Raw genomic sequence first — 72,089 nt, forward strand, 5'->3', positions numbered from 1 at the left:
TACAATAAATATTTTATATTCTGAATTATTAATTAATAATTTATAATTCCAAAATTGTTTTATACGACCATTGTTTAACGTAATAATATGATTAATTATTACGTAATTATTAAACATAAAGAATCAAATTTGAAACAAAATATTGTTGGCAAAATAATATGAAACTGTATATTTCCTGCATATGTAGCTAATATACAATTACAGCACCAGATAATGCAATGTGGTTGCCTACCTAAATAATTACATGTTTAATAACAAAATAAAATTTTATGTACTAAAAATGTCATGAAATGAAAATTGTAATATGCATTTGATAAATATGTTTATTCAGTCCTTTTTCATATAAAAAATCTTAATATTTCAACTGTTTTGTGGATATAGATATTATTGTTTATAAGACAGCCACAATTATATAATAAGTACAAGCAATTATTATTTAATTATTATATTATTCTTTTTAAGTATACATTAAATAAATACTTATTTTTTACTTAATGCTTCTCATTCTTATCTATAATGTTCAAAATACAATAAATATTCTATATTCTGAATTATTAATTAATAATTTATAATTTCAAAATTTAGATGCCCTTTGTGTAACATTAATTATTATATTATTGTTATTAAATCGTAAAAAATCAAATTGAAACAAAATATTGTTGGCAAAATAATATGGAACTATGAATTTCCTGTATATGTGGCTATTACCAGAGAGATGGTAGAACCAATGCATCCTTAAATTATACAATTCGAGCATTCGAAAATGCAAAGTACAAAATAAAATTAAATGTCTCTTCAGACCTTTTTCATATAAAAAACCTTAACTTTCCAATTGTTCTGTGGATATAGATATTATTGTTAATAAGACATTCACAAAGATATAATAATTACAAGAAATTATTATTTACTTGTTATATTATTAATTATTTTTCGTTTTTCTTGTAATATATAAGATAATATATTACTTTAAATATTTACTTATTTATTTATTTCGAACAAGGATACAATTTTACTCATTTAATGCTTCTATTTCTTATCTAGTTTTCAAAATACAATGAATATTCTACATTCTGAATTATTAATTAATAATTTATAATTTCAAAATTGTTTTAGATGGCCATTGTGTAACATAACAATATTATTATATTACTATTGTTGTTAAATCAATAAAAAATCAAATTTGAAACAAAATATTGTTGGCAAAATAATACGTGTGTATTTTCCTGCATATATGGCTATTATCAGAGAGATGGCAGTACTAAAGCATCTTTAAAATATACAATTACAGCATCCTTATAATGTAATGGTGGTTGTCTACATAAATAATCACTTGTTTAATAACAAAATAAAATTTAATGAAAAAAAAAAATGTTTTATGATGAAATGAAAAATGCATTTGCTAAATATTTCTATTCTGACCTTTTTAAAAGAAAAAAAAACTTAATTTCTCAATTATTCTAGGGATATAGATGTTATTGTTCATAAAACGTCCACGAAGATAATTACAAGTAATTATTATTATCAGTTTTGGTTTTTATGTATTACATAATATATTATTTCAAAACAGATATAAAATATAATTATATTCTAAATCGTAGTATTATAATTTAAAATATACATGGAATTATATTTAATGGTTATTAATATGCTGGTTGTTCAATTAAATTAATGAATTTAGCATGATAAAACTTGTTAATAGACACACAACATAAAATGATTGAAGTAAACTTCCTCTTTTAACAACTCCACTACTAAAACCCTTATTTACCTCCAAACGTAGACAAACAGAAAACTCGGTTCTCAGTTATTTTGTACTTTGTAAATTAAAACGAAAACACTAAGCAAAATAACCAGACTAGTTCCAACAACAATTATCATAATAAATGGAAGCCGCTGGATGTAAATAATATATAATTCTAAGGATAATGGGGCCGGAAAGAACCGCACTTTTAACTAAGATAAATGCAAGTTAAGTAGGGAATTGCGTGCTCCGCAACTACACCCCAAAAGTGTTTTGTCAGATAGCATGCACTTGTCAATCATTCACTCGCGTACCCTCTGTTTGAGGATAAAACCCCATCAAGTGGAATTACCCTAATCAAAAATTTATTTCAATTCATTATTTTGCCATTGTGAGATATTGTATAAATTAATTTAATGTTTCGCAGACGTTTCCCTTCTTAAAATATTTATTTTAATTTGTATTTAGTTTATTAAACATACAATTATCTGCAGTTTAATTAAAAAGAATTAAAAAATAATGGTCGAGACCATCTAAAAATAAATAAATAAATAAATAAATAGTAAAGGTCAGACGATTATTGTTTTAAAGTGGTTCACTTCAACTTGGTCTTGTTAGAAAATAAATTTCGCTAAGCAAGAAATTTCCACCCCATTACAACCAGGACCAGATTAACAAAGGTCAAACTGTTTAAAACTCCCCCGCATTTCAATCGACCGAGATAAAAGAAATACTTGAATCAGAATCATATTTCGAGAATATTTTAATCTTTTTTCAATTCAGTATTTATGAATGCGAGGGCCGAATGAATGAGCTTGTTTCAAATTAAAGCTTTTAGCGCCCCTCTGATCAAAAGGAGCAAAAGAAATATTAAATAGGGGGGGGGCGAAAGTTCAAATTTCGAGGGAGTGATCGTTTAATGAAACCCTGTGGATATAAATGTATTATATATTATTAAATTTGTATTATTTGTAGGAGATCTTTAAATTTAGAATTTCATATATTAATGTTTGTCTTTATTTGGTGTTTATATCAAGATCAAAAAGTGGTGTAAAGTTCAATGCCATTATCAGTGATACAACCGGTTTGGTTCCACTTCCTCCAACGTGGTACTCAATGAAACGTACCTTCAGATAGTAAATTAAGTTCGAACCCGTGGATCGAAAACCCACTTTCAACATCGTCGTAAACAACGGACGAGATAACATGTTATCTGTTACGTACAAATGTGTATAAATAAATTACACACTGACCGCGGTGATGTTGGAGAAGATATCTGCAAATTACGTTTACAGTTTCATCATAAGAAGCTACTGTTCGATAAGAGTTTCAAAACTGTTTCGAAAACCTTGAATCGTGTTTAGTTGTGTTGCCGATGCCACAGTTTTGACAACGTGGTTTGTTTTTGGATTTTTCTTTTTGGAAAATGTCTGTGAAAGTGCCCAAATTTTTGATCGACAATTGGAACGGTTTGACTAAATTAAAGGTAAGTAATATTGTTCTGTTTAACATGATGTTGTTTATTGTCTGGAATTAATTTCAAGGTTGTTAAATCTAGTTAAGTTACAAATTATTTTCATGGGAAAGTAACATTAGTACAGTACATTAAAATAAAATTAGATCGAAATTGAATTGTTTTTAATAAAACGATAAGACCAGATAACAAGATTATTGGTGGATTAAACTATTTACCAGTCAATTTCTGTTAAATATTATACATAACAGCTGTTTTTATTTATTTAGTTTTTACAATATACAGTGATGGCCATATTATAGCAATTTTTAAAAATGTTATATATTTTGGCAATAACTCTTTTATTTAACATAAAAATAAAATAATATTAATGTACCATTGCTCTTTCGTACAGTATTTTAAAAACTACTATAATATTATTCTGCTGGTATAAAAAGTTATTATTTTTCTGAATTGAGCTGGACATAAATATAGCAACTTTAATTTTAAAAGGGAATTATTATGATTAAATCTGTGTTAAGTAATTTAACACTTGTGTCTCTATTTCGTCTTATAATTTTGTCCCATCAATCATTTTTTAAATATACGACAAGACTATATTTCTTCAAGTTTCTTGAATTGCTGTGATGAATTCATTTAAATTTGTAAAATTTTTATGTCGAATTTTGTTATAAACGTGATCCCCCATATTTTCAATAAGTGTGATGTCTGGAGATTAGAACGGGGAAGACAAAACATCGATGCTTTGGTCTTTTAATCAGTCCATCACAATTTGGACTTGTATTTGGGATAGTTTTCGTGTTGAAAAACATTTATTATGAGCATCATTCCTTCAATACACGGAAACAAATTGTTGTTTACTATATTCCTGTATGCAAATGAGTTTAAGGGACCTATGTCAGAAGAATTAAAGCATCCCTTTAGAATAATTGAACCGCCACCCTGTTTCACTGTGGGTATAACAAACTTTTCGTGTAGTTTTGTCCCTGCAGGATGTTTAACATAAGCAGTACCATTATTTTTTATAAATTGAATTTAGACCTGTCACTAAAAACTACTTGTCCCATGTTCTGTAGTACAGTGAATGTGGTCCTAAGCAAGTCAAAATTGGATTTTACTTTATTTTTGCTCTTTGGCTGTTGGATGAAGGTACAATTGTTTCGTTTTCTTATTTATAGTCTTAAAATACAATTGTCTTAAATGGTCATTGTATAATTAAAACTATGATCAATTATTAAAATAATAATAATATTAGATCATAAAACAAAAAAATATTGTTGCCAAATATAAACAGAAAAAACAATAAATATTACAGATACAGGTTTACAATTCAAATAGTACAGCTCCTATTTTTAATATAAACTATTTTAAGAAATTAACTAATTAATAATGATTGATTATTATTAATATTAATGGATTACTATTTAATATTAATTGATTATTATTAATATTAATTTATTATTAATTATATTAATATTTAAAAATAGGTTTTTATTTATAATTGTTACAAAAAATCTTAAAAAATATTGTTTTTCTAAAAATATTTGGCCTGAACTGGAAGCTGGCCACTACTGTGTTAATTAAACTATTTTAATTAATATTAAGTTTCAAAGTTAAGTTTATAAATAATATATTTTACAGTAATTTTTATGTTCTTAGTTTTTTATATTTATATGTTAATTTTAAAAATAATTTCCTATAGAATCATTACTAAGAGAAAAAATCATGACATACAATAATTAATATTAATATTAGTTTATAATAATATTATTATTAATTATAATTTTAATATAATTTTCAAGAAAATAATATTAAATTACAATAAAAAATATAATTGAAGATAATAAGTTTATAAGCATCTACAGAAGAACATGAAGAAATAAGTTAAGTTAATTAATTTAAAATACTTCTTTAAGTTGAACAAGATTTTATGTCTGTTTCATGTATTTTATTTTTTCCAATTAACATATCTTAATTGGAAAAAATATATTAAATTATATATTTCATATTTACAGTTTTAATTTTTAAAAATAATTTGCTATGGAATCCTTGAGAAGAAACAAATATGTTTTGCTATATACAGTAATTAATATTAATGTTAATTAATATTATTATTATTATTATTAATTATATCAATATATTTTTCAATAAAATATCAAATTGCAATAAAAATGTAATTGAAAATAATATAATTTATAAGCATCTGCAGAAGAACTGGAAGAAGTAAGTTGATTAATTTAAAATACTTCTTTAAAGTTGAACAAGATTTTGTTTTATATAATTTGTAAACAATATATTAAATTGTACATTTCATAATAATATTTAATTTTATAAATAATTTGCTTCAGAATCATTGCGTAGAAAAAAATCTTGTTTTCTTATATACAATAATTAATATTAATGTTAATTAATAATAATATAATTTGCTATAGAATCATTATTTAATAATATTAATAATAATAATAATAATAATAATTTTAATATAATTTTCAATAAAATAATATTAAATGGCAATAAAAAGTATAATTGAAAATAATATATTTATATATTTAATAAACAGCATCTAAAGAAGAACTGGAAGAAGTAAGTTAAGTTGATTAATTTAAAATACTTCTTTAAAGGTGAACAAGATTTTGTTTTATATAATTGGAAAAAATATATTAAATTATATATTTCATATTTACATTTTTAATATTAAGTTTCTATGTTTATTAAAGTTTATAAATAATATATTTTACAGTAATTTTTGAGTTCTTAGTTTTTTTTTTAAATTAAATTTGTCATAAAAATGTGTATTTTTTATGGAAAACATAAAAACTTGTTTTGGAACAAATATTTATTTTAATAATTATATATTTGGTGAGATGAGGAGCCACACTATTTAAATAGAAATATATTTTTGTTTACCACGAGTATTTTATATAGGTTAATATTTTATATTCATAAATATTTACATTCACAGTAAATATGTATATTGTTTTAATTTAAAGAATTTGTAATAAAAATGCATACAAATATAACACAAATATTTTATAATATAAAATTGAGTTTTATTTATTTTTATCGCATCACTAAAAATTAAAATCATGTTTGTTATATTGAACGACGATAATATTTACAATTTATTTTTTACATTAAATATAAAATATACAAAGTGCAATATTTAAAGGGAATGATTATTTGTTTTTATAATAAATTGTATACAGTACATTTTCTTTTAATTAAATTTACAAAAGCATTATCTGTCCGGTAAATTTACAATTTAAAACACAATAAACTTCAATATTTAAACGTATTTGTTATCTATAAACTAAAACGAACGCTCAATAATTTTTTACGGCATATCAAACACGAACGAATTGATTTTTAAAACAATATTGTGTTATTATTTACAGATATACAATGGCCAAACAAAACTGCAACGCCGGGGAATATACACGTTGGACCCCATCGACCCCAAGGAGCCGACTTTCGGCAAAATCCTGATAGCGAACCGCGGCGAAATCGCGTGCAGAGTAATAAACACGGCGAAACGAATGGGCATTAAAAGCGTCGCCGTTTATTCCGTGGCGGACGCACAATCCGTAAGAAACCGCAAATTAATCAAAGACCAATGCTTAACGACATTAAATTTAATAACAGAGACATGTAAAGTTGGCGGACGAAAGGGTGTTCATCGGTCCGGCGCCGGCGTCCGACTCCTACCTGGTGATGTCGAAGATCATGGACGCGGTGCGACGGACGGGCGCCGAGGCCGTCCACCCGGGCTACGGGTTCCTGTCGGAGAACGCCAACTTCGTCGGCATGCTGGTACGTCCGCACTCGCAAAGTGACCGCATAAAAATCTTAACGTAGGTTTCGAACAGGAGGAGGAGAAGGTGGCGTTCGTGGGACCGTCGGCGAAGGCGATCACCGGCATGGGGGACAAGTTGGAGTCGAAGCGGTTGGCGATGGCGGCCGGCGTCAACACGATTCCGGGCTTTGATGGGGTGGTCCGGGACGCGGATCACTGCGTCGAGATTTCGAGGGAGATCGGCTATCCCGTTATGATCAAGGCTTCGGCCGGAGGTGGTGGCAAAGGGATGAGGATTGCCAGAAATGACGAAGACGCGAGGTACAGTTTTATTGTTTATAGATTTGACAGACATGAAGGAAACAACGATGCAATGCACACGCTTAATAGATTTCGAATATTAATGAGATAACTATTTATGCCATGTAATGATGATGAAATTTGGTATCAAAAGAAGTTATTAATATTAACATTGTTTAACGATGATGTGGATTCTTTGGTTCAAAGTTCTTTTTGAATCTTATTACATTTTATCTGGGCAAATAATAATTATACTCATTTTTTATTATTAATTAATAGTTAATATACATGTTTATGTTATTTATATTGCTTGAGACTCTTTTATCTTTAAGATGTCTAAACTTTGATAATCGTTCAGTCAAATAAGATAAAAAATTACGACTAAGCTGAATACACGTGGAGACTCCCATTGTTATGCTAAATACAAGGTGTTTCTAAAATACATGGTCAAAATAATGTAGAAAATCTAAATAAAGTTTCTCCTGAAAAAAAATGCGACCCCTGAATTTTATATTTAAAAAATACCTTTTTTAATATATTTATGTATTTTTGGCTCAATAGTATGTATTATTCTAAAATACATATAGTAGATATCACTATTAGGGACATTTTTAAAATGTTAAATATTTTGGCCATTAGTCCTTGTTGTTAACTGTTAAACTAATATTAAGTTACTATTGTAATTTTATACAGTATCATAAAAACTACTATATTCTTATTCTTCTAAAAAATGTTACATATGTTTATCTGAATTGACATAAATATTTAATTTTGAAAGAGACTTTTAATGATTAAATCTGTGTCATTTAATTTATCATTAACACTTTGTATAAAATCTTTTTTGTTGTATAATTTTGACCCATCTCTGAATATGATGAATGAAGGCCCCTAAAGTAAAAAGTTTGTATAATTTTGCCTACAGAAAAAAAAAATAGATTGACTAGTTGCATAGAAGACACAACAATAACAAATTTACTTACAATTCAATTTAATAATTTTTTAGTATATATACGAATATTCAACGTCAATGAATATTTTTAAAACTATTAAGAATTTCATGTTTTTAGGATATTTCAGTTTTAATAATTGAATAAAGTAAATGTGACAGAAAAGTAATTTCTATAGGAGAAATAAAAAAAATATTTAGATTATCTTCATTAATAGACGTATCCTGTGTTCCCAAATTTTGATCACCTATTTTAGAAACACCTTATATATTATGGGTCCTTAATTTGAACAGAATATTAATTAAAATATCCATCTGATTTTGAAGAATACAAAGATTATATTGAAAAATTTTAATATAATTTTCAAGAAAATAATATTAAATTACAATATAAAATATAATTGAAAATAATATAGCTTATAAGCATCTACAGAAGAAGTGGAAGAAGTAAGTGAAGATGATTAATTTAAAATACTTCTTTAAAGTTGAACAAGATTTCGTTTCATATAGTTTGAAACAATATATTAAATTATATATTTCATATTTATATTTTAGTTTTTAAAAATAATTTACTGTAGAATCATTGTGAAGAAAAAAATATGTTTTGCTATATACAATATTTAATATTAATGTTAATTAATCATAATATTATTATTTATTATAATTTTAATAAAATTTTCAATAAAATAATATCAAATTGCATTAAAAAATATAATTGAAAATAATATAGTTTATAAGCAAGAAAAACTGAAAGTTAGTTGATTATTTTAAAATACTTCTATAAAGTTAAACAAGATTTTACTTCATATAAATGGAAACAATATATTAAATTATATATTTCATATTTATATTTTTGGTTTTTAAAAATAAATTGCTATAGAATCATTCCGAAGTAAAAAATATATTTTTCTGTATATAGTAATTAATATTAATATTATTTAATAATAATATTATTATTAATTTTAATTTTAATATAATTTTCAAGATATTAAAATTTCAATAAAAAATATAATTGAAAATAATATACAATAGTTTATAAGCATCTACAGAAGAACTGAAAGAAGTAAGTTAAGTTGATTATTTTAAAATACTTCTATAAAGTTAAACAAGATTTTTTTTCATATAAATGGAAACAATATATTAAATTATATATTTCATATTTATATTTTTAGTTTTTAAAAATAATTTGCTATAGAATTATTGCGAAGTAAAAAATATTATTTAATAATAATATTATTATTAATTATAATTTTAATATAATTTTCAAGATATTAAAATTAGATTTCAATAAAAAATGTAATTGAAAATAATATACAATAGTTTATAAACATCTACAGAAGAACTGGAAGAAGTAAGTTAATTTAAGTAATTTAAAATACTTCTTTAAAGTTGATCAAGATTTTGTTTTATATAATTTGAAATAATATATTAAATTATATATTTCATATTTATATTTAATTTTAAAAATAATTTACTAAAGAATCTTTGAGAAGAAAAAAATATATTTTTCTATATACAGTAATTAATATTAATATTATTTGATAATAATAATATTATTAATTATAATTTTAATATAATTTTCAATATAAAATATAATTGAAAATAATATACAATAGTTTATAAACATCTACAGAAGAACTGGAAGAAGCAAGTTAATTTAATTAATTTAAAATACTTCTTTAAAGTTGATCAAGATTTTGTTTTATGTAATTTGAAACAATATAGTAAATTATATACTTCATATTTATATTTTTAGTTTTTAAAAATAATTTGCTATATAATCATAGCGAAGAGAAAAACATATTTTTCTATATACAGTAATTAATATTAATATTAATTAATATTAAAATTATTATTAATTATAATTTTAGTATAATTTTCAAGATATTCAAATTAAATTGCAATAAAAAATATAATTGAAAATAATATACAATAGTTTATAAGCATCTACAGAAGAACTGGAAGAAGTAAGTTAAGTTAATTAATTTAAAATACTTTTTATATAATTTGAAATAATATATTAAATTATATATTTCATATTTATATTTAATTTTAAAAAATCTTTGAGAAGAAAAAAATATATTTTTCTATATACAGTAATTAATATTAATATTAATTATTAATTATAATTTTAATATAATTTTCAAGAAATTAAATCATATAAAAATATAATTGACAATAATATTATGTATAAGCATCTATAGCAGAATTGGAAGAAATAAGTTAAGTTGATTAATAAATTTAAAATACTTCTTTAAAGTTGAACAAGATTTTATTTCATATAATTGGAGACTATATATTAAATTATATATTTCATATTTAGATGTTAATATTAAAAATATTCTGTTATAGAATCATTGCATTGTATTCAAAAATTAATATTAGTTAATAATAATATAATTATTTTTAATTATAATTTTAATATAATTATCAAGAAAATATTATTAAATTACAATAAAAAATATAATTGACTGTAATATAGCATCTACAAAAGAACTGGAAGGAATAAATAAAGTTAATTAATTTAAAATACTTCTTTAAAGCTGAACACGATTTTATTTTATATAATTGGAAACAATATATTAAATTATATATTTCATATTTATATGTTTATTTTAATTTTTAAAAATAATTTACTATAGAATCCTTCAAACGAAAAAAACTTGTTTTGTCATATACAATATTGCAAATAGAATAAATAGAAACCGAACACCAGACAACACAATTAATATGTATTGTGTGAAATGCCATTATCAATATTAATAGTCCTGTGTACATTGAATATTAGTATATAATGCCTGAGCTTATCTATTAATTTCCATATCAGCTTCTCTATCTGCTTTACTGGGTCAACCTATGTGTGCTCAATGCCCGAATTCGCATCGCAGAATTATATTGGAAACGACCGAAAATGCCATCGTAAAACAGATTTAATTGCAAATTTATATTATTTCAGTCCGTACAACGTCGAAATCAATTTTTGATACTGTATCATAATTTGATACGCCGTTTTGCGTTGGAACAACAAACTGGACTAATGCATTATTAATGTAAAACATAAATCGTGCGATAAAATTAATATTTGAATTATTAAAAAGGTACCCCGAACGCAAATGGACCTGAACAAATTTAATTTGGCCGGGTTCGATTCGTTCGACGGCTCCATTGTCGATGCCGGCGAAGGTTTCGCAAACATTTGCCGTAATCTGCTGGGCATTTTGTTTTTCAGGGAAGGGTTCAAGCTGTCCACGCAGGAAGCCCTGTCCAGTTTCGGGGACAGTAGGATGCTGGTCGAGAAATTCATCGACAACCCTCGTCACATTGAAATACAAGTATTGGGTGATAAACATGGGAACGTGATTTATCTGAACGAAAGAGAGTGCAGTATTCAGAGAAGAAACCAAAAAGTCATAGAAGAAGCTCCAAGGTAAATACTGAAATTGGTTCAAATTGTAGGACAATAAAATTACTGAATAAAAATTCACAGAAACGTTTACCTTTAAAGTTATGTCATGTTAAAGGAGAATTTATGTTTCCAACTCTTGATAATACTAAAATATAGATAATTTTATTTACAGACTAATATCGTGTGTGTTTATTCAAACCGTCGCAATTACACATTGAAAGCATTAATTTTCTATAGTAAAAATATGTTTTTAGTATGGCGTGCGTGGAGGTCGAATGAGATTATTTCAAATTAAAAATATGTGTACATTTCCATAATAGATGTGCACATAGCTCAAACCCCGGGTAATAAATACCAAGGACCGTGATTTCTGCCATCTATAATTTAAAAATGCTTTATGAAAAACCAGCCTCATATGTATATCGCAATATTTATTGCCTTTATGAGTGCCTGTTTAATTACGGGATTATTAAAGTTATTATTTATTTGTCATAAAAATATATTAAAGCAGAAATGTGTAATTTTAACAAAGGGGTGTGGAATTTATTTGGTTTTTATGGGGTCATGGAAATGACAAAATTATTTCATAATTAATATATTTCCAGTTATAAATTTCAAATTTTAATTACCCTTGTTCCAAATATACAAATATTATTAATTAAAAATTAATTAATTGAACAGAAACAGTACATAATTATCAACTGCTTTTTCCAGTGTTTTCTTGGACGAAGAAACGAGGAGGGCCATGGGTCAACAGGCAGTGAACCTGTGCAAACAACTGGGCTACTCTTCAGCCGGAACCGTAGAGTTCCTCGTGGACGAAAACCGCAACTTCTACTTCCTCGAAATGAACACCAGACTTCAAGTCGAACATCCCATCACCGAGTGCATAACTGGTGTAGATCTGGTCCAGCAGATGATACGGGTGGCCAAAGGCCACAAGTTGAATATCAAACAGGAAGACGTGAAGATCAACGGTTGGGCCATCGAAAGCAGAGTGTACGCAGAAGATCCTTACAAGAGTTTCGGTTTGCCCAGCATAGGAAGGCTGCACAAGTACATTGAGCCTTCTAAGCTTCCAGGAGTTAGATGCGACAGTGGCATCGAAGAAGGAAGTGAAATTAGTATGTATTATGATCCTATGATTTGCAAACTTGTGTGTTATGGCAAAAACAGGCAAGAAGCAATCGACAGAAGTATTACTGCTTTGGATTCGTACATTATCAGAGGTGTTACTCACAACATTCCTTTACTCAGGGACATTTTAACTGAAGAAAACTTCAAGCAGGGGAAGATTAGCACGAATTACCTGCCACAAATATATCCTGACGGTTTTAAAGGACTGCAACTCAATGAGACTGACAAGAACAAACTGTTAACAATCGCCTGTGCTTTGTATGCCACGAACTCTCTTCGCAACAGGAATTATTTGAACGGGCCTCAAATTAAAATCCATAAAGGGACGCTTCAAAAATGGCAACTCAGTGCAAGGTTAAACGAAGAGGTATTAAACGTCAACGTCACTCAAAGCAACGGCAAGTTCCAAGTGACAATCAATGATGTAATCCATGAGGTGGAGAAGAAAGATCTGAATTTGGCCAGTAGTATTCTCGAAACTAAAGTCAATGATGAACCTGTAGTGATGCAACTGTTTTCTAAGAATGCAGCTGGTGAATTTCAAATAGTTTACAAAGGGACTAACTTCAAGATAAATATTTTATCGAAGAAGTCATCGGATTTGTTGCATCTGATGCCAGAGAAACCAAAAGTGGATGTTTCTAAGTTGGTGAAGTCACCAATGCCTGGACTTGTGAAGAGTGTTGCTTGCGTTGTTGGTGATATGGTTGCGGAAGGACAAGAACTTTGTATTATTGGTGAGTGCCGGATTTTAATTTAGAATTGTTTGAGTTTGTAACACTTCATTCATTTTTACAGAGGCAATGAAAATGCAAAACTCGATGGTGGCAGCAACAACAGGAAAGATAAAGACGGTGAACGTGAAAGCCGGAGATACAGTTGGAGAAGATGATGTTTTAGTGGAACTGGAATAAAAGTTTTAATATATTTTATATTTTTTATATTGTTACAATAAAATATTTTAGTTGTTTTTATTACTCCGTCTTTGTTCCTCTCACAATCTATGTCTTAAATATAAAACACAAAATGATAATTTGATTAGTAATTATATAATATTTCATCTGCAAACTTTTATGTCGGTGCTAGAAGTTGAAATTTATATCCTTTTAGGAGTTTACAATCTATTTTTAATTGTCAAAGTTAAGCTAGTTACGTGTCTTTTACCACTAACACTACAGTGGAGATCCTTGTCGACAAGAACCACAACTTCTCTTCCATCGACGAGTGCAGAACCGGTGTGGATCTGATCCAGCAGATGATCAGTGTGGTCAAAGGGCACAGGTGAACATCAAACAAAAGGACGTGAAGATCAACGGTTGGGCCATCGAAAGCAGAGTGTACGCAGAAGATCCTTACAAGAGTTTCGGTTTGCCTAGCATAGGAAGGCTGCACAAGTACATTGAGCTTTCTAAGCTTCCAGGAGTTAGATGCGACAGTGGCATCGAAGAAGGAAGTGAAATTAGCATGTATTATGATCCCATGATATGCAAACTTGTGTGTTATGGCAAAAACAGGCAAGAAGCAATCGACAGAAGTATTACTGCTTTGGATTCGTACATTATCAGAGGTGTTACTCACAACATTCCTTTACTCAGAGACATTTTAACTGAAGAAAACTTCAAACAGGGGAAGATCAGCACGAATTACCTGCCACAAATTTATCCTGACGGTTTTAAAGGACTGCAACTCAATGAGACTGACAAGAACAAACTGTTAACAATCGCCTGTGCTTTGTATGCCACAAACTCTCTTCGCAACAGGAATTATTTGAACGGGCCTCAAATTAAAATCCATAAAGGGACGCTTCAAAAATGGCAACTCAGTGCTAGGTTAAACAAAGAGGTATTAAACGTCAACGTCACTCAAAGCAACGGCAAGTTCCAAGTGACAATCAATGATGTAGTCCATGAGGTGGTGAAGAAAGATCTGAATTTGGCCAGTAGTATTCTCGAAACTAAAGTCAATGATGAACCTGTAGTGATGCAACTGTTTTCTAAGAATGCAGCTGGTGAATTTCAAATAGTTTACAAAGGGACTAACTTCAAGATAAATATTTTATCGAAGAAGTCATCGGATTTGTTGCATCTGATGCCAGAGAAACCAAAAGTGGATGTTTCTAAGTTGGTGAAGTCACCAATGCCTGGACTTGTGAAGAGTGTTGCTTGCGTTGTTGGTGATATGGTTGCGGAAGGACAAGAACTTTGTATTATTGGTGAGTGCCGGATTTTAATTTAGAATTGTTTGAGTTTGTAACACTTCATTCATTTTTACAGAGGCAATGAAAATGCAAAACTCGATGGTGGCAGCAACAACAGGAAAGATAAAGACGGTGAATGTGAAAGCCGGAGATACAGTTGGAGAAGATGATGTTTTAGTGGAACTGGAATAAAAGTTTTAATATATTTTATATTTTTTATATTGTTACAATAAAATATTTTAGTTGTTTTTATTACTCCGTCTTTGTTCCTCTCACAATCTGTCTTAAATATAAAACACAAAATGATAATTTGATTAGTAATTATATAATATTTCATCTGCAAACTTTTATGTCGGTGCTAGAAGTTGAAATTTATATCCTTTTGGGAGTTTACAATCTATTTTTAATTGTCAAAGTTAAACTAGTTACGTGTCTTTTACCACTAACACTACAGTGGAGATCCTTGTCGACAAGAACCACAACTTCTCTTCCATCGACGAGTGCAGAACCGGTGTGGATCTGATCCAGCAGATGATCAGTGTGGTCAAAGGGCACAGGTGAACATCAAACAAAAGGACGTGAAGATCAACGGTTGGGCCATCGAAAGCAGAGTGTACGCAGAAGATCCTTACAAGAGTTTCGGTTTGCCCAGCATAGGAAGGCTGCACAAGTACATTGAGCCTTCTAAGCTTCCAGGAGTTAGATGCGACAGTGGCATCGAAGAAGGAAGTGAAATTAGTATGTATTATGATCCTATGATTTGCAAACTTGTGTGTTATGGCAAAAACAGGCAAGAAGCAATCGACAGAAGTATTACTGCTTTGGATTCGTACATTATCAGAGGTGTTACTCACAACATTCCTTTACTCAGGGACATTTTAACTGAAGAAAACTTCAAGCAGGGGAAGATTAGCACGAATTACCTGCCACAAATATATCCTGACGGTTTTAAAGGACTGCAACTCAATGAGACTGACAAGAACAAACTGTTAACAATCGCCTGTGCTTTGTATGCCACGAACTCTCTTCGCAACAGGAATTATTTGAACGGGCCTCAAATTAAAATCCATAAAGGGACGCTTCAAAAATGGCAACTCAGTGCAAGGTTAAACGAAGAGGTATTAAACGTCAACGTCACTCAAAGCAACGGCAAGTTCCAAGTGACAATCAATGATGTAATCCATGAGGTGGAGAAGAAAGATCTGAATTTGGCCAGTAGTATTCTCGAAACTAAAGTCAATGATGAACCTGTAGTGATGCAACTGTTTTCTAAGAATGCAGCTGGTGAATTTCAAATAGTTTACAAAGGGACTAACTTCAAGATAAATATTTTATCGAAGAAGTCATCGGATTTGTTGCATCTGATGCCAGAGAAACCAAAAGTGGATGTTTCTAAGTTGGTGAAGTCACCAATGCCTGGACTTGTGAAGAGTGTTGCTTGCGTTGTTGGTGATATGGTTGCGGAAGGACAAGAACTTTGTATTATTGGTGAGTGCCGGATTTTAATTTAGAATTGTTTGAGTTTGTAACACTTCATTCATTTTTACAGAGGCAATGAAAATGCAAAACTCGATGGTGGCAGCAACAACAGGAAAGATAAAGACGGTGAACGTGAAAGCCGGAGATACAGTTGGAGAAGATGATGTTTTAGTGGAACTGGAATAAAAGTTTTAATATATTTTATATTTTTTATATTGTTACAATAAAATATTTTAGTTGTTTTTATTACTCCGTCTTTGTTCCTCTCACAATCTATGTCTTAAATATAAAACACAAAATGATAATTTGATTAGTAATTATATAATATTTCATCTGCAAACTTTTATGTCGGTGCTAGAAGTTGAAATTTATATCCTTTTAGGAGTTTACAATCTATTTTTAATTGTCAAAGTTAAACTAGTTACGTGTCTTTTACCACTAACACTACAGTGGAGATCCTTGTCGACAAGAACCACAACTTCTCTTCCATCGACGAGTGCAGAACCGGTGTGGATCTGATCCAGCAGATGATCAGTGTGGTCAAAGGCCACAGGTGAACATCAAACAAAAGGACGTGAAGATCAACGGTTGGGCCATCGAAAGCAGAGTGTACGCAGAAGATCCTTACAAGAGTTTCGGTTTGCCCAGCATAGGAAGGCTGCACAAGTACATTGAGCCTTCTAAGCTTCCAGGAGTTAGATGCGACAGTGGCATCGAAGAAGGAAGTGAAATTAGTATGTATTATGATCCTATGATTTGCAAACTTGTGTGTTATGGCAAAAACAGGCAAGAAGCAATCGACAGAAGTATTACTGCTTTGGATTCGTACATTATCAGAGGTGTTACTCACAACATTCCTTTACTCAGGGACATTTTAACTGAAGAAAACTTCAAGCAGGGGAAGATTAGCACGAATTACCTGCCACAAATATATCCTGACGGTTTTAAAGGACTGCAACTCAATGAGACTGACAAGAACAAACTGTTAACAATCGCCTGTGCTTTGTATGCCACGAACTCTCTTCGCAACAGGAATTATTTGAACGGGCCTCAAATTAAAATCCATAAAGGGACGCTTCAAAAATGGCAACTCAGTGCAAGGTTAAACGAAGAGGTATTAAACGTCAACGTCACTCAAAGCAACGGCAAGTTCCAAGTGACAATCAATGATGTAATCCATGAGGTGGAGAAGAAAGATCTGAATTTGGCCAGTAGTATTCTCGAAACTAAAGTCAATGATGAACCTGTAGTGATGCAACTGTTTTCTAAGAATGCAGCTGGTGAATTTCAAATAGTTTACAAAGGGACTAACTTCAAGATAAATATTTTATCGAAGAAGTCATCGGATTTGTTGCATCTGATGCCAGAGAAACCAAAAGTGGATGTTTCTAAGTTGGTGAAGTCACCAATGCCTGGACTTGTGAAGAGTGTTGCTTGCGTTGTTGGTGATATGGTTGCGGAAGGACAAGAACTTTGTATTATTGGTGAGTGCCGGATTTTAATTTAGAATTGTTTGAGTTTGTAACACTTCATTCATTTTTACAGAGGCAATGAAAATGCAAAACTCGATGGTGGCAGCAACAACAGGAAAGATAAAGACGGTGAACGTGAAAGCCGGAGATACAGTTGGAGAAGATGATGTTTTAGTGGAACTGGAATAAAAGTTTTAATATATTTTATATTTTTTATATTGTTACAATAAAATATTTTAGTTGTTTTTATTACTCCGTCTTTGTTCCTCTCACAATCTATGTCTTAAATATAAAACACAAAATGATAATTTGATTAGTAATTATATAATATTTCATCTGCAAACTTTTATGTCGGTGCTAGAAGTTGAAATTTATATCCTTTTAGGAGTTTACAATCTATTTTTAATTGTCAAAGTTAAACTAGTTACGTGTCTTTTACCACTAACACTACAGTGGAGATCCTTGTCGACAAGAACCACAACTTCTCTTCCATCGACGAGTGCAGAACCGGTGTGGATCTGATCCAGCAGATGATCAGTGTGGTCAAAGGCCACAGGTGAACATCAAACAAAAGGACGTGAAGATCAACGGTTGGGCCATCGAAAGCAGAGTGTACGCAGAAGATCCTTACAAGAGTTTCGGTTTGCCTAGCATAGGAAGGCTGCACAAGTACATTGAGCTTTCTAAGCTTCCAGGAGTTAGATGCGACAGTGGCATCGAAGAAGGAAGTGAAATTAGCATGTATTATGATCCCATGATATGCAAACTTGTGTGCTATGGCAAAAACAGGCAAGAAGCAATCGACAGAAGTATTACTGCTTTGGATTCGTACATTATCAGAGGTGTTACTCACAACATTCCTTTACTCAGAGACATTTTAACTGAAGAAAACTTCAAACAGGGGAAGATCAGCACGAATTACCTGCCACAAATTTATACTGACGGTTTTAAAGGACTGCAACTCAATGAGACTGACAAGAACAAACTGTTAACAATCGCCTGTGCTTTGTATGCCACGAACTCTCTTCGCAACAGAAATTATTTGAACGGGCCTCAAATTAAAATTCATAAAGGGACGAGTCAAAAATGGCAACTCAGTGCTAGGTCAAACGAAGAGGTATTAAACGTCAACGTCACTCAAAGCAACGGCAAGTTCCAAGTGACAATCAATGATGTAATCCATGAGGTGGAGAAGAAAGATCTGAATTTGGCCAGTAGTATTCTCGAAACTAAAGTCAATGATGAACCTGTAGTGATGCAACTGTTTTCTAAGAATGCATCTGGTGAATTTCAAATAGTTTACAAAGGGATTAACTTCAAAATAAATATTTTATCGAAGAAGTCGTCGGATTTGTTGCATCTGATGCCAGAGGAACCAAAAGTGGACGTTTCTAAGTTGGTGAAGTCACCAATGCCTGGACTTGTGAAGAGTGTCGCTTGCGTTGTTGGTGATATGGTTGCTGAAGGACAAGAACTTTGTATTATTGGTAAGTGTAGGATTTTAATTTTGAATTATTTGAGTTTTTAAGACTTCATTAATTTTTACAGAGGCAATGAAAATGCAGAACTCGATGGTGGCGGCAACAACAGGCAAGATAAAAACAGTGAACGTGAAAGCCGGAGATACAGTTGGAGAAGATGATGTTTTAGTTGAACTGGAATAAAAGTTTTAATATATTTTATATTTTTTATATTGTTACAATAAAATGTTTTAGATCCTTTTATTATTCCATCTTCGCCCCCTCACAATTTACGTCCTAAATGTAAAATACAACAAGATAATTTGATTAGGAATTATATTTCATCTGTAAAATTTCATGTACGTGCCCGAAATTGAAATTTATGTCCTATCAGGAATTTACAATTTATTTTTAGTTGTCAAAATTAAACTAGTTACGTGTCTTCCACCACTAAAACTACCTTTGATCATAACGATAAATATCCAACCAACACTAATTCAGTGGTCAGTCGTTCCTCAAGGGATGCAGTATCGTGGACCACGCTGCAAATTTAATGAACGACCCGTGTAATTTAAGGGCTGCTTCAATACGAATTAATGTCAGTTTTGGGGGGGCGAGGGGAAAAATGTCGTCGCAATGATCGGGGGATTCGTTAAGGGCCATTCAAAATTAAGGGTCTTAAATTGCGACACGTTTTTTGGGTGCTCCTGAACGAGTGTGGATTTTAGATTTAGTTAATTGCTTCGATGTATGAATTTATCGCGACGAGAAATTCAATTTACTGATGGGAAAAGTTTGTGGGTGTTTCGGGGGTTTCCTGGAATTTCACATTTCTAGAATTTATTGTAATACATTACATTATTGCTTTTGAAAGTTTGATATAAAGCCGGGCGGCGTAATACCAATAATTTCTCTTCACGAGGTAAATTTAATTTATGTAAAGGAAACTTTTTAATATCTAGATATGAGTTAGTGGATCTAACCTCAGTGAAGTTCTGCGGAAAGTTTTTAAAATCCCGATTTGAAACTTTTTTATATCGTAACTAACAAAAGATTTATATCCACTTACAAAGTTAACTAGAATTTATCTTGGGCACTCAATTTGTGTGAATATGCATACAGCTTTTTCAACTACCTGGAACTACTTTGATGATTATTTTTAGCTTGTTCAAAACTTTTATCTTACTAGTTACTAAAAAATAAATCTGAAAAATAATATCTTCTGGATATTAACACAAAGTTCTTTGGCATCTGGGGCCAAATCAATAATTAAACCAAAGGCCTGTTTTGGGGAATATATTAATTTTCAATGGGGTGGTGTTGTTTCATCGTATCACTTTCCCCGGCGACTAAATTAACATCCAAAGGTCATCATTAAATCATCCTCAACTGTTAATTCGTAGTCCCTTAATTCATGTAAATTATCAATCGATATAAACTTTTCAGCCAAACTGGTAACTTCTGAGGACGACACATTTAATTTATCAGCTCTCAGTCACCAATTGATACAATAAACTTACCCTCCAGGCATGTTTATTGTGCGATAAAAATAAATACAAATTCGTTTGAGCGACGGAAATGGCCTTAAGGGACTGCGAAGTGCCCCACGACAATAATGAAGTAGTTGTAAAACATTTGGCTAGGATTTAAAACTTTTTAATTCGATTAAGTACTCGGCTAGAGAGGATCGACTTAAATTTCACCAAGTTCGCTCTAAAATAACTTCTGTGTCATCGGAAAACAATTGAAAAGATGATCGGCCTATAGAACACAATTAAAAGATGCCAAAACCACTTTAAATTTAGATTGAAAGTTTTATAAAGTCACTTCAGGTTCGGAATTACCGATATCTCGTTTCAGTCGATGTTTTATCATTGAATAAATGTTTTCCGATTCGGTTTTGAATTTAATGCGGTGTATAAACCAGTTCACCATATTTGTAAATGCATTAGTTCGATTGCCTGGTTGTTTACGTACAAATTGTACGGCACAATATATATCAAAATCAATAAGTGATTAAATAAATGTCTTTTGTGAGCTGAAACTTGGGGCCATGTATTAATAAATTAACTCCGTGTTGTCGAGTAACTAAAGGTAAAATTCAGTCGCAAATAAATGTTAGACCATTGAAAATTAATTCCAGTTCGACGAGACAAACTTTTGATTTGGTTTTGGTTAAATTACAGCTTTCAGCGGGACTGGATGAAAAGCGGGGCAAGACAAAAGGACCAGCTTTTCAGGCGACACCTTTCAGACTGCGAAGTCCCGAAGTTAAGCAATAAAAGACATGTCTGTTTTGTTACAATCCGTATAAAACACTGAATCTCTGTTTGAACCTTGTACAGTATTCAAGCGACAATTTTCCAAATAGAAAGAACTGTTTCAGCGTTTTTTGTCCGGGACAAATGTTGTCACATCCTGAAACCTTTCCAGTTCTCGACAACGACTTGTTTTAGTCGAATTTTTGTATTAAGTTTAATTTACAACGAAATATATCGTATATATAGGACATTTCAATGCGGCCAGAACTGAAATACAAATAAAACATAAATCTGGTGAATCCCAGAACTGAACTGCGGTTATTTGAAACACGGTTTCGAGAACGGTTTTACTGACAGTCACAGCGCTTAAATTAAAAACTTTTAAATTTCACCGTCGAACCGAGACCAGAACGGCTGAAACGGATAGTTTTAAAGTTCGGCCAATAGTTCAATCAGAGTCAATTCACGAGTTGATAAATTAATTGTATCGTCCCCAGAAGTTGGCGTTTTGCAAATTAATTAAAATCGACGGTTGGTCGCCGAAGTTTTTCAACTATCGATTGATAATTCATACCGATTTGGCTGCAGCTGACTGTGCTGATTAAATGATGAGCTTCCTACGTTGACTTTGGGAAGTTTGCGATGAAGGGAAGGTACACTGTTCCAAGAAATTAATGAACCACACCAATAATACTTTTTCTATATTTATTTAAAAATAGGTTTTTATTTATAATTGTTATAAAAAATCTTAAATAATATTGTTTTTCTATAAAATTTGTTAGTCCCACGTTAACATAACCGTTTTTGATATATTTCAGTTTTAATGCTTAATTTTAATTTTTCTCAATTAAAACAATAACATTAAAAGTGAAATATCTCAAAAATGGCTATGTTAAGGAAAATTAATCAAGAGAAGCTTTTTTTTCTAAATTGCTCAAAGAATATTAAATGCTTAATATTTTTAAAAAATATACGGTGGCGTAAAAAATAAGTTAAAAAAGGAGGAAACTCAGTGTGGGCTGAAAAGTTCGTAGGCTGATACATAAATGACGCTACTAGTGTTAAGTCCATATGATTTTCAGTTAGTCCTAACCTTCAAAAGACACGTGTATAAATTTGACAGCTGTCGCACTATTAGTTTGCGAGTTATAGCATTTTGAGTGAATCAACTTTTATTAGTTGGATTAAAAGGAATCGTGTGTTAATAAAAAAAAAATATATAAAAATGGTATCGAAAAATTGTATGACCTCTATAATCGCTGTATCGCCCTCAAAGGTAACTTTGGGAAGTTTGCGATGAAGGGAAGGTACACTGTTCCAAGAAATTAATGAACCACACCAATAATACTCTTTGTATATTTATTTAAAAATAGGTTTTTATTTATAATTGTTATAAAAAATCTTAAATAATATTGTTTTTTATAAGAATTAGTTAGTCCCACGTTAACATAGCCGTTTTTGATATATTTCAGTCGTAATGCTTAATTTTAATTTTTCTCAATTAAAACAATAACATTAAAAGTGAAATAACCCAAAAATGGCTATGTTAAGGAAAATTAATCAAGAGAAACTTTTTTTTCAAAATTGCTCAAAGAATATTAAATGCTTAATATTTTTAAAAAATATACAGTGGCGTAGAAAATAATTTAAAAAAGGAGGAAACCCAGTGTGGGCTGAAAAGTTCGTAGGCTGATACATAAATTACGCTACTAGTATTAAATCCATATGATTTTCAGTTAGCCCCAACCTTTAAAAGGTATGTGTATAAATTTGACAGCTGTCTTACTATTTTGAGTGAAGCAACTTTTATTAGTTGGATTAAAAGGAAGTTCGAATACTATTGAAGTCGAGACTTGGCTTGATAAACATTATTCGGACTATAAAAATGGCATCGAAAAATTATATGACCGCTATAATCATTGTATCCCCTTCGGAGGTAACTATATTGAATAATAAAATCAAATTCTATCAAAAAAAAGATTTTTTCCATGCTAGCCTACGAACTTTTCAGCCCAACTATTATGTGGTTGTGTCTATTTAAAGTTAATTCTGTTGGACATAAATAAAATTTATTATTTAAGCTTCCAGAAGTCCAGAAGGGGGAAATACAATTTTGTGCCATGTAACAAGATCGTTAGTGCACGTAGAAAATGAATGCAACACATTGAACACGTATCGGCTGTTGGAAGTCAAAAGGGCGTGTGCCGATACATTGGAACTACGTTACTAATAACAATAAAACTCTCAGTGGCCAATACCGCAACAATACAATTATCATACAATAGGAAACTGTTCGGAGGCACATTCCCGTAACCCGATAAGTTTTGCATTCGCAACAATATGCACATCGAGAACAGATGCATTTGCCGTGTACTTCTCCTGTATTTGTTTGTGTTTGTTGTCGACTTGGCGCATGCAAATTACGTTGGATTTTACACGTTCGGCGAATGCATTTAAAAGCCCTTCGATTTTCGATAACACCTGAAGGCTCTCAAAAACTAGATCACGGAGCAACGACGTCATCAAATATTGACCTGAGGAGTTAATTTAATTGGACGACATACCCCCCAAAACACGTCCTCAAACTTCTAATTACTCGGAAGTCAGGTTGATCCTGTGCCGGGACAAGTTGAACGGTCAAGCGCTGAATCCACGGTCGCCATTAACGTGAGATAGTGCACAAGTGGACTTAAAACAGTCCCGCGGGAGTGCCTCGCATAATTTCGTCTTCGGCGCGTCTTAAAATCTACCCAGCAATTTGAATTGCCAATATTGCCTGGTTTAAACTATCCGAACACGGATTTAAGTTCGCCCGAGTGTATGACCGGGAGGTTTATGCTCGTTAGTTGTGCGATCAATACGTAATTAGTTGTGAATACCAAATCAATGGTGATACTTAGTGCAAAATGCCTAATTTGTTGCTCTTGTGGATTAACCTCCTGAAGGACCCAAACTAGCAGACTGGTAGTCTACTTACAACATTTGTAAACTATTAATGTAATTTTCCAAGACCAACTTTAGCTCAGATGTCGCAATAAACATAAAAGAAATTTTATCTAAAACTATTGAATTAAATATTATTCATTAACATCTAAGTAGCATTTGTGATTTTTTAAAACTGTTAAAAATAAACAAAGCTGTCCCAATTTACCATTTAAATCAAAACAGTACATACACATGTATTACCTACTTAATATGGCTACTATTGGACAGGTGGCAGTGCAAACGCATGTTAAATATATACAACATAAGGAATTACTAGTGCAAAGTTGGTTGCCCCTATTTATTACAACGTATTTATTAAATCATAAAATTAATTAAAATTTCATAAATGTGCTTGAACAGAAACCAGCAAAAAGCTTGTGTAGGTACCATAGTCTTCATGGAGACAATATCTAAATAGAAATTTTATTTTTCTAATATTTTTCAACATAAATTGTAGACAAGAATGAATCAATTCATATTGTACATTTCTAAATTAAACATTAAATTGTTTTGTCTTTGGGTATTCTCTTTTTTAAAACATTTCTAGTATAAATCTTCTGGTGTTTTCTCAGTTTTGAATAAACGGTTCTTAATTGTATTTAACAGTAAATGTGACATTGAAGAGTTTGTTTCTGGAAGTAATATTGTCTAATCTACAAAAAAATATATTTGAAACAAAATAATATTTTCAGAACAATATAATAAGCCGTATTACTAAATCAATATGGCTACTATTGGACAGATGGCAGTGCAAACACACGTTAAATATATACAATATAAGGATTTAATAGTGTAAAGTTGGTTGCCTCTATTTATAATAAGATATTTATTAAATCATAAAATGAATTAAAATTTCATTAATGTGCTTGAACAGAAATCTGTAAAAAACTTGTGAAGATACCATAGTCTTCATGGAAACAATATCTAAATAGAAATTTTATTTTTCTAATATTTTTCAACATAAATTGTAGACAAGAATGAATCAATTCATATTGTACATTTCTAAATTAAACATAAAATTGTTTTGTCTTTGAGTACTCTCAATTTTAAAACAATACTAGTATAAAGTTTCTGGTGTTTTCTCAGTTTAGGATGAACGGTCCTTAATTGTATTTAACAGTGAATATGGCATTGAACAAGTTGAACAGTGGAAGTAATATTTGCTAGTCTACAAAAAATTATATTTAAAACACAATAATATTTTCAAAACAATATAATAAGCAGTATTACTATATCAATATGGCTACTATTAGACAGATGGCAGTGCAAACACATGTTAAATATATACAATATATAGAAGAATAGTGCAATGTTGGTTGCCTGTATTTATAATAACTTATTAAAACACACAACTTATTTATTAAATCATAATTTGAATTAAAATTTCATGCATGTACTTGAACAGAAATCTGCAAAAAGTTTGTGTAGATACCATAGTCTTCATGGAAACAATATCTAATATATAAAAAAATATATTGTATATATTTAAAATTCGTTTGCACTGCCATCTCCCCATTAGTAGCTGTCATATAAAGCAAGTAATAAGGTCTAGGTATTATTTTGAAAATAAAATTTTGTATTAAATATGATTTTCATAAAGAGAGTATTAATAATATTTAAAATAGACGTTTCTCAATTGTCTTGATTCAATCTATGAAGTTGTTTAGTTTTTCACCTTGAATATTTTGCACATTATCTTGAAATACGGCCCAAAATTTGGCAACAAGTAACCATAAGCCTGGAAAGTTGCCGCAACTTCCTGATGACGTTTTATCGCCGAATATATAAACATTATATCAAGACACGGCATTCTTTGGCAAGTAATTCGGCGTGCTTAGTTTAACGTAATTTTGAAGCATGTAGTAAATTTAAATCTCCTGGTAAAGCCGTTACAAACTGCAACTCCTGTAGATAACTTTAACTAGTTCCACCTGCATTGAGAATGCCGTAAGGTCTCGCCGACGACGAGCTGGAACTTTTAAACTTTCATACACTGTTGAAGGAGCAAACTACAGATTAGGGGGCGGAACTGCCTCCCCATCGGGGCCGCGCCGTTTTGAACGCATGTGTTTCGCGGCCCGATATGAAAATGCAACGATTTACATGAGAACGTCGTTACGTTTTGCCAAAGTTTGTTAATCAGAGCGCACCATTAGAGCTACCAGGGGCGCCACTTATCCACTAACTGCTTAATTTCATTAAACCGGTTCACATTAATAAATAAATGATCTGCTTATAAATTACGATGCTCAGCCGACATCGTTTCCAGCTCAACCTCTTGAACTGCACCTGTTGTCTCCGGCTGATCCATGCGAGTTTACAATGTGAGCTTTTATTCAAAACTGGCTCTGTGATCTCATTAATTGTCAACAATGAAAGGCACATAAAAAGGTAAAAGCGCTTGAACTGTTTTCGTTGTGTTGTCTCCTAAAGCAAATGCACCGCTATTGAAAACGTCCCAGTTGAATGTTTGCCTCCTTTTATAGTCGTTTCGCCCAAACGATCCACGAAATCCAATGATTTTTCTGTTTCCCATAAATCTATTCCCAACATTAAATTGAATTACACCGGGACTATAAAAGAAATCACGATAATTTCAGGTCTGTATGGTCCTTGTCTATTAATATTATCGTTCAGTAAACGCTGCAATGTTTCATAAGCCATAAAGTATTTTCTTTCTGATAAATTAAATTTTTACAAAGCGAAGTAGTTTAAAATGGAGAGTTTTCAAATGTGTCATCATAAAAAATGCATATTTGCTCCGTTCACGTCACTTAGTTTAAAACTTGTTTCGGGCTTTTAAATCCCCGACGATTCGAAAAAAAAGTTACGTCGTTACACAAATAAATTATTCACCGTGCAGTATTTACAAGTAATTCACTTTCCCTTCATATTTTTTTTTTTGCCGCGACCCCCGCCCCGAAAAAGTTTTAGCGCGACGTTTATTCATTTCACTGCCGACGGGAAATTATTTACAATTTCGGCAGTCATGAATGCCGACGAGCCGTTTCAAAGGGGACCGAAAAGAAATATCAAAGACGCACATAAAGAAACGATTTCCAATGTATAGTTATATTTAAAAGTTAAACAAATCTCCCCATTTAATCAGGCGTATTTTCCAAGTTTTTAGAAATCCGATTTCGCCTCCTTATTTATGTTGTGCAAAATACGCTAATGACGTCTCGATGTTTTTGTGCCCCCGGAGATTTTATCATTTATTAAACTGCGATTTTATAACAGACATTCACTAGACTGATTAATTTGACTTTAGCGAAAGTGATAGATTAATTGTACAAAAACATTACAGTATTGAGCTTTTTACTAATTTCTGTTCAAGCATATTCATCACATTTTGTGATTCAATAAACAAGTTATTATAAATACAGACAACCACGATTGCACTAATTATTCCTTACATTGTATATATTTAACATGCGTTTTGCACTGCCATCTCTCCAATAGTAGTCATATTGAACAGGCAATATAAGTTTATGTATTGTTTTGAAAATAATATTTTGTTTTTAATATTATTCATTATAACACATTTATAAATCATAAAATGAATTAATATTTCATGAATGTACAAAATCTTTGTGTAGAAAATATAGTCTTCTCGGAAAGAATATCGAAATATAGATTTTATTTTTTTAATATCTCAACATAGATTGTAGACAAGAATGAACCAATTCATTATACGTTTCTAAATTTAACATAAAATTCCTAGTTTGGAATAATGGTAAATATACCATTGGAATATTTAAATCCGGAGATAATATCCGTTAATTCACAAAAAATTATATTTAAAATAAAATAATACTTTCAAACCAATACTTAAACCTATATTACACAATCAGTGTGGCAACTACTGGAGAGATGGCAGTGCGAACACATGTTAAATATATGTAATATGAGGAACAAATAGTGCAAAGTGGGTTGCCTGTATTTATAATAAGCTGTTAATTGAATAACAAAGTGAATTAAAATTTTACGAAAATGCTTGAACAGAAATCAGCATAAAGCTTGTGTAGATATCACACAGTCCACATGAAAAAAAAAAAAAATATCTAAACGGAAATTTTATTTTGTTTTTAATATTTTTCAACTTAGATTGTCGAGAAGAATGAATCAAATCATTGTGCATGTTTCTAAATTTAACATAAAATTGTTTTGTTTTTGAGGATTCCCGATTTTAAGGCATTACTAGTAAAAAGTTTCTGCTATTTAGTTTTGAATGAACAGTCCTCAATTGTATTTAACAGTAAATGCATCACTGGAATATTTGAACCCGGAGATAATATCCGTTAATTCATAAACAATTATATTTAAAACAACACCTATTGGAGACATAGCAGTGCAAATGCATATTAAATATACAGTACGAAAAGAGTTTGATCCATCTGGAGAGACATCATATGCAATAGAGACAGTAAGTCTCTCACTATGGAGCAGACTTCTACTGTCTCTGTCATGCATGATGTCTCTCTCTAAATTCTGACGGCTCAAACGCTTTTGCTACTGTATACAATATAGGAACAATTAATGCAAAGTAGGTTGCCTGTATTCATACTGAACTGATTAAAGAATCTAAAGAATCTAAAGAATCTAAAGAATCTAAAGAATCTAAAGAATCAAAAGAATCTAAAGAATCTAAAGAATCTAAAGAATCTAAAGAATCTAAAGAATCTAAAGAATCTAAAGAATCTAAAGAATCTAAAAAATCTAAAAAATCTAAAGAATCTAAAGAATCTGAAGGATCTAAAGAATCTAATGTGTTCTAATATATTATTTATCATAAAAAATAATGATTCATTATGCCTAAGACGATTAGATTATTGTTTTAGCTCATTCTTACCGATATTCGTTAAAATAGTCATAATATGAATAAGACATCATATATTCCCAATTTTGTGAGTAAGCACACAATGTATGATATATAAATTAAATTAAAAATGTTTTCTGTATATGTGAAATGTATTTTACATTGTTTCCTTTCGGAAACTGTGATATTGTGTCTCAGGAATGATAATTAATCTATAGAGAGGGTAAAACAAAAAAATTAATATATTAATTTATAAAAATATATCTCTAGGAAATATCTAAATAGAAATTTTATTTTGTGTTTTTCCCACTTTTGAATTAAAAGTTCTCAATTGTACTTAACACTAAATGTAACATTGGAATATTTGAATACCGATCTGTTAACTCACTAAATATATCTAAAACAAATAATATTTTCAAGCTAATACATAAACCTGTACTAATTGGTCAATATGACAACTATTGGAGAGATGGCAGTGCAAATGCATGTTAAATATATACAATATATACAACAAAATAGTGCAATGTTGGTTGCCTGTATTTATAATAACTGTTTGAACAGAAAACAGAAAAAATATATAAAGAGATTGTTGATCCCCAATTGTATTTAATAGTAAACAGTAAATATAGCATTGAAAGATTTGATTCTGGAGGTAATATCCGTTAACCCTTGCCATTTCCATTTGCGGCACCGAAATAGAACTAAGACACTTTAGATAACGGTTCCAAGTGCTCGGAATTAAGTGATTCAAACATGTCGTGGAACATGACAAGGAATGGATATGACGTGGCTCCGAGTGTGCACATGCATATCAGTAAGATTCCGGCATTGTCGTAAAAGCGCAGTTCCATGTTATAGTACCGCGATCGCGAATAATAATTCCAGCGGAAAACGTTCCGACGTTTCGCAGTCGTAAATGATGGGGCCGCAGAGAGGCCGGATTGAATGCAAGTTATGCGCATCAAATCGGGATTATTTCGCACAAAGCAATTTTACAGGAACGGGTGGCCCCCATCCCCAATTATTCAAGACCTGTGTGTGTGTGTGCGCGACTCGTAGAAAATAGGAATTGACGTCGTAAATTCGTGTAATTGCGACTCCCGAACCATTTACGGTACTAAATGGTTATAGCCAGTGATCACACTGGTTACTCCATGGATTCGGTATTGTCCCCGATATTTTCTTCTTTAATGCCTCCACTCCATAAATTATACCGCATGCCATTTTATTGCAGCGTCGCGAGCGAGTTTAAGGGATTTTTCGGCCCGGGGCATATGCATTTAAATTGTGTCGTTAATAAAAATCTATACACGCTTAATTCCACACTAAAAATAACACTTTTTATTCCCCATTGTTCTCTGCAAATTTCCATCTCTTCTCGTCTATTCATTTCAAACTAACAAATAGTTTGACTATTATGGAGAATAATGCACCTCTTTAACAATCATTGGAAAAAACTACAATATTTGATCAATTTTTGTTATACTTTAACTAACACGGTATATATTAAAAGTGTTCATCTTTATGGTACTCGTTTATTTTTTTTCTTCTTCCACATCAAAATAGATGGCTTAATCAGCATCAAATATACAATTCATTTTTGTAAGATTTTTTTATTCATAACAATGATTTGAGATTAAAAAATAAAGACAATATTAACTATTTTTTAAGATGCTTAAGATTGATGAGCTGAAAATTTGATACCAGAATCTTTTTGCTGATAATGAGATTATTGTTCATTTAGCAAATATATAAAGTGTTGACTTTGTGGATTTAAAAAATTATACTCTAAAAGATTTGAAGTCAAAGTCTTGTTACGTGTAACAATTTAACTTGATAAAGTGACAGACTTTTAAAAATCTCTTCCAAGGTCAGATATGATAACTTCATCATCATTAGTTCCATCAAATAAGTCGAAGACTTCAGAAAAGTCCAGATTTAGATGATTTTCAATATTTCTGACAGTAATATTTCCATTTATATCAGTTGCATCGTATAAAAAGTATCCAATATAAACTTTTCAATAAAAGGAGTTTCAATAAATAATAATTAGTTGATTTAAGGTCATTACATCTTTTAGTTTTGGCGCCCAACAATTTATTATTTTGTATCTCATCTTTACCTAAATTTTGGTAGAACTAAAAATTCTGAAGATTATTGATAAATGTCACTATTTGACTCTTATACTAATTAGTTATACATTTGTTTTTTGCTTTATTACATATTTTCAAAATTTAAGTTGGGCGCCATTTTAAATAAATTGGCGCCCAACAAATTAGTTTTTGTAGTTTATATTTCATTTATATTAATTGTACCAAATAAAAAGCTTTCGTTAAAAGATTTTTCTATAAGAGGAGTTCAAATAAATAATAATTAATTGATTTAAGTTCAGTATTATCTTTTAATTTTGAATAATTTTTATCTTTGAATAAAATAAAATTTGTACTATAAACTAATAAACTAAACTACTATTAACTGTATTTTAAGATGCTTATTGATGAGTTGAAGATCTGAGACCAGAATTGTTTTGCTGATAATGAGATTATTGTTGTTTTAGTAAATCTATAAAGTATTGACTTTCTGGATTTAAAAAATTAAACTCTAAAAGATTTGAAATTAAAATTTTGTTACGTGTAAAATTATTTAACTTGATAAGGTGAATGACCTTTAAAACTCTCCTCGATGACTTCATTATCATCAGTTTCATCAAATAAGTCGAAGACATCAGAAGAGTCCAGATTTAGATAATTTTCAATATTTCTGACACTAATAAAGATAATATTAATTGTATTTTAAGATGTTCATTCATGAGTTGAAGATCTGATACCAGACTCTTTTTGCTGATAATGAGATTATTATTCGTTTAGTAAATCTATAAATTGTTGACTTTCTGAATTGGAAGACTTTAAAAGAATCCATATTTAGATGATTTTCATTATTCCTAACTCTAATAGAGAAAATATTAATTGTATTTTAAGATGTTTATTGATGAGTTGAAGATCTGAGTCCGGAATCTTTTTGCTGATAATGAGATTATTGTACGTTTAGCATTTAAACACTGAAGTATTTCAAGTCAAAATCTTATAGCCTATAAAACTGCATTATTTGATCATTAAATGTCATCAAATCTGACTTAGGAGGAGATCATCAATTCCAGAAAAGAAGTGGAAGACATACATTTAGCAAATCTAGAGAGTGTTTTCTTTACTGGATTTAAAAAATTAAACCCAATAAAATAATGCACAACAATACAGGTTGTATTTTACTGAAACCATAAATAACAATTTGGTGTACGTAGTGCATTTCGTCTGGCCAAAAGGAGTGAGTGAAATTTATCGAAATGAATGGAAGTTGCAGCGGCGCAAAACTCATTAAGATAAGTTTCTGTGCTCGCACCGTAATTCACTGTCTATTTATACGGACAGTAAAATACTTCGGGTCTATTCGAACGGGGACAAATTTAATAAAAGTTAAACTGCGCCCATGATTTTGCGATTTCCACGCTTGCTTTCCTCATTAGTTTTACTTCAATGGAAATGTATGGACATAGTTAAGATAGAAGCGGAGAACGTGCCGAGGCAGAGCCTTTTAATCCCTTAACGGAGGGACTTTTTACGGATAAACAGTTCCCATGAAATTACAACGTATGTAACGTTTGCCTCTCACAGTAAATCACCGGGCCCGGACCGAATCGAAACGCTTTTTTTTTCGTCCCCATCGTTATCTTTCTTTATTTTTTGTTTGATGAAATAATCACGTTAAGGTGACACTTCCATGTTGATCTTGGAGCTTCAATGACCGTAATGATTTAGTGATCTTCCGCCCAAGTGATCAGCGAGACGTATTTAGTGTCGTTTTGGCTGCAACAAAAGAATTTATAACAAAACTAATCACTGAATGGCGTGCGGCACGTGACGCGATGGAAATGCTGCGGCCCCTTTTTATTAAGCAACCCTCCCCCGTCACACGGTTCCTTAATTTCTCAAAAAGTCGCCTAAACGAATTGTCAGAAGTCACCACGAAAGTAAATGCATTATGTTGTTTTTAACTTGTTTAACAATAATCCGGGTAAACGGTTAAAGGAGGCAAAAGTTTGTCGGTTAAACGAGTTGAAATGATTGCCAGCTAAAAAGTCGAGACTCGCCCCGGAGATTCGGGCAGATTGGGAATTGTGGATTGGAGGAGTTCCCCTTCGGCATGTTTGACGGATAGATAAAGCTAAATTAATTTAGTTTCTTTCGGTTGGAGCTCGGAATTCCCCCGTATGCAAACGTAACTGTAAGTTTAGCGTTAATTTGGAAAGTTACGGCAAATGGAACTTTTAATTGGGGGAAGTATATCAAATTAGTACAGACTTCAGAAATCTGCAAAGGATGAAAATCTTAATAATTCAACGCCAACGGGAAACCGTATCATTGTAACAATGTTGATGAATTTGATTAACTATACATTACAAAGAATAGTTAAACTGTAATATGCTCACACGTTAAATCAGAAGCTGCTGTTGCTAAGATTGTGTGTAATGTTAGGTTGGGGACAAAGAAATCCATTATTTTTACGTTAAATTTAAATTAAATGAACCGTTTTGTTCCATAAATTGTTGTCATTTTAAGTGTAGTTTCATAACGCCTCCGTCATAAAAGTCAATATTGGCAAAAAACTCTTGTAAATTCTTTTGATGCTAACTTCTTAACACAAAGTTTATCCTATTACATAAGGCTATTGTCAAATAGATGGCAGCACGAACAGATATCAAGGATATACAACTAAAGTAAAGCTGATGCAAAAATGGTTGTCTATGTTTATAACACTAATAACAAAATAAAATAAAATTTGTCGAAATTAAAGAAATGCAATATAATATTCCTATATTATTATTTATTTAATGATTCTAATAATTTTAGTGAATAAAAACCTTTATGTTTGGGAGAAAAATAAATTTATTTTCTTATGAATTTCAAGACTTTATTTAACATCTTTAGGATTATTCGATTTGGGTTAAATATGCACAGATTTTCTATAATTTGTTGCTATTTTAAATGTAGTTTCATAATGACTCCGTCATATAAGTCTTTGTCACTATTGGCGAAAAACTCTTGTAAATTCTTTAGATGCTAATTTCTTAACACAAGGTTTATCCTATTACATAAGACTATTGTCAGACAGATGGCAGCACGAACTGATTTCAAGGATATACAACTAAAGTAAAGCTGATGCAAACGTGGTTGTCTATGTTTATAAGACTAATAACAAAATACAATAGTTTGTCGATGTTAAAACAATGCAATATAACATACCTATATTATTATTTATTTAATGATTGTAATAATTTTACTGAATAAAAACGTTTAAGTTTGAGGAAAAATAAATTTATATTCTTACGAATTTCAAGACTTTATTTAACATCTTTAGAATTATCCGATATGGGTCAAATATGCATTGATTTGTTCTATAATTTGTTGCTATTTTAAATGTAGTTTCATAAAGATTCCGTCATAAAAGTCTTGGTCTCTATTGGTAAAAAACTTTTGTAAATTCTTTTGATGTTAATTTCTTAACACAAAGCATGTTTATCCTATTACATGAGGCTATTGTCAGATAGATGGCAGCACGAAGGGATATCAAGGGTATACAATTGAAGTAAAGCTGGTGTAAATGGGGTTGTCTATGTTTATAATACTAATAATGAAATAAAATAAAATTGAAGCACTACAATATAATATATCTATATTATTATTTATTTAATGAATCTCTCACAGCCTTTGTCCCTATTGACGAACTCTATAATCAGTAGTACGTACAACATAATATTTTATTACCCTGTCTTTAATTAAAATTCTGTAAACTTTCTCTATCTAGATCCAAGAATAGTTAATTGGTAATCAGCACACATTTTTCAGATGAAACTTCCGGCTTTCGGGGCCATAAATATCGAAGCTCGCAACAGTTTCGTAGTGCTTTAGAAGCGAATGGCACGTATTTATATTACCTTATCTGGATTATCCAAATTAAAACGTAAACAGCACGTTAATTTCAACTTACCTAATTTGATTTCGCGCCCGATAACAGATTTCATTATACCTTCGACCCTCCAATAAATTTCCTTCAGTTTTACTTATTTACAATAACAAAGATCCAGTCCGGAGCGTTAAATAAGTAAAACGTTGATGGAGACATCGAAAGAATCGGATTCACGAAATAGATTTCCGCCCGATACAAATGATTAGTTCCCATTCTTTTTAATTTCCCCCTTACACTCCAAAAACACGGAGATAGAAATTTATAGACACGCTATCTATTTTTAAAATCATCCCGTTTTTGCGCTCACACTTTTTCCTTAATTTATCTAGATGTAATTCCATCCTATCGGGGATTGTAATCTTTGTTATTTCATTTTGCTGCTCCAAATGAATTAATGCCTTTTTATAAAAAGTAGATTGTGTTGCTTTAGTCTTTGGCTGCACCGTTTTTTTGTGTTCCGGCTGTTAGATACAATACCAGAAGGAGTTGAGATGGAAAGTAATCTAATCTGAAGTCCAATGCTCCCTTTGTATGACATTCATAACAAAACTCCACAATAGATAATAATTAATTGAAATTTAAATGACACCTGTCATTTTCCATCTAAACAATAAAAAAAATTCACGTGTATAACATGATTCCTAGAAAATTATCCGTGCTTTTGAAACCGTACTTCCAACAGACTAGGAAATTGAAAAGCGTCAACATCCCCTTCCATCATGTGCCCGTGGTGATAGAACAATCGGGAAGGGGTGAACGAGCCTACGACATCTACTCCAGATTATTGAAAGAACGTATTATTTGCTTAATGGGACCGATAAACGATGTAACAAGTTCATTGATTATTGCCCAGCTTCTGTTCCTCCAAGCCGAATCAACGACTAGACCGATACACATGTACATTAACTCTCCCGGTGGTGTAATAACAGCGGGGTTGGGTATTTATGACACCATGCAGTATATCCTACCTCCAGTGTCCACGTGGGCTGTTGGTCAGGCTTGCAGTATGGGGTCCCTTCTTCTTGCAGCTGGAACAAAAGGTAAACCATTAATTATTAGTTACATTATAGAAGTGTAACTAAATAATTGTGTTAAAGGGATGAGGAACGCCTTGCCCAACGCCAGAATAATGATCCACCAGCCATCTGGAGGCGTAACAGGCCAGGCCACAGACATCAAGATTCAGGCGGAGGAAATACTGAAGCTCAAGAAGCAAATCAACCACTTGTATTGCACACACACGGGGATGACCCTAGCCAAAGTGGAACAAAGTTTGGAACGTGACAATTTCATGACCCCAGCCGAAGCCTTGGAATTCGGACTGATTGATAAAGTGTTGACCTGTGCCCCCAAACCACACGAAACCGAATTCGAAAACGTCGTGCACACCCCACAGCCCAAAATAATGAAGCCACCAACCGATCACAAAGTGGTGCAACAACACTACGACGATACGTGTAAAATGGTTTACTGAAATTGTTATTTATTTGATGTAATAAACTGCTAGTGCATCTCAAGCCCGGTTTTCTTTCACGATTAAACAATAATTCGACCTTTAAAGCCCGTTTCAGAAATTCCGCACGGGTTTTGCATAAACACGTTCCGGCAGAATTTCAAAGACCGGTGCCCAAAACAAAACGGGATCGTGCAAGATTGCAGCTGTAAAATAAAGAGAAACAGGTGTTAGATTCGTCCGGAGGCGTCGTGAGCCGGGCCCAGGCCTGTTTAGTGAAATTCAAACTGGCCGTCTGCACAAACAGATTCGGCAAACAAATTCAGCAAAACAGGATTCTAATAAATGTTTAATGTTATTTGGGACGCATCTGTCGGCCGTCGCCGTTCCCGGACGGAGACTACGGTATAATTTTATTCTTCCTGCAGGACATGCCGCGTTCCGGTTCATCTTTAATCTCTCAATTTGTTTTTATTATTCTAATTTGGGTGGAAGGATTCATACAAAATCAGACATCGCACTGTAGTCAAAGTAGTTTTCAGAAAATCCAGGAAAGTTTACAGTTAATATTATTCAAATGTGAAAAACTCAATGAGAAAAAATAAATTTTGAAATTTAAATTTGAGGGGCTGTATTTTTTTCAGGGGAAACTTACCAATGGGGGGCCAAAGAACTGGTGATTTACATTTACAGTATGATGAGAATATGCCTTATCTGATTTTATTTTTTGTAGAATCTGTTTTGTTTTATTAATTGGTTGAAACTAATTATCAATTAGAACATTTTGATTTTTAGTGAATAAATTCAATTCTTAACAAATCTGATGGAAGAAATTCAGAGAATTGGACGTGTTCAACTGCTCTCAAATTTTGACCACCCATTTCAATTTACAGGAAGAATACCTAATTGTTTCAGGATGTTCTTACCAGTGGATAATGGTACTATCAACACCACAGAAGTGATGATTTACTTTTATAGTATGATGAGAATATGTCTTAACAGATTTTATTTCTTGTAGAATTTGTTTTGTTTTACTAATTGGCTGAAACTAATTATCAATCAAAGTAAATGATTTCAATTCTTAACAAATTTGATGGAGGAAATTAAGAGAATTGAACGTGTTCTGCTCCCAAATTTTGACCACCCATTTTAGAAATATCTTGTATAATTTACAGGGAGTATGCCTAAATGCTTCAGGAAGTTCTTACCAGTGATGGTACTATCAATATTTAAGAAGTGATGATTTACGATTAAAGCATGATGTTAATATGCCGTAGCTGATTTTATTTCTTGTAGAATTTGTTTCGTTTTACTAATTGACTAAAACTAATTATCAATCAGAACATGTATGATTTTTAGTGAATGATTTCAATTCTTAACAAATCTGATGGAAGAAATTCAGAGAATTGAACGTGTTCTAACTGCTACCAAATTTTGACCACCGATTTTAGAAATATCTTGTATAATTTACAAAGAGAATACTTAATTGCTTCAGGAAGTTTTTACCAGTAGAGGATGATACTATCAACACCAAAGAAGTGATGATTTACATTTACAGCATGATGTTAATATACCTTAGGTGATTTTATTTCTTGTAGAATTTGTTTTATTTTTTTAATTGACTGAAACTAATTATCAATCAGAACATATATGATTTTTAGTGAATGATTTCAATTCTTAACAAATTTGTTGGAGGAAATTCAAAGAATTGGACATGTTCTAATTAATCCCCAATTTTGACCACCCATTTCAGAAATATCTTGTATATTTTACAGAGAGAATACCTAATTGCTTCGGGAAGTTGTTACCAGTGGAGGATGGTACTATCAACACCAAAGAAGTGATGATTTACGTTTACAGCATGATGTTAATATGCCTTAGCTGATTTTATTTCTTGTAGAATTTGTTTTGTTTTACTAATTGACTGAAACTAAATATCAATCAGAACATGGATGATTTTTAGTAAATGATTTCAATTCTTAACAAATCTGATGGAGGAAATTCAAAGAATTGGACGTGTTCTAACTAATCTCAAATTTTGACCACGCATTTCAGAAATATCTTGTATAATTTACAGGGAGAATACCTAATTGCTTCAAGAAGTTTTTACCAGTGGAGGATGGTACTATCAACATCAAAGAAGTGATGATTTACGTTTACAGCATGATGTTAATATGCCTTAGCTGATTTTATTTCTTGTAGAATTTGTTTTGTTTTACTAATTGACTGAAACTAATTATCAATCAGAACATGGATGATTTTTAGTAAATGATTTCAATTCTTAACAAATCTGATGGAGGAAATTCAAAGAATTGGACGTGTTCTAACTAATCTCAAATTTTGACTACCCATTTCTGAAATATCTTGTATAATTTATAGGGAGAATACCTAATTGCTTCAGGAAGTTGTTACCAGTGGAGGATGGTACTATCAACACCAAAGAAGTGATGATTTACGTTTACAGCATGATGTTAATATGCCTTAGCTGATTTTATTTCTTGTAGAATTTGTTTTGTTTTACTAATTGACTGAAACTAATTATCAATCAGAACATGGATGTTCTAACTAATCTCAAATTTTGACTACCCATTTCTGAAATATCTTGTATAATTTATAGGGAGAATACCTAATTGCTTCGGGAAGTTGTTACCAGTGGAGGATGGTACTATCAACACCAAAGAAGTGATGATTTACGTTTACAGCATGATGTTAATATGCCTTAGCTGATTTTATTTCTTGTAGAATTTGTTTTGTTTTACTAATTGACTGAAACTAATTATCAATCAGAACATGGATGATTTTTAGTAAATGATTTCAATTCTTAACAAATCTGATGGAGGAAATTCAAAGAACTGGACGTGTTCTAACTAATCTCAAATTTTGACTACCCATTTCTGAAATATCTTGTACAATTTATAGGGAGAATACCTAATTGCTTCAGGAAGTTGTTACCAGTGGAGAATGGTACTATCAACACCAAAGAAGTGATGATTTACGTTTACAGCATGATGTTAATATGCCTTAGCTGATTTTATTTCTTGTAGAATTTGTTTTGTTTTACTAATTGGCTGAAACTAATTATCAATCAGAACATGGATGATTTTTATTAAATGATTTCAATTCTTAACAAATCTGATGGAGGAAATTCAAAGAATTGGACGTGTTCTAACTAATCTCAAATTTTGACTACCCATTTCTGAAATATCTTGTATAATTTATAGGGAGAATACCTAATTGCTTCAGGAAGTTGTTACCAGTGGAGGATGGTACAATCAACATCAAAGAAGTGATGATTTACATTTACAGCATGATGTTAATATTGATTAATTTTATTTCTTGTTGAATTTGTTTTGTTTTACTAATTGACTGAAGCGAATTATCAATCAGAACATGTATGATTTTTAGTGAATTCTTAATAAATCTGATGAAAGAAATTCAGAGAATTGGACACGTTCTAACTGCTTCCAAATTTTGACCACCCATTTTAGAGATATCATGTATAATTTACAGGGACAAAATCTAATTTATTTGAAGTGATTATTTACGTTTACATTATTGATTTTTATTGAAGGGATTCATTTTTTAATAATTCTGGGGAAGAAAATAGAGACAATCAATAAAAATGTTAACCACTTGTTTAATTATTATTTTATATATAAAGTGAGACGTTTGGTTTTGAATGAAGCTCCCTCGATTGTGTCAAATTAATTTGAAGGGAATATAAATGGAAATGTAATTGTTTACGTGAAGTCGTTAGGGTCAACGTTCCCCTTGAAGTACACGTCGTTGACTAGATGGACTCCACTCCAGAAATACAGAACACCTGTGCACTTTTCCATCGGGGGATTAGACATTGACAATTCCACCCCGTGACTCGCACTATTTACGTTTCCATTAAAGGGTGAGCGTCGCTAAGAAGCTTTCCCCCATTGGAAAATGTGCGGGACGAAAAATTGTCGAAAAAAAAAAAAAATGGCCGAAACACAATATCTTTTCGATCCGTTTTTATTTCGCCGCCACACAAAGGACCCTTAATTGTCTAACAGAAAAATAACAAACGTCCGGGCCAGATATTCCTTTGTTCAAGGACGTCAGTCCTCCGTGATATCCTTTTCTCATTAACGTACAAAGAAGGGAGGCGATACCTTGTGGTACACGTTGTCTTGTCTTCCGTTTTATTTTTTATTCGCTGCCCGGCACAGACGATCGCGATGCTGCGTGGCGTCGACAGTTCGGATGACAGACGTCGCCTCGGGCGTCCCGACGATGCATGCGTGGCCTGCAACTCAAAATTTCGGGTACGTGACGCACATTTTCGACTTTGCATGTGAAAAGGGAAAGCGGAGGGATCTCGGTCAAAGAACGCCACTTGCGGCTGACACGTGATTTTTAAAGGACGCACGGATTCTTTGTTTCTGAAGAGCTTGAAACTTTTGAAGTTTTATAAAATGTTTCTGTTGTTTTAAATTGTTTTATAAATTTCGTTAAATTAATTAATTGCATTACGTAGCACAATGGAGTCCGACGATCAATTAAAAACTGAAGTGTGGCGAATCGAGATAATGAAGTGAAATAAATGGTTTTATTGGACATTTATAATTTAATCGGGTTGAACTAAATTTCAAAATTTTGACAACCTTTAGGCGAGCTAATCCATAATTACATTAACCTGTTTCCTCGGATGCAATATTAAATGTAACTAAGCCAATAATTCATATTAAATCAGTCCTGCGGGTCTGATTAATTATAAAGGGATTTGTTGTATTCCGGCTCTATAACCAATAATTATTAATACGCGTCCCAGACATGCTGTCTGTCTATATAAACTTTTCGAAGTGGAAAAAGAAAACTTTTACAATCCAGTAAATGTACAAATGTATTTATAATTATATGTCACATGGGGGAGAATTATTGAATATTTTATTACCAGTAAAAATTCAATACGTTATACTTCTTCATTTTTTTCAAAATAAAAATAACAAGTAAGGGATAAATTGGTTGGAAAATTGAGGTTACATATATGTATTTATGACGGTGGTATTTAATTGGGCCCTTCACGTTGCACCGCAACTAATTTCGATATGCCAATATTTGTACCTGAAAATATCTTATATATCGAATAGGTCGAGCTCTAAGCGGATTACACAATATACATGTCAGATTAAATCTGTTCGGAACGCTCATTATTATTGGTTTATGATGTGGCAATATTGGTATTGACATGATCCGCATATATTTCATATAACGAAGTCTTAATATTAGATTAACACTTAACTGTCTTACTTGGTAATGTTGCACTACCGGTTTATATGATACTAAATTTTTAGTAAAAGCAAAATTTTATTAATTATTATTAAATAAAATATTCACAGTATTGATGAATACCATTGACACGTCTTTGGTCAATTCCATCCTGAGGTTTCTCATTCTATGCCACGTTTACTCGATGCTGAAGGTATCTCAAAGTCTGTGAAGAAATAGCTGAATTTCTAAGTCTCCTACCTATGATGTCCCATAAGTTTTAAATCGATGATGAATACGGAGATCTTGTTTGCTATGGTATCTAATTTACATCGAAACGTTGGAAATGCTCCATGGTAATGTAAATTCCAGCATTATCGTACTGGAAAATTGGATTCTGAAAGGATCTGGGAGATTATCATAGGTAATGGTAGCCCAAACCAAAACTGCAGTTATTTTACCTTCCCCTGTAGTGCCTTTTATTTTGTAGTCCATCATCATTCATAGACAAACAAGATCTGAATTCATCATTGAAGACAATCTCATTCCATTTTATATCTCAAACCTGTAGTCTTCTTTACTAAAATTTTGTATTTACTGGGAAGATTAAATAGAAATATTCACAATATTGATGAATACTATTTTTAAATCAATAATCAATTAGACCTTCTCGATGATCAAGATACTTATTGACACGTCTTTGATGAATTCCATCCTCAGGTTCCTCATTCTATGCCACATTTACTCGATGCTGAAGGTATCTCAAAGTCTGTGAAGAAATAGCTGAATTTCCAAGTCTCCTACCTATGATGTCCCATAAGTTTTAAATCGATGATGAATACGAAGATCTTGTTTGCTATGGTATCTAATTTACATCGGAACGTTGGAAATACTTCATGGTAATGTAAATTCCAGCATTATCGTACTGGAAAATTGGATTCTGAAAGGATCTGAGAGATTATCATAGGTAATGGTAGCCCAAACCAAAACTGCAGTTATTTTACCTTCCCCTGCAGTGCCTTTTATTTTGTAGTTCGTCATCCTTCATAGACAAACAAAATCTGAATTCATCATTGAAGACAACCTCATTCCATTTTATATCTCAAACCTATAGTCTTCTTTACCAAAATTTTGTATTTACTGGGAAGATTAAATAGAAATATTCACAATATTGATGAATACTATTTTTAAATCAATAATCAATTAGACCTTCTCGATGATCAAGATACTTATTGACACGTCTTTGATGAATTCCATCCTGAGGTTCCTCATTCTATGCCACATTTACTCGATACTGAAGGTATCTCAAAGTCTGTGAAGAAACACCTGAATTTCCAAGTCTTCCACCTATGACGTCCCATAAGTTTTAAATCGATGATGAATACGGAGATCTTGTTTGCTGTGGTATCTAATTTACATCGAAATGTTGGAAATACTCCATGGTAATATAAATTCCAGCATTATCGTACTGGAAAACTGGATTCTGAAAGGATCTGAGAGATTATCATAGGTAATGGTAGCCCAAACCAAAACTGCAGTTATTTTACCTTCCCCTGCAGTGCCTTTTATTTTGTAGTTCGTCATCATTCATAGACAAATAAAATCTGAATTCATCATTGAAGACGACCTCATTCCATTTTATATTTCAAACCTGCAGTCTTCTTTACCAAAATTTTGTATTTACTGGGAAGATTAAATAGAAATATTCACAATATTGATGAATACTATTTTTAAATCAATAATCAATTAGACCTTCTCGATGATCAAGATACTTATTGACACGTTTTTGATGAATTCCATCCTGAGGTTCCTCATTCTATGTCACGTTTATTCGATGTTGAAGGAATCTCAAAGTCTGTGAAGAAACAGCTGAATTTCCAAGTCTTCTACCTGTGATGTCCCATAAGTTTTAAATCGATGATGAATACGGAGATCTTGTTTGCTATGGTATCTAATTTACATCGAAACGTTGGAAATACTCCATGGTAATGTAAATTCCAGCATTATCGTACTGGAAAATTGGATTCTGAAAGGATCTGGGAGATTATCATAGGTAATGGTAGCCCAAACCAAAACTGCAGTTATTTTACCTTCCCCTGCAGTGCCTTTTATTTTGTAGTTCGTCATCCTTCATAGACAAACAAAATCTGAATTCATCATTGAAGACGACCTCATTCCATTTTATATTTCAAACCTGCAGTCTTCTTTACCAAAATTTTGTATTTACTGGGAAGATTAAATAGAAATATTCACAATATTGATGAATACTATTTTTAAATCAATAATCAATTAGACCTTCTCGATGATCAAGATACTTATTGACACGTTTTTGATGAATTCCATCCTGAGGTTCCTCATTCTATGTCACGTTTACTCGATGTTGAAGGAATCTCAAAGTCTGTGAAGAAACAGCTGAATTTCCAAGTCTTCTACCTGTGATGTCCCATAAGTTTTAAATCGATGTTAAATATAGAGACTCTGTTTGCTATGGTATGTGATTTACATCGAAATATTGGAAATACTCCATGGTAATGTAAATTGTATTTTCAAAAGGTCTGGAGGATTGTCATAGATAATGTTAGCCCAAACCAAAACTTCAGTTATTTCACCTTCCCCTGCAGTGCCTTTTATTTTGTAGTCCATCATCATTCATAGACAAACAAAATCTGAGGACCTTATTGAAGATAATCTCACTCCATTTTATATGGTAGTCCTTTATACTAAAATGTTGTATTTACTGAGAAAATTAAATAGATGGCCTCAGGTTCTAGCATTATTGTTTAGTAAAACTGGATTTTGAAGGTACATGGGTGATTATCATAGGTAATGGGGTCCCAAACCAAAACTCAAATTACTTCACTTTTCTCTACAAGGACGCATGAGGGGAAGCCCAATTTGTAGACGTAAAATAATTCAAAAGTTCAGATTCTACAGTAAACACTTTAGATGGTAAGAGTCTTCTGTAAACCTCTGGATGGCAAATGTATGAGTAGTTACAAGGAGAACATTTAGTGGCACCGTTCTTGATGTTTATCATCTTTATGCTCTTCAACATTTTCAGGCAGACTCCGATTCATCTGATTGGTAATTTCCACAAACAAAAGAGCTGCTTGTTTTAAGTGAATTATTCACCCTCTATCTAACTCATTTACATGACTACACTAATGGCATTTGAAAGGAATGAAAGAAAAATAAATTCTGAAGTATGTCTGCATAAAAGAGAGGCACATATGAATTAACGCACACGACAAATATTGTTAAAACTGGATCACTGAATCTACGTGTTCCACTTCCAGTGTCACTGAGTATAAGTTCGATTAAAATTTTATTAATTTCCCAATACGATTGGAGTAATTACCAAGCCGTACGAAAAATAGAGAAGAAGAAAGTGCGAATTGCATAATTAATTAAAATTATTGCGGCATTATTAAAATATTCTTTGGAAGTGCAGCCCGGCGAAATGATCCAATTAAGCGACCGTCTTCAGTTTACGTCTGCACATTCAATTTCGACGTGAGTTCAGTTCGCGCCACCGGAATGACAACGTCAAATATCGATTCCTTTTGATCCCGACGAAAATTAATGCATCTACTGCGAGACAGACTTTTTTTTTTAGTCGGTACGGTTAGTTTACGGGGGCGCCGACGGTGCGGGTGGGATGGGCGTTTGTAAATTGTATTTCGAGGAATTAGCGGAATTAATACGGCGTCGAACATGATTCGCATTGTTTGCATAAGTGTACGGGACGAAGGTAGTTGCGGAATTCCGTGTCTGACCCGGGCTTTGCCGTAACTGCATATAAAACATGAACAACAGGTCAAAATTGACGTTCGCGTAACTGTGTTTCGATGTTTTTGATGGATTGAGCGGGTTCACATCGCGTTGCGGACCGGCCTTTTTCAATCAATTTTTGTTGTGCACAATAGGCGAATGCAATAACATAAACTCGATTGAAATGATATTACAAAGGGCAACATTAATTGTACACGAAAATTTTGTGTTCAATTTCGGTTGATTGAGTGTGACACTGGCGCATTCACCATTTCATTTAATTTCTCCAGACTTTCAAGTTTATTGCTCTATAAAAAATTTTATTTGACAAATTTTCCTGGATTCTCTAATAAATGTTTCAAATTATCATAATTTTATCAAAAATCAAAATCAAATTTTTAATAAAATTATTTTGAATTTATTATTATTATGAGTTAACCCCTTTTTCATTTTTTTTCGCTGAAATTAAAAGTTATATGACGGCAACATTTTCTTGCATGTAATTGAAATGCTTTTTTAATTAAAATATATTTTTCACACAGTGTCATTCACTTTAGTTATCTGAAGTGTGAAACTGTATATTTTTACATTTATTCAAATAAAAATGTCATTGGGCTTGATGATTTAATATAAACAGTTGGAACAAATGAAAGAACCTTGAAACATTAATAACATATTTTGATAAATGTAATCATACCTAAATATAATAATAATCTTACATATATTGTTTAATTTATTTTAAAACAATTTGAATTTGCCTGTAAAATTTTATATAGATTTATAGATATTTAATTTTGATATTCGCCAGGAATATCTAATACGAATAAAGTACTATTTTGTGTAGATTTTTGGAGGTACTTCACTTTTAATACTGAGTATGATGTCTAATCCATTCATGATAATAAAATTAATTCTTTATGTAAAAATAGAGTGTCTATAACATTTAAATCAATGTTAGATAAAAACAAGTCAAAATAAAAACTAATATTATCTAACTTTTATTTTAAAGCAATTTAAATTTGTCTGTAAATTTCCCTGTATCTGAAGAAATAGTCTCTGAAATATTTAATTTTGTTAATCCTCAGAAACTTATAAGAGGAGTAAAGTATCATTTTGTGTAGATATTTGAAGGTACTTCACTTTTTTATATTATGTATAATGCATAATTCATTCTTGATAATAAAATTAATTCTTTATGTAAAAACAGTGTGTCTACAAAATTTAATTCAAAGTTAAAAAGAAACAAATCAAAATCAAAACTAATATTATTCAACTATCATTTTGATGTAATTTGAACTTGCCAGTAAAATGCCCTGTATCTGAAGTAGTAGTCCCTGAAATTTATAATTTTGTCAGTCCTTATGAACTTATAACAGGAGTAAAGTAGCATTTTGTGTAGAAATTTGGAGGTATTTCACTTTAAATATTGAGTATAGTACATAATTCATTCTTGATAATAAAATTAATTGTTTATGTAAAAATAGAGTGTCCACAAAATTTAATCTGAAGTAATAGTCCCTGAAATATATAATTTTGTGAGTTCTCAGGAACTTATAACAGGAGTAAAGTATCATTTTGTGTAGATATTTAGAGGTACTTCACTTTTTAATATTAAGTCATAATTCATTCTTGATAATAAAATTAATTCTTTATGAGAAAATGGAGTGTCACAAAATTTAATTCAAAGTTAGAAAAAAAAGAAATCAAAATTAAAACTAATATTATTTAACTTTTATTTTGAAGCAATTTAAATTTGACAGTAAAATTTACTGCATCTGAAACAATAGTCCCTGAAATATATAATTTTGTCAGTCCTCAGGAACTTATAACAAGAGTAAAGTATCATTTTGTGTATATATTTAGACATACTTCACTTTTAATATTGAGTATAATACATAATTCATTCTTGATAATAAAATTAATTCTTTATGTGAAAATAGAGTGTTTACAAAATTTAATTCAAAGTTAAAAAGAAACAAATCAAAATCAAAACTAATATTATTCAACTATCATTTTGATGTAATTTGAACTTGCCAGTAAAATGCCCTGTATCTGAAGTAGTAGTCCCTGAAATTTATAATTTTGTCAGTCCTTAGGAACTTATAACAGGAGTAAAGTACCATTTTATGTAGAAATTTGGAGGTATTTCAATTTAAATATTGAGTATAGTACATAATTCATTCTTGATAATAAAATTAATTGTTTATGTAAAAATAGAGTGTCTACAAAATTTAATTCAAAGTTAAATAAAAACAAATCAAAATCAAAACTAATATTATTTAGCCTTCATTTTGAAACAATTTGAATTTGACTGTAAAATTTCCTGTATCTGAAGTAATAGTCCCTGAAATATATAATTTTGTGAGTTCTCAGGAACTTATAACAGGTGTAAAGTATCATTTTGTGTAGATATTTAGAGGTACTTCACTTTTTAATATTAAGTCATAATTCATTCTTGATAATAAAATTAATTCTTTATGAGAAAATGGAGTGTCACAAAATTTAATTCAAAGTTAGAAAAAAAAGAAATCAAAATTAAAACTAATATTATTTAACTTTTATTTTGAAGCAATTTAAATTTGACAGTAAAATTTACTGCATCTGAAACAATAGTCCCTGAAATATATAATTTTGTCAGTCCTCAGGAACTTATAACAAGAGTAAAGTATCATTTTGTGTATATATTTAGACATACTTCACTTTTAATATTGAGTATAATACATAATTCATTCTTGATAATAAAATTAATTCTTTATGTGAAAATAGAGTGTTTACAAAATTTAATTCAAAGTTAAAAAGAAACAAATCAAAATCAAAACTAATATTATTCAACTATCATTTTGATGTAATTTGAACTTGCCAGTAAAATGCCCTGTATCTGAAGTAGTAGTCCCTGAAATTTATGATTTTGTCAGTCCTTAGGAACTTATAACAGGAGTAAAGTACCATTTTGTGTAGAAATTTGGAGGTATTTTACTTTAAATATTGAGTATAGTACATAATTCATTCTTGATAATAAAATTAATTGTTTATGTAAAAATAGAATGTCTACAAAATTTAATTCAAATAAAAACAAATCAAAATCAAAACTAATATTATTTAGCCTTCATTTTGAAACAATTTGAATTTGACTGTAAAATTTCCTGTATCTGAAGTAATAGTCCCTGAAATATCTAATTTTGTGAGTTCTCAGGAACTTATAACAGGAGTAAAGTATCATTTTGTGTAGATATTTAGAGGTGCTTCACTTTTTAATATTAAGTCATAATTCATTCTTGATAATAAAATTAATTCTTTATGAGTGTCACAAAATTTAATTCAAAGTTAGAAAAAAAAGATATCAAAATTAAAACTAATATTATTTAACTTTTATTTTGAAGCAATTTAAATTTGACAGTAAAATTTACTGCATCTGAAACAATAGTCCCTGAAATATATAATTTTGACAGTCCTCAGGAACTTATTACAAGAGTAAAGTATCATTTTGTGTACATATTTAGAGGTACTTCACTTTTAATATTGAGTATAATACATAATTCATTCTTGATAATAAAATTAGTTCTTTATGTGAAAATAGAGTGTCTACAAAATTTAATTCAAAGTTAAAAAGAAACAAATCAAAATCAAAACTAATATTATTCAACTATCATTTTGATGTAATTTGAACTTGCCAGTAAAATGCCCTGTATCTGAAGTAGTAGTCCCTGAAATTTATGATTTTGTCAGTCCTTAGGAACTTATAACAGGAGTAAAGTACCATTTTGTGTAGAAATTTGGAGGTATTTCACTTTAAATATTGAGTATAGTACATAATTCATTCTTGATAATAAAATTAATTGTTTATGTAAAAATAGAATGTCTACAAAATTTAATTCAAATAAAAACAAATCAAAATCAAAACTAATATTATTTAGCCTTCATTTTGAAACAATTTGAATTTGACTGTAAAATTTCCTGTATCTGAAGTAATAGTCCCTGAAATATCTAATTTTGTGAGTCCTCAGGAACTTATAACAAGAGTAAAGTATCATTTTGTGTATATATTTAGACATACTTCACTTTTAATATTGAGTATAATACATAATTCATTCTTGATAATAAAATTAGTTCTTTATGTGAAAATAGAGTGTCTACAAAATTTAATTCAAAGTTAAAAAGAAACAAATCAAAATCAAAACTAATATCATTCAACTTTAATTTGATGCAATTTGAATTTGCCAGTAAATTTTCCTGTATCTGAAGTAATAGCCCCGGAAATATATAATTTTGTCAATCCTCAGAAACTTATAACAGGAGTAAAGTACTATTTTGTGTAGAATTTTGGATGTACTTCACTTTAAATATTGAGTATAATACATAATTCATTCTTAATAATAAAATTAATTCTTCATGTAAAAATAGTGTGTCTACAAAATTTAATTTAAAGATAAATAAAAACAAATCATAACCAAAACTAATATTATTTAACTTTTATTCTGAAGCAATTTGAATTTTGCTGTAAAAATTCCTGTAATAGTATTTGAGATATTCAATTTTGTCATTCCTAAGGAAGTATTATTTTACATAGATATTGTAGAGTTGGAAATAATTTAAATTTGTCAGTAAAATATCCTGTCTTTAAAAGAATAGTTCCAGAGGTATTTAATTTTGACATTCCTCAGGAACTTCTAATAAGAGGAAAGTATAATTTTTTGTAGAGACTGAGGTATTTCACTTTTAATATTCAGTGTAATATGCAATAGATATTTTATAATAAAATAATTCTAATATTTAGTGCAATAAACAAAATCTTGTTAATAAAATTGATTATATAAATAATAAAAATAGATTGCCCATTTAATTCAGTTGAAAGTCAAACAAAAACAATTCCAAATCAAAACTAACATTATCTGATTTGAATTTACCAGTAAACCCAGTAATAAAATTAAAATTTTAAATTAACATCTTACTGTCCACATAAATAAAAAAGTAAATCGAAACCTTAAAATAAACAATCAAATCCACTAACTCATAATTCCATGTTTACTGCCGACATTAAAATAAAACCTAATTGCAGAACAATATAGATAAGTAAGAAAAATAATGAACAAGAGAATCGAAATAAGCCAGTGGAACAAACTGGCACAAGTACGAAATTGCATTCCCGCGATCCTCCAATAAAAGTAATTGCGAGCAATTTATTTCCTGCATTATTTCAATATACAAGATATTCGAATGGTCGTAAAGAGCAATCATAATGGTATTTAGGAGTTCTGATCGTCTAATAAACGTTATATGAACGACCTGTGGGATTTATCAAATATAATTTACTTAAACTTTCGACCTAATTATTTTTATGCTTTGTTGTGTACTAAATGGGAATTTTTATTGGGGCCGGATCGATAATCGTAGTGTAAGATAAAAATGGTGGAACGAAGTTTAAAACATTTTAGTTAACACTATTCATAAAATCAACAAAGTGAGCCTTTCTCCGGACCGTAGAAAAGGTAACACAAAAGAAGTTGCTTACGTTTACTGAAAACTTTCCGATTCCTGCATTTTAAAACTTCCCGGCCAAGTTTAGCTGGGAACTTCCACAGCCAATATTTGTTTTAGCACATTTTATGATTGCCATAGGAGAGTGTGTGCGCTCGAAATTGTTTTTCCGACATAAATTGATAATTATGTACCAAAAATTCGTCGACATTAGTGTGCAGAGGAAACGATCGGTTGAACGGGAATTCGGGTCAGTTCACACGACCGACGCCACTTTATGCACACAAAGCGAAGAGGGAATCGAACACTTTTGATTGTACGTGCGTGAACTCCTACTTTTTCCATACGCGAACGGCCTAATCCTCTTTTAATCCCGATTAAAATATGCTAGGTTATTCGGTCGTTTTTTCAGCATGGACGACCATTAAAATGTTGAATATTACACGAATTATTATTACTACGGTAGGTAATTAAATTACCCAGTCGATTAGGCGCAAAAATATTGGAGTGGGCACTGATAAATTATAATTACATAGATCAGATCAGATATTAATTTTTAATGCAATGAATCGAGAGGATAAACACTGAAATTTTATCGATACGCATTTGATAACAGTTAAATGCAAAAGTTGCCAGTTTTTCATAATATAAACATATTTTATGTGGTCTCTATTTATGAGCAATCAATGATATGCAAACCGATGCAAATAACATTCAGTTTTTTCGCTCTTCAATGCATATAAAGAGGTTATTATAAAATAATTACGCTCAATTTAGTTATGAATTTTGGTGTGTAATGTGATATTTTGCATATTTATAATGTGAGTAATAATGAAAAAGGTAAATTCATTTTTCACGTGCACTCCATAATTAAATACACGTTTCATCCAATGAAGAGGTATTAATTAAAATCAATCATTATTAATAATTAGTGCGGATTTAATCTTTTTAAAAAGGGTTCGTTTATATTCCATTTTAGCTGATTTAATAAATTTAATCATATATCCGAGCTCAAAGTATTTATTATGAACATAAAACTAAAACGTTTTGTTCTGTTTGTTTAACCATTTGACATGATTAATATTATATAAATAAACAATTTTATTTGCCAACTAATCCATAAACAAACAAGGTCTCGTTTATTGTAACTAATTATCAGTTAATTAATATTAATAAAAACGCAACAGGATGTGAAACCATATTAATCATTTAATACCCAGTGTCCCCAACAAACTCGATTTAAACACGTAAATATTGTTAAATTACATTAACCATCTAAATGTTAAATGGCCTTAATCATTTAGCCGTTTCGTTATCCCCCGGGGTCATTTCGAAATCAATAAAAATAATAAATGTCGTAATTGGGGGATTTATAAAACCGTCACGTATCTCCGCATCTGTGTCAGTTTTAATTTCGTTTTTAAACAAGCCATTTAAATTATTAGGCAGGTCCTACAAGTGTATTTATTGTTAAATTTTAATTTTTCAATTTAATTAGGTACGTTGGGGGCATGCTCTGAATAATAATTAATTATAGGTTTTAATTTAAATGTTTAACAAGACAATTTAAGATTTACGATTATTTTAGATGAGTATTAGGATTAATAAAAGAAATGTATTAAATTCATACTATTAAACAGATTAAAATTAAAAATAGTATTGATTAGAAACTCAGAAAAATCATTTTTTTCATTTTTATTGTTCTTTGAAACTAATATTAGCAATTGGAATGTATGAATAAATTAAGATAATTAATAACATTGAAGCATTCGCCATTTTTCACATTAGTGTTTCAAATATTAATTATAACAAATTAAGACTAAAAATATTTTAAGATTACCTCAATCTTTGAGGTATACATGGCTTTGAAATTATTACTTTAATAATTATATAATAACATAAATTATATGTATATATAATGTAAATACATTAAATAACAAATTAAAATAAAAAGTGGCGCATTCGCCATTTTTTAAGTAATAGAGAAACAAACATACAGTGGTATGGAATATAAAATGTATGGAATATTTTTAAAAATTGGATATTTATCCCGTGGGATATTTCATATCTGTTATAATAGTGTTAAACAAATTCGTTAGTTTGTGTTATTTTTTTATGCTTATTAATAAAAATTTTTCCAAATCAAACAGATTTTTTATTTAAAATAAAAGTCAAAGCCTGTGTATATAACATATATAATGATCAATCTGATTAATGGATCGAACTTATAATAATAAATAATAATTATATTATAATAATTGAATAAATATTTAAAAAAAAATGAATTGTGAAGCTATGAATAAAAAATCTGAAAAATTACTAAAGACAAACTAAAAGACTAAACAAAATGATAAATCAGTGATTATAAATATCAACATATATTTTATTTATAATCTTTATATTTTTTAATTAAAAATGAAAAATTTATATAAACTGAAAATTTTATTAAAAAAAGTTAAAGCCTTTGTATGTAACATATATAATGATCAAGCTGATTAATGGACCGAACTTACAATAAATATTTAAAAAATTGAAGTAAAGCTGTAAATAAAAAATCTGAAAAATTACTAAAGAAAGAAATCTAAAAAAAATACAAACAAAATGACAGAACAGTGATTAGAAATAACAATATATATTTTATATCTCTATATTTTTTACTTCAAAATGAAATGTTTTTTAAACTGAAAACTTTATTAAAAAATAGTCAAAGCCTGTGTACATAACATATGTAATGATTAAGCTGATTAATGGACCGAACTTACAATAAATATTAAAAAAAAAATGAATTGTGAAGCTGTAAATAAAAAATCTGAAAAATTACTAAAGAAGAAAATCTAAAAAAAATTTCAACAAAATGACAAAACAGTGATTATAAATAACAATATATATCTTATTTATAATCTTTATATTTATTACTTAAAAATAAAAAATTTTTATAAACTGAAAACTTTATTAAAAAAAGTCAAAACCAGTGTATATAACATATATAATGATCAAGCTGATTAATGGACCGAACGTTCAATAAATATTAAAAAAAAATGAATTGTGAAGCCATGAATAAAAAATCTGAAAAATTACTAAAATCTAAAAAAAATTCAAACAAAATAACAAATCAGTGATTATAAATAACAATATATATTTTATTTATAATCTTTATATTTTTACTTTTCATATAAACTGAAAAGGAATAGAAAACAAAAAAATATAAAAAAAATCTTAGATGCATAACAAAAACCGCAAATTATAATGCATATAATTCCTACGTCGCGTTTATTTAGATTCGGCAATACATAACCTTACATTTAAAATTGCATTTAAAGTTTTACAAAAATTGAGTATAGCTTAGAATTAAATTCAATATTATACAAAAAATGTGTTTAAAAACATCAGAAGAGTATTATAATAATAGAATAATTAAAACTACATACCTGGAATAGGTTTTAATTAAACAAAATCGGGTAACAAAACAACGACTTACAGCGCGAACGCGTCGGTTGTTCGAACTAAGAACTAGTTTAGTTTTAAGTGTATTGTTTAGTTTAAAACAATTTGACTTTTTATTGTAAAAAGTAAAAACCTGTGATTATAATAATAATTGTGATTAGTGAACCGATCTTGCAGTAAATTAGATTTGTTTAGATTTGCAACAGTTTGGGGAAAACAGTAAGTAACATTTGTAACAAGTAAATAAATAATATTCCATACTTTTTTATAACAATTGAAACTAACTAAAATTAAAGAATGCATTTTGATTGTATTATCCATGTGCATGACTTAGCCTCTAATGATTATTACATTATTTAATAATTAAAAAACTCGCCATATTAAGCTCTACATATTGTTTGGACAATTTAGAAAAATAAAGATATTCTTGATGATTTTGATTATCACAGTAGTTCTTGAGTTGGTTTATAATTTGCTTCGGGTACAGGAAATGTTATTGGCAATTTCAAATGAGTTTCAAATACAAATTGGATAGTATTAGTTTCGATTTTAATTTATATTTATATGACTTTGTATTGAATTTTGTTGCCAATCTATTTTTACATAAAGAATTCATTTTATTATCAAGAAAGTATCTCAAAATATGTAAAAAACATGGTAATTTAGACCTATTGGAAGTTCTTGGGGAATAACACAGGAAATTTGACATGGTTTTAAGGTAAAAGGTTTTAAAATAAAAGTTGGATAATATTAGTATTGATTTTTAGTTGGTTTTGTTTGATTTTAAATTGAATTTTGAGGTCAATATATTTTTACATAAAGAATTAATTATATTATCAAGAATATATTGTACATTACAGTCAAAATTAAAAGTGTGGTGCCTCAAAATATCTAAAGAAGTGATACAGTACTCTTATTATTTTCTGAATGACAAAATTAAATATATTTGTAGGAATGACGCTTTTATAAATTGGCCTCCAGGGTTACCAGACCTTAATCCATTAGATTAAAGTGTGGGGCCAAATGAAAGGGAGGATCTATGCTCTGCTAGTCAGTAACCAGAATCTATATTAGTATATATTGTGGAAGTTTATTATTACAAATTAATATTTTGGTAAAGTACTTCACATTATTTTATTTTTCAACGAATTGTAAACAAAATTATAATATTTCAAGAAGTAATTTAAGAATACTAAACAAATGACATTTTTAAAGACACTTTATTGAACCACTTTAGTTGGAAATACGTTCGTAAAATTGAATAAAGAAAACATTTTCAGACGGGCAAAATCGAATAAAATCGTTCGTATTTCAACCCCCCAAATCTCCAATTGGCGAAATAGTTGGGCAAGTTAAGTTCATAAATCACCCCCCGAAACTAAACAATGGCAATTCGTTTTTAAGTTCGGCCGTAAAACACGCGTCCGCTAAGCCCGCCATTGAACCTGAGCGTTTCGGTTTTAGTGTCCGTAGGTGGAATCCTTCCTAATTCGACGCAAATCCGCCGGTCCGGTTAATTCGGGCACCGAACTGCCGCTCACCTTTGTCGGGCTTAACTTTTAACGAAAATAACCGCGCAAAAGAAGGACGGCAGGTCGTAAAACGAAAGTGGGGTTGAAGGAAATTAAATCGTCGCGCAGTTTTAAAAGGTGCGTAAGGACGGGAGGGCGATTCGCACCTGTTCGACGGGCATGAACCTTTAACGACATGTGGCGGAGGGAAAGTAATGAACGTTCTTGAGTGTCGTAATGGAAAACGGTCCGTACTCGTCCGGTTAATGTCTCGGAATTTCCAGGGGGTATCTGCTAAAACCGGACGGGAAGGATTGAATTTAATTGGGGGTGAATTTTGGAGAGGGCCACTCAAGGGAACGTCCACAATGACATTCAATATTTAAATATATTCAAGCAGTTTTTACTTCCAAATTCAGAACAAATAATGAAGAAACTCCAAATAAACTTTTTTTTGAAGTAAATACAAATTTATAGTTCAAAAAAATTATAAATATTTTTTTATCATATTTCCAATCATGTTTAAATTTGGTATGTATTATTATCCTAAAATACATACATACAATTATGTGTAATATTTTTTTACATAATGATACAGATTGATTAATTAAAAGTTAAAGTAACTTTTATAGAATAAAAATTCATTTTCATGTTCAATCCTTACTCTTCGCTTAAGGTTTCGGAAATGTGAGAAGAAAACTATTGTTGAAATTTAATTATGGAGGGGCTGTATTCCCCTCAGAAATAATATAACAACAATTCTTGAAAATTATATTTGACCATCTGTATTGTTTTCACAAGAAACTAAAATAGGAAAATATTTTATTTAAATTTTCTTTAAATTAATTGATTAATTATTATGCAATAGTAAAAATAATTGTTATTTTAATTAACTTTTGTAACATTTTAAACACATAACTAATTTTGGACAGTAATATAAAATATCTTAAAACAAATAATTTATAAGGTATTTTTAAAATTTGTCTTCAAAAGAAATTTTGGAAAAAGTATTTTATTTATATTTTCTTCATAATTCATAAATTGTTCTTGATTAATTATTATGTAATGCAAAATAGAATTATTATTTTAATTAACTTTTAATTTCGTTTTTAAACAAGCCATTTATTATTATTAGGGAGGTGTATTTATTGTACAAATTTAATTTTTTAATTTAATTAGGTTCGTTGAGAGCATACTCTGAATAATAATTAACTATAAGTTTCAATTTAAATGTTTAGCAAGCCAATTTCTGATTTAAGATAATTTTGGATGAGTATTAGGATAAATAAAAGAAGTATATTAAATTCATACTAACATATTTAACAGGCTAAAACTAAAAATATTTTGTGGTAATTAGAAACTCTGAAGAATGTTTTTTTTTTTCAAATTTTTATTGTTCTTTGAAACTAATGTTAACAATTGAAATGTATGAATAAATTGAAATAATTGATAACTTTTAAGCATTCACCATTTTTCAAACTGGTGTCTAAAATATTAATTTTCTTAAACAAATTAAGATTAAAATATTTTAAAATTCACTGCTTTGAAATTATTACTTTGCACATCTTAATTTTAGACTGCAGTTTACAATATCTTAGTACATATAATTTATAAGATGTTTTTAAAATAGTTAGTCACAAATTTGTCTTCAGAAGAAACTTTGGAAAAATACTTTATTTAGCAAATTAGAATTGTTATTTTAATTAACTTTTATAACAATTTTAACACCTGATTAATTTTAGACTAAATATGTTAATATGTTAATACAAACAATCTATAAAATGTTTCTAAATTAGTTGGTCAAAATTTCGGACCAATGATGAATAAAATCTAAAAAATCAATTTTTGAAATTCAAATTTGAGGGGCTGTATTATCTTCAGAACAATTTTGGAAAAAGATTTAATTTATATTTTCTTCATAATTGATAGTAAATTGTCCTTTATTAATTAATATGTAATAGTAAAATAGAATTGTTATTTTAATTAATTTTTATAATAATTTTAACACCTGATTAATTTTAGATTGTGGTACTAAATATGATTATATGTTAATACAAATAATCTATAAGGTGTTTCTAAAATAGTTGGTCAAAATTTTGGACAAAATGAACAAAATTTAAAAAACAATTTTTGAAATTCAAATTTTAGGGGCTGTATTGTTTTCAGAAAAACTTTGGAAAAGGATTTAATTTATGTTTTCTTCATAATTGATAGTAAATTGTTCTTGATTAATTAATATGTAATAGCAAAATAGAATTGTTATTTTAATTACCTTTTATAATAATTTTTAACACATGCCTGTTGTATAAAATATGTTAACATGTTAATACAAATAAATTATAAGGTGTTTTTAAAATAGTTGGTCAAAATTTGCGATAATAATGAAGAAAATCTAAATATTTTTTATAAATTTTCCCTCAGTTTTATATTTCAAATTTGTTAAATTTGTCTAATACAGTCGTTTTCGAGATATTCCTTTTTTATTGTTTATCTTAATTTTCTTCAAACATTTAATCTGAGATATTGAATGGCTGTGATAATCAAAATTAATCAAGAGTACCTTTTTCCTTCCCAATTGTGTAAAGAATATGAAAAGCTGATAATAGGGAGAATCTACACCATTGTGACAATATGAACAAATTTTTAGGATAAATCATTCCAAATTTAAATAAATAGATCAGTTATTAAACTGTGATGAATCAACTATTAGAAAGAAGCTTCATGTCATGAATTTGGACAAATGGTCTCCAAATACATGAAGTGACGGTAACAAAATTAGGCGACTGACAATTGCCAATTTTCTCCTTGCAAGCAACGCAAATGAGCCTTTTACTGAGCGTGTTGATTACGACAAATCTCTGTCTAGATAATGGGTTGAAATGGCAAATTTTATGAAACAGTTTTAACTTCTTATTTGGCTATATAAAAATGTTGCATTTAAGTCTTTCTTAAGGAATTCGTTGAGAAATTTTGACAAAGTGACTTAATATCTAAACAATGCTTCCAAAATTCCAAAAATTTTCATAATGATACTTAAATAATATACATTAAGGGGGACATTTCTTAATTAATATTATTTTATTTTTAAATATTTTGTTTAGAATTGAATCTTTTAAAGGGGATTAATAAAACATCAAAAGTTTATTGGATAATGAAATAAAGTTTTCATATTTTTAATATTCAATTTACATTTTCTTTGTGCACTTTTAAAACTCCATTTTAATATTTTCCTTGTTGAATTTAAAAATAACGAACTCCATTATCTATCAAAAACATAAACAGTAATCGAACTTGCATTAAAAATGCATCCACGTTATTAAATTAAACATCGGAATATCGTTCCCGGATAACAATAATAAGATAATATAATGAACTGCACCGGAGGCAACATAAACGTTTCCCTCCATAACTTAAAACAATTAAAAAACAAGTTTTTTCCACAACAACATAGAAAAAACCCGTTCAATTTTACATGAGAACAAACCTCGTTACACTCGCACCAAATCCAATTTACGTTGCATTTTCCCTCAAACACGACGAAAATGAAAAATCAATAGCGGTTTAAGTGTGCGGTTGGATATTAGAGCGGGTCCCAATCCAAAATGGTTCGTATGGTGCGGCATCATCGGTAATTACCCCTAGTAATTGCCAGCAACACTTCTTCACGCCTGCGAAAATTGCTCCGGACCGTAGGTCATTAAGGGCTGCACTCAAACGGACCCTCAAAAACTGAACTTTGAGTACGTATATATTGGATGTGAGTCACTCGATGTGGTGGTTTTCACGCCCGTCTGTCCACCACTTGATTACCGTCAATGGCTAATTAGTTTTTGTAAAAATTGAAAGCCCCTTTTACTAACTATTGTCACTTACTGTTGTTAATGCTTAATTAACGGCGCAAAAAAGGACGGGTTTCAATTAAGGCTGGACATAAATAAAACGTGGAGCTTTGTTTAAAAACTTTATGGTGTTTTTAGAGTTGTTGGAATGAATGAGTCATTTGGTTTATTGGTTTTCACACCAGTTCGTTCGTCCACCACTCGACGACTTACTGTCAATAATTGATGGCCGAACCCGCATGTCGATCCTGCAATTGTTTAATTCAGTGTGTTCGCAGTGATTGAGTGACACGTATTTGATTTGCCCGTCGATTTATCCGGTATAATTTTCGGGGAGGGCTCATTTTATCGTACAATAGTATATTAACTGTGAGTCAACCGGGTCAATCAATGTTGTTGCTGAGTGAATTAATTCTTTTCTTTAATGACAAAACCAACGAACGGTGATCGGGATCAAAGGCAGGTGTTTAAGATTTCGACAAAGATAACGATCAAAACGATTTTCACGGTGCGGTTATCAATTTGGCACCGACCGATTAAAGCATATCGTCGCCTCTTCACCTCCATAATCTGCACAATATTTTCGTTAATGCCCTAAACGCTTGACGCAGTGAAAAAACTGGTAATGTTTGGCAGGTGGTGCCGTTAATAAATAAATATACGTGCCGGCCCGTTCTCATCGTCCCCGCATCGTATGATTCTATATGATTTCGCCGCGTTGAAGGTGTGAAAGTCGTTAACGTTTTTTACCCTGCGTAATTGCAGGGTCCCAGTGGTTATTTCGAAGATTAAATTTAATAAGCAAAACACGAACCTATCCACTGCCACAAAGTGTTTCGTCCGCACGAATGTGGAATGACGGATGTGTCGAAAGGGACGGCAAACAATTTTCCAGCGTCTCAATCCGGTGGCGTACTGCGACCGGTCTGGGGACAAACCGAACGGGTCGTGCTCAGATTTCAGGCGGTTGCACGTCGATCGAATTGAGATATCGTCGCTGACGGGCCGCACATTCATTTAAATGGCGCTGGCGGACGTCTTGTAGGATGCCACCGGACACACTACCGCGAGCAAAGTCGCTTTGCTCCCGTTACTTTGAACATACAACTGTATTTTTTCATATACGGTTCGATAACTCGAAGCAAATTGGTTGGTAATGGAGTCCGGGGTGAAAATTATGTGTATGTAACTAAATATTAAATAAGTTGACTTTGTACTGCTTCAAGTAAATTCGAGGTTTCACTCTCCGATGATACCTATCTTATGCCGGAACGGCATTCATTCCCTGTCGGGCCAATTATCGATTGATTAGAATAATAGCGGAAACTCCTACAATTTACTTTATGGTGTTTAACATGATTATAACATTCTAAATTCTAAATGGCAGTATATTTTACTAAGGTTTTTTTCAATTAAATGTGTCAACCCTTACAATTGTGATGCTTAATTTCATCACTATGTTTTGTATGAGAAAACCTATATAAACTAGTCATAATGAAATATTATATTATTTAAAATATAAACAATTTGCATAATTTTTGAGACAATCATGTTATCTTGTACGAATTATTTAAACACTACAGTACATTTTAGGTTTACAAAAAACTTCTGTAGATATTTGTAGAAAAATTAAAATAATTGAAATTTAAAACCTTAGAATAGATTCGTGATTTGCGAATAACACTGTTTATCGGTCATCTTTACTGTGCTGTGTCACGAACAACAATCCTCTTGGAAGACCTATTGTACAAAGAAGACATATCATTCGAGATGAAGTTGTTCCTGTTTGCTTTTGAGATAACTATAATATTATATAATAATATACATGATAGATAATTATCATTTCTAGTTGTGGTTCAAAGAAAGACTCTTGTATAAATTGTTATCAACTGTCAGTAAAATCCTGTTCAACACATCATTCACAAAGGAATATTTTTGTAGATTAATTCAATAATCAAACATTTTGGGCGACAATAAAATGAATTAGTATTAATAAATCTTTGTTTTAACATTTTAATTTTGAGTTCATCTCCACATATTAACTTAAAATTTGACTTTCCTTAATTCCTGTTTGCTTTTGAGATAACTATAATCTAATAATATACATGATAGATAATTATACTAAGACAATTTCTTATGAATTTTGCACAATTAATGCAATTATTTCAGGTCTTGGACCAATGAAATATTTTGGGTAACAAGTATACACTTGAACGTCCATTTGACAGTTTCATTTCTAGTTGTTGTCCAAAGAAAGACTTTTCTATAAATTGTTATCAACTGTCAGTAAAATCCTGTTCAGCATATCATTAACAAAGGAATATTTTTGTAGACTTATACAATAATCAAACATTTTTGGGCGACAATAAAATGAATTAATATTAATAAATCATTGTTTTAACATTTTAATTTTGAGTTGATCTCCACATATTAACTTAAAATTTCAGTTTCCTTAATTCCTGCTTGATTATGAGATAACTAAAATATAATATTATACATGATAGATAATTATACCAAGACAATTTCTTGTGAATTTTGCACTATTAATGCAATTATTTCAGGTCTTGGACCACTGAAATATTGTGGGTTACAAGAATACACTTGAACGTGCAGTTGGTAGTTTTATTTCTAATTGTGGTCAAAAGAGAGACTCTTCTATAAATTATTATCAACTGTCAGTAAAGTCCTGTTCAGCACATCATTAACAAAGGAATATTTTTGTACATTTATACAATAATCAACCATTTTTGGACAACAATAAAATGAATTAATATTAATAAATATTTGCTTTAACTTTTTTATTTTGAGTTGATCTCCACATATTAACTTAAAATTTGAGTTTCCTTAATTCGTGTTTGCTTTTGAGATAACTATAATATAATATTATATATGATAGCTAATTATACTAAGACAATTTCTTGTGAATTTTGCACAATTAACGCAATTATTTCAAGTCTTGGACCACTGAAATATTCTGTGTTACAAGTATACACTTGAACGTCAAGTTGGTAGTTTTATTTCTAGTTGTGTTTAAAAGAGAGACTCTTTTATAAATTATTATCAACTATCGGTAAAGTCCTGTTCAGCACATCATTCACAAAGGAATATTTTTGTAGATTAATTCAATAATCAAACATTTTGGGCGACAATAAAATGAATTAGTATTAATAAATCTTTGTTTTAACATTTTAATTTTGAGTTCATCTCCACATATTAACTTAAAATTTGACTTTCCTTAATTCCTGTTTGCTTTTGAGATAACTATAATCTAATAATATACATGATAGATAATTATACCAAGACAATTTCTTGTGAATTTTACATAATTAATGCAATTATTTCAGGTCTTCAACAACTGAAATATTCTGAGTTACAAGTATTCACTTGAATGTCCAGTTGGTAGTTTTTATTTCTAGTTGTGGTCAAAAGAGAGACTCTTCTGTAAATTATTATCAACTGTCAGTAAAGTCTTATTCAGCACATTATTAACAAAGGAATATTTTCTTATATTTATACAATAATCGACCATTTTTGGGCAACAATAAAATGAATTAATATTAATAAATCTCTATTTTAACATTTTTATTTTAAGTTGATCTCTACATATTAACTTAAAATTTGAGTTTCCTTATTTCCTGTTTGCTTTTGAGATAACTATAATCTAATAATATACATGATAGATAATTATACCAAGACAATTTCTTGTGAATTTTGCACTAGTAATGCAATTATTTCAGGTCTTGGATCACTGAAATATTCTGGGTTACAAGTATACACTTGAACGTCCAGTTGGTAGTTTTATTTCTAGTTGTGGTCAAAAGAGAGACACTTCTATAAATTATTATCAACTGTCAGTAAAGTCCTATTCAGCACATCATTAACAAAGGAATATTTTCTTACATTTATACAATAATCGACCATTTTTGGGTAACAATAAAATGAATTAATATTAATAAATCTTTGTTTTAACATTTTTATTTTAAGTTGATCTCTACATATTAACTTAAAATTTGAGTTTCCTTATTTCCTGTTTGCTTTTGAGATAACTATAATCTAATAATATACATGATAGATAATTATACCAAGACAATTTCTTGTGAATTTTGCACTATTAATGCAATTATTTCAGGTCTTATACCATTGAAATATTCTGGGTTACAAGTATACACTTGAACGTCCAGTTGGTAGTTTTATTTCTAGTTGTAGTCAAAAGAGAGACTCTTCTATAAATTATTATCAATTATCAGCAAAGACCTGTTCAGCACATCATTAATAAAGGAATATTTTTGTATATTTATACAATAATCAACCATTTTAGGCAACAATAAAATGAATTAATATTAATAAATCTTTGTTTTAACATTTTAATTTTTAGTTGATGTCCACATATTAATTTAAATTTGAATCTCCTTAATTTCTGTTCGCTTTTGAGATAACTACAATCTAATAATATACATGATAGATAATTATAGCAAGACAATTTCTTGTGAATTTTGTACAATTAATGCAATTATTTCAGGCTTTGGACCACTGAAATATTCTGGGTTACAAATATACCCTTGCACGTCTAGTTGGTAGTTTTATTTCTAGTTGTGGTCAAAAGGGAGACTCTTCCATAAATTATTATCAATTGTCAGTAATGTCCTGTTCATCATTAACAAAGGAATATTTTTATAGATTTATAAAATAATCAATAATAAAATGAATTAGCAACTATAAAACTACCTGACTTACATTTAATCTTCCTGATTTAGTATCTAGTAACATATCCATTATTTTTAACAACTTTTTTCATTGATTTCAATACCTTCTATAATTTTTTTCACTGATTTTGAATTTCTTCGTAGAGTTCATTCAAATTCGACAGTCTTTTTGCATGGATTTTCCGATCAATTTCATCCTAAAGGTTTTCTATTGGATTGAGGTCTGGGCTTTGTGCTGGCCAAGAAATTTAATTTAAATTAAAAAACATCGTCCTTTTAATAAATCAAATATTGTGTTTAATTTGTTGCTTTATATATAAGCAATAGTCCTGATAACTCGAATTTTTATTGGGTCAAATTACAGTTTGATTCTATTTGTTCTGAGATATCGTCCACTAGCTACAATTTTTATCGTCTTTTTCGCTCAACAAAAGAAAACTGATGCAGTTGTCCCAGGGAGTGTCTTGTCTTCCCGTTCCCGTATCAGTGATGCCTCAACCCACCACAACGTTGTGGCTCTCCGCGTCTAACGGCGAACTGTTTAGCAAACGCGCGATTAGCCTTTACCGAGAAATCCACTGGAAAACGACTGTGCAAAAGGCGATAACCGACGGCAAATGCAAAACTACAACCTCGCCTTTCGAACCTCTTCCGCCGCTGAAAACGTGCATTGTCATTAACTTTGCAGCTTTTCCCTTGACAAAACACCCTTAAATACCATCCCCACAATAGTAATTGTCCCTGTCGAACAATCGTGACGTTTCCAGGAAGCCGGGAATCAATTTATTTTTATTCTTGACTGCGCGTCTAACGATCCGGAGCCCGCTAAATGACAACGAAATTGGTCAGCATATTTTAATCATCTTTTCACATGTGCCGTACTTTATGGGTAATTCCAGTGTAATTTTATCTAGATTGCGAGTTGGACGTTATTGACTTATAAACGGTTTTGATGAGCTAAATAATTTCTTGGATGAATACAACCTATTTTCTTTACACAATGGAAAATAATCGATGGGTGATATGGAATCTAATTTAATATGCCTTCATATGGTTATTTATTTATGGGACAATAAATTTCCATTGCACTGGAATTGTATAGTGTATGACGTTGATGACTTTGTCCAGTTTTCACGTCAAAATATAATAGAATATTTGTTTTGATGTGCTTAAAATAATCAGCACTTTAATTAGAGCAAGAAAAATCGATGGAAACCAATAATATACATGTTCTTTGTGTTGACATATACTTATTTAAAAATTTATGGTCTCATTTTACTTTCCAATTTGAACAAATTACAATACTGAAATGTTGTTTTGTCTGTGTTGACTCTTGTTTAAAAATGTAAGTTTCATGTTTGATTTATGATTTGTTATATACAGTGTGGCCCATTCTAAAGCGGGATAACTCCATAAAATTTATATTTTTCGTGCTATTTCAATAAACATAATATTTTAAGAATATTCCCTACTTTTGTCCACCACTGTACGGACGAAAAATATAAATTGTATGAGGGTGGACGCTTTTAAATGGGCCACACTGTATATTTTACTCTGGACAAGTTTTAGCAATTATTAGTAATTTATTAGAACTTTGAACACCAGTTAGCAACTCGTGTGTGGAATGCCCCCCTTTTGTCCTTACGACCGAAAAATCATCAATTATTTTGGCATTTAGGTTATTCCGTGGGGGTAGTTGGCGAATGCACCCTCGTTTTATGAGCAAATAATGAGACCCTATTTATTAAAAGTTATACGCGCCGTAATGGCATGTGGCGAGGTTTATTGCACTGAAAAGCGATATTTTTTTTTGAAAACAAAATTGTCACGAAAATCGGAAAATCAATAGGGTTTCCGTGTTCGAACCGGTTTTTATGGCGCCTGTATCGAAACTAACTCATTTTAATGGAAGCCATTGTTGCACAAGGAAATAAAAATAAAAAAAAAAACAGTAATACACATTTTGTACAATGTAACGCTGAAAATCCCGGGATCCGATCCGGACCCTTTTTACATGTCATTAAACGTTCAATTATTATAATTTCGGGGAGCAACAATTAACGGCAATAATATAATACCCCCACATAAATTAAAATAAACGGTTCCGTTCAGCGAAATTCGCACTTTGTTATCAGCAATTTTGTTCCGATGGATTTTATGTCTGCACGTGCTACTAAACTATGATTAAATAGCAATTTACTGCCTTTAGTTAATTTTATAATGTGCTCGTGTGGTATTTTCGTCGGTCTAAATTCAAATTATCTTTTTCCATTTTACGATTTTATTATTCAGCCGGAAAAACTTCGTTTAACTGTGCACCAATGAGGTTTCCATTTCAAGTTGTGCTGACGAAATAACATGGCAGTGTGTTGTCCCCCACATGTAAAAGCAATAAATTCCAAGTGACATAAACTAGAAGCCTTAAGAAAGCAATTAGAGGAGTTCACTGTCCATTCGTTGAGTATATAAAAGTGCACATTGCAATGAGGGTCCGAGAACTCCTGAGGGTCTATTAAATTCCGCGATAAGCGCCCAGGCCGGTTCCATCCCAATTCTCCCGTGATAAGAAGTGGGAAAACCGGGAATGCTGACAAATCGAACTGGACAATAAGAAAAACCTCTTTAGATTGTTTTGGAGATAACCGGACTGGCTCGGTACAGTTGATAACTATATTAGTTTTCGGGGGCTGCGGATGGGGATAATAAATTGATTGTGCCGAACGTTTTAATAAATAACAACGGATTTACAGCTGTAATTAGAGGGGAATGGATTGGTAGATACGGGGTGGGAAAAACAACTTCTCACCGACATAATGGCACGTGTTGGGATTAGTTTCATATTATCTATGTCTTAAGTATTGTAATAAATCACTTTTTCTAGTCCATAACTGAGCTGGCGCAACAAACATGAAAATATGCACTAATATCCAAATTACTACTTCTTCGAAGTTTGGCCCAATGTTGAAGAACATTGTCCCATTCTCTCCGAAGCTGTTGGGCTAATTCTTGAAGGTTATTTGTGGGTTCCAGATTTCTTATGCGTCGCCTTAGAAGGTCCCAAAGATGTTCTATCGGATTCATATCAGGACTATTAGCTGGCCACTCCATAACCTTCAAATTATGCTCCTCAAAGAAACTTTGAACAACTCTGGCAGTGTGTGTTCTTGCATTATTTTGTTGTAAAGTGAAATTTGGTCCATACTGATGCAAAATATCGCCAATATATCGTCTGGCCATTAGAGAAGCTTTCGCCAAGACGTGACCATTACAGATGCTCCTACAAAAGCTCTTCTCTCAGCCACAGTTGTATTCAAATATCGTTCTCCTCGATGTCTATAGACTCTTTAGTGTACATTATTTGATATTAAACAAAACCTGGATTCATCTGTAAAAAGAACTTGACTCCATTGGTTCATGTTCCAGTTAATGTGTTTATTAGCAAAGATTAATCTCATTCTTCTGAGTGCTCTAGTTAATTCAGGAACAACAGCTGCACATCTTGAATATAAATTAGCTTCATGAAGTCTATTATGTATGGTTTGAGTAGATAAATGTGTCACTGAGGCCATAAAGTGAGGGTTTCCTAACTGGTGAGCAGTAGGTTTACTCTTGAACCAAATGTCGATCTTCTCGAGGAATAGTCAGTCTCTGACGAGCAGAATATGGTCTCCTATGACTGATACCAATTTCTCTGCACCTATTCTATAATCTGTGGATAACCGGCTGACTTGTTTGGGTCAAGTTTGCCACGTACCTCTGCGATTGAGCTTACTGAAGGCCCTAACAACTTCATCTCGATTGAGCTGTCTTCTTTTTACAATAGATCTTCCAAAAGCATCGTTGTTCATGACACAACACGGTAAAGACGACCGATAATCAATGTTATTCACGAATTAAATGAGTCTTTTCTGAAGCTTTTAATGATAAATTTCTATTACTTTAGTTTTCTAGAGATATTAAAAAAAATAAAGAAGTTTTTTGTAACATTAAACTTTCTTAACAATCTAATAATTTAGACCAAGAAAACATATTTAAAACAAACACAGAGATGGAATATTATCATGATTCAGTCTTGGCCAGTTTCTTCCCGAATAACAATACAAGATAAAATCAGTTCAACGATTTAAAGTGGGCCGAGTCCCAGTAAAAGAAAGCAAACATCCATTTTACATTAGTTCAGCGGGTGCAAAGGGCACGCACGCCAATTCGCCCTGCACTTGTACAGTTGGGGAGTAGCGGCTCTTTGAAATTCTCACAATCGTCGACTGATTTACGAGTGACCCGCGACGAAAAAGGCCTTTTATAGGTCAGCGACGAGAATTTATTGAATGGGCCGGGAAATTGGCGAACGGAATAAGTGAAAAGGTTAAGTTCCTCAAGTGTTCCTTAATTAATACGTCAGCTTTTGTGAGGGAATTTGTCAATTTTACCCCGGAGCCACGCCACCCCCTCACGCGACTGAATTTATTTCGAGTGTTTACACCTTCTGTCACGAAGATGAATGGACCAATCTATGTTTCTAACTTGCCAAATTTATTTACAGGCATGGAAACGTTCCACGTATTTTATTCCGAATTCAAGTTTATTATTAAACTTGCACAAAGCAAGGGGTGTTTAATATTCATAACATATTATTTATTGGACGTGGATATAAATTTAAAGTCGAATTGGCCTCGTTTTAAATAAAAATCTTTATTCGCATAATTTTTATGTGCGCCGCAGAAAAATTCGAAAAGTTTTCACTGGAAGTTTTCTCAATCGCCTTTATATCCCGAATTTTCTATGCATTATGTGGAATTTCAAATCAGTTTTAGTCCAATAATCGACTTCAAACTACCTGACATGGACTTTGCGAAATATTATCAGATAAATACAAATCCACTCCTACGTATACGACGAATTTACATGCCATTCACGATCTTCAACATATTTTCCCTTATTCAACGTTTCAATTTATGTCAATTGAATGCATACGTTTAAATTTACCAGATATACTCAAAAATAACATTTTATTTTACAAGACAGTTTGAATTTTTTATATTAAATATTGTGTATACATAAATCAACTCATGTAGATTTAATATACACTATCTCTCATATGTAGGGCAACTTTAGAAATTTTCATTTATATTGAAAAATGTGTATATTTAAATATATGTATTAAATATTTATTCGAATGAAATTCAAGGGTCATAAATAAAGCAATTATAAAATAAAATAACCTTATGTATATTTAGCCTTTCTTTATTTAATATCTGGTATCATATCCATTATTTCTAATAACTTCTAAACACCCTTTTTCATTGATTCCAATACTTTTTCAATTTCATCATTTCATATAATTGAAAAATATAACAAAATAATTATTTTAGAATCCTACGTTACCTGTTTGTACTACTAAAGGAAAGATGGCAGCACGGAAGGATGTTGAAGTTATGCAATCACTTGTTACATAGGTGTAAACTGGGTTGTCTATATTTATAATACTAATAATTGAATAAATTTAATCAAAACAATGTTTTATTTTCTTTTAAATTTGAATAAATCAATTTAATAATTTTATTGTAATTTTTACAATATCTTACATGACTATGCATATAAAATATTTCCTCACTTCAAATGCTATTAACGATCTTCAACATATTTTCTCTTAGTCAACGTTTTAATCTATGTCAATTGAATGTATTCGTTTAAATTTACCAGATATACTGAAAAATAACATTTTATTTTACAATATAGTTTGAATTTTTTATTTTTAATATTGTATATACGTAAATCAGCTCGTGTAGATTTAATATATACTATCTCTCATATGTAGAGCAAATTTAGAAATTTTCATTTATCTTGAAAAAGGTGTATATTTAAATATATGTATTAAATATTTATTCGAATGAAATTCAAGGGTCATAAATAAAGCAATTATAAAATAAAATAACCTTATGTACATTTAGCCTTTCTTTATTTAATATCTGGTATTACATCTATTATTTCTAATAACTTCTAAACACCATTTTTCATTGATTTCAGTACTTTTTCAATATAATTGTTCCATATAATTATAAAAATTATAAAAAAATAGTTATTATAGAAACCTACGTTACTTGTTTGTACTACTAAACGAAAGATGGCAGCACGAAAGATGTTAAAGTTATGCACTTATTAGAGAGGTGTAAAGTTGGTTGTGTATATTTATAATACTAATAATTTAATAAATTTAATCAAAACAATGTTTTATTTTCTTCAATTTATCAATTTAATAATTTCATTGCTATTTTAATATCTTACATGACATTTTTTTATTTTATTTATAATATTATGTTGAACATGTATATAAAATACTTCCTGACTTTAAATATGGTAATAAAAAATGTTTAAAATCCAATAAAACAACAAAAGACATTACTCACAAATTGCTTGGCATCGAATTATTCAAATTGCAACTTTTTATTACAAAATAATGTCAGCAAGCAACTAACTGTATTAGGAGATGATTTGGCTTTATTTTTATGACAGTAATGAATGTTTATAGGCTCGTAATTTTACTAGAGTGTTTGTCAACCAGTTACAATCCAATAAACCTCTAAAATAACGAGATAGCGGCAAATAAAGTTGGCACATAAGTTTTTTGTCCCGCCGATATTATTTGTGTATCAAATTGCATCGTATTCGAGTCGAGACGGAAATCAAAACATACATTGTCCTTAAATTCGTCCGATAACAAATTTTAATCCCATCTATAAACTCGAAAGTCGTCAAAAATTTAATAAAAACACGCCGTTAAAACCGGACCGATTTGAAAAATTACTCAACGAAAATGCTCCCAGGTTTTACGACTGTTCTGCCAAAAATATGACTTTGTTTTTATGTTCGACGTGAATTTGAATTGTGCCGTAAAATGAAAATTAACTTTTCGGCCCAAAAAATCTGCTCCGACTATTATTTAAACTTTCAAGTTTTCCAGATAATCGTACAAAGTTAAAACAATATTTTCGGTCGGACGTTTTGGAATTTAAATAACACACTTTCCTTCGGAGAGATTACCTTTTTACCTCCAACCACTTTTCGGCGCGATTAAAACAAAAAATAAATTTAAACAGTCCGTACGTTCTATTTAAATTCAAAATTGGCTTTTATCTCCGCTTTACAAGGGCCCGAAAAATT

The 72,089-nt window shown here is 30.5% G+C and overlaps 2 protein-coding genes and 2 pseudogenes across 2 annotated transcripts; all 4 read left to right on the forward strand.

Moving 5' to 3' along the window:
• The first annotated feature begins 2,932 nt into the window (after positions 1–2,932).
• On the forward strand, positions 2,933–13,774 carry LOC109606040 (propionyl-CoA carboxylase alpha chain, mitochondrial-like). The gene is made up of 7 exons (XM_020022614.2): positions 2,933–3,227; positions 6,611–6,799; positions 6,858–7,025; positions 7,082–7,329; positions 11,484–11,681; positions 12,375–13,534; positions 13,596–13,774. The coding sequence occupies exons 1-7, from the start codon at positions 3,168–3,170 to the stop codon at positions 13,709–13,711; spliced, it is 2,139 nt and encodes a 712-aa protein (XP_019878173.1). The 5' UTR covers positions 2,933–3,167; the 3' UTR covers positions 13,712–13,774.
• Positions 13,775–13,870: 96 nt separating this feature from the next.
• Positions 13,871–18,197, forward strand: LOC109605144 (propionyl-CoA carboxylase alpha chain, mitochondrial-like; annotated as a pseudogene).
• A 96-nt stretch (positions 18,198–18,293) lies between these two features.
• LOC109606039 (propionyl-CoA carboxylase alpha chain, mitochondrial-like) lies at positions 18,294–19,667 on the forward strand (annotated as a pseudogene).
• Positions 19,668–36,075: 16,408 nt separating this feature from the next.
• On the forward strand, positions 36,076–37,008 carry LOC109605146 (ATP-dependent Clp protease proteolytic subunit). The gene is made up of 2 exons (XM_020021718.2): positions 36,076–36,531; positions 36,589–37,008. The coding sequence occupies exons 1-2, from the start codon at positions 36,126–36,128 to the stop codon at positions 36,963–36,965; spliced, it is 783 nt and encodes a 260-aa protein (XP_019877277.1). The 5' UTR covers positions 36,076–36,125; the 3' UTR covers positions 36,966–37,008.
• The last annotated feature ends 35,081 nt before the right edge of the window (positions 37,009–72,089 follow it).

Source organism: Aethina tumida, chromosome 4, assembly GCF_024364675.1.
Source record: "Aethina tumida isolate Nest 87 chromosome 4, icAetTumi1.1, whole genome shotgun sequence".
In the NCBI taxonomy this organism is placed as follows: Eukaryota; Metazoa; Arthropoda; class Insecta; order Coleoptera; family Nitidulidae; genus Aethina; species Aethina tumida.

What these genes read in the sequence shown, in the direction of transcription:
- LOC109606040 (XM_020022614.2), top strand. Translation starts at nt 3,168, where the DNA reads ATGTCTGTGAAAGTGCCCAAATTTTTGATCGACAATTGGAACGGTTTG. An exon ending in ACGGTTTGACTAAATTAAAG is followed by an intron (nt 3,228 to 6,610) that starts GTAAGTAATATT and finishes TATTATTTACAG; the next exon opens with ATATACAATGGCCAAACAAA. An exon ending in CCGTGGCGGACGCACAATCC is followed by an intron (nt 6,800 to 6,857) that starts GTAAGAAACCGC and finishes ATTTAATAACAG; the next exon opens with AGACATGTAAAGTTGGCGGA.
- LOC109605146 (XM_020021718.2), top strand. Translation starts at nt 36,126, where the DNA reads ATGATTCCTAGAAAATTATCCGTGCTTTTGAAACCGTACTTCCAACAG. An exon ending in TCTTGCAGCTGGAACAAAAG is followed by an intron (nt 36,532 to 36,588) that starts GTAAACCATTAA and finishes ATTGTGTTAAAG; the next exon opens with GGATGAGGAACGCCTTGCCC.